Source organism: Lygodium microphyllum, chromosome 28, assembly GCF_053477565.2.
Source record: "Lygodium microphyllum isolate KBCC chromosome 28, Lygodium_microphyllum_v1.1.10, whole genome shotgun sequence".
NCBI lineage: Eukaryota > Viridiplantae > Streptophyta > Polypodiopsida > Schizaeales > Lygodiaceae > Lygodium > Lygodium microphyllum.
Window position 1 is genome coordinate 102,122,898 of NC_141162.1, and position 57,184 is coordinate 102,180,081.

The 57,184-nt window shown below is 40.8% G+C and overlaps 1 protein-coding gene across 3 annotated transcripts; it reads left to right on the forward strand.

The window, feature by feature from the left end:
* The first annotated feature begins 2,063 nt into the window (after positions 1–2,063).
* LOC148011811 (uncharacterized) lies at positions 2,064–32,031 on the forward strand. Of its 3 annotated transcripts, none has more exons than XM_087670898.1 (7): positions 2,064–2,813; positions 27,451–27,568; positions 30,250–30,405; positions 30,584–30,623; positions 31,247–31,334; positions 31,433–31,530; positions 31,610–32,031. In XM_087670898.1, the coding sequence occupies exons 1-7, from the start codon at positions 2,696–2,698 to the stop codon at positions 31,733–31,735; spliced, it is 744 nt and encodes a 247-aa protein (XP_087527024.1). In that variant the 5' UTR covers positions 2,064–2,695; the 3' UTR covers positions 31,736–32,031. The 3 variants fall into 3 exon arrangements, with proteins under 3 accessions (XP_087527024.1, XP_087527026.1, XP_087527025.1); XM_087670900.1 differs by having other exon boundaries at positions 2,066–2,813; positions 30,246–30,405; positions 31,610–32,029; XM_087670899.1 differs by lacking the exon at positions 27,451–27,568 and having other exon boundaries at positions 2,079–2,813; positions 30,246–30,405; positions 31,610–32,003.
* Positions 32,032–57,184: the final 25,153 nt, after the last annotated feature.

Genomic DNA, 57,184 nt, shown 5'->3' on the forward strand with positions numbered 1-57,184 from the left:
ATGGAGGGATTTGACAGTGAAAGTGCTCAACTTCAAAGGAGAGTCCAAGATAGTTCTTCATCAATCGATAGAGTATGCAAAACTAGGCCAATTGATGGCCATCATGGGTCCATTTGGATCTAGAAGGTTGGCTTTGTGGGATGCTCTCTCAGGTGATCAATGTAGTAATCTAGCTACTTTTTGTATTTTAAGGTACCGAGTCAATACCATGAAATTGTTCAGTGAGGTGATCTAGGAAATGGAGTCACATCCACATTTGAACTATTGAGAGAAATTAGTATATGTAGTCGCATGGCATAAGATATGGTATACAATAAGAGGAAGATTTAGTTTGAGGCCCTTATAGAGCATTTCAATTCATGCTTCAATTGTCATGGATTTGCTTTAATCATATGGTTTAGGGAGGCTTGCCATCATCACCGCTCATAAGGGCAATGTGCTCACAATGGCTCTCTCCAGCTATATCAATATAGCTAAATATCTTGGACTTGTACGCTAGCTTTGTTAGCACCTAATTGCCAACTTCCTCTCCTACTACAAATGGAATCAATGATATGCATATCTCACACCATGGCCATAATTCATTGTAGCATACATGAAGCTAATGTCGTTGATTGGATCACTTTCTCAAAGTTGGGAGTTCAATTTTCCTATATATTAAAAAAATGAAATGAATGCATCATGACCTTATCAGTATTCTATACTAAATAATTCTTGAAGATGTTGCCATGGATTTTGTCAAAAATGCAAACGCATCAATAGTGGTTTAGCTACACAATGAAAACATGTAGCAAAGTAGTTCTAGTAAGTCCATCCTTTGCATTATAAAATCATATATCAATTTGAGTATGTGTTCTGGTACTACTTTGAGTATGTTTGACTATAGTACTTGAAAACATGGCATGTAGTACGATTTTCAAAATTGATAGACTTATGTATATCATGATGACTTTAAGAAATTTGGAGATAATTATATGTCAAGTTTCCTACATAGAGGGATCTACGATAGAAAAAGTAAAAAGTTCATTCATTGATGTATGGCCGACATACATTTATCACTATTTTTGAGAATGCATAATGGCATTGAAGTTTGAGATTATGAGATTATGAAAATAGAAATGCATGCATCTTTTGGGCTTATGGTTTGGAGAGAGAGAGAGAGAGAGAGAGAGAGAGAGAGAGAGAGAGAGAGAGAGAGAGAGAGAGAGAGAGGGAGGGAGGGAGGGAGGGAGGGAGGGAGGGAGGGAGGGAGGGAGGGAGAGAGAGAGAGAGAGAGAGAGAGTGTGTGTGTGTGTGTGTGTGTGTGAGTGAGTGAAAATTGAAGTACATGTGCATTTGTCAAATTTGTTTGGAGTAAGGAGCATTAGAGGAAGGTTGCACACAAATGCATGTAAATGTAGATACAAGGTGTGAATGCGGCATACTCTCAATGGTTAAGCAAATCATTTTGTGACCTCTATTTCATGGGTGCAATAAAGGCTTTAGAATAAAGGGAAAGACTTTATATTGCATGTGGTTTTCTTTTTTTTTGTTTTTTTTTTTTGGGGGGGGGGGGGGTATGGAGGGGCAAGAGTAGTTTGGACTTAAGTAGAGTTCAACACTACATTAGGAATTTTTTGTAGATGATAGTACACTTGCATTTGAATGTGTGATTTGGGGTGGCGGGGGGGGGGGAGCTGTAGAATCATGGGGTGAATTGGGAATTCACATATATTTGTAAGTTGTAGTTTGATGTGTGTGTGAGAGAGAGAGAGAGAGAGAGAGAGAGAGAGAGAGAGAGAGAGAGCACCCTTGGCACATGGAGTCCTTTCAGGCAGGGTTTTGACTAAGATCCTCCTAACTGGCAGTGGGGGCCACAACTTCTGTAGTTGGAAGAGAAATCAGAAACACTATCATAGCCTAACATGCAACACCATGTACAATTAGGCAGGGTGGGGCAACTCTCAGGCGACCAATCGTGTGCAACAACCTTCCTCTCTCTCCACCTTTATACCCATTACAACAAACCAATCCACCATGTGCCCATATTTGTGGAAAAATCAGGCAAGCGTCAAGTAGAGATCATCCTATGTGTGCCCATGTTTCTGATAATGTCCGATAGGCATGAATAATATTGGCTTCCAAATGGAACCTTCTCATGTGCCTAGGCACACGTGCTTACACACACAGACCCAACGCACTTGATGGCCTACGCTTGCACAGGTCCTAGACCGGAGCGCTAGCAAAGGTAGAAACAGGACAAACGGATACTAGGATAGCGTTGAAGTATAAATAGTACAGACATAAGACTGTAAGACTGTAAGAAACAAGACATTCACAACAGTAGGCAGCTCTGGGTTGTAATTTTGATGTGAAGCAGCAAAGTTCTGCATCACGATAAAGAATTTCCTGTGCTCTTAAGCCCATATGATATGTCCCTGACGCTTTTTCCTTATAAGCTTCAAAGCAGTGTCCATGGTGGTTGTGTCTTCGGAGGATGGGCGTAAGAATCATGAACCAATGTCCTTTTCAGGTAGCTTTTATTTATGCCAAAAAAAGGGAAGCACGAAGAAGAAAGAACAACCTGGAGCTGCTTCCTCTCCTTAGTCGCCCATCGCTTTTACCCTGTTCTTAGCTCCTCTGTTCCGAATCGTCTGTTCTTTGTCATGCTCTGATTCCATCCAGAGCCTCTCTTTAAAGAACAGGCTGATTGGATATGGTGGCTAGGCACCTGCAACAGCGCAGGTCTGGACATTCTAGACCTCGTCTGAACTTCACCAACATCCTGCCATTTGCAGAGGAGCATCAGCTGCCTCTTCGTCGGCTCAGTTCTGGTATAAATTCTTCCCAATTGCTGTATCTTTGTTATTCTTGCAGTTCCGTTTATCCATAAGCAGGTTTGTTTCAGAGAGGTTATGGATTCCCTGTATTTTGTTTAATCCATTCATGCAGAAGCAGGGTTTATTTCAGAAGAGATTATGGGTTCCCTGTATCTTGTTTCTATTCATGCATAAGCAGGGTTTTGAGAAGAAATCCATCGCCCCATTTGATTCACCAGACGCAGAGGCTGAACCTGCATGTCCAAATTTCTTCTTAGTTCTTTTTGGCACATTCGCGTGCATGTGCACATGCACGCATGTGTGTTGCCCTTTGATGGGGTTTCCATACTCTAATATTATATTACAAACAAGTGCATGTACCCACACGTATATGCATGTTAGCACGAGTGCACGCGTAGGTTCTAGTTCATGCTATCAGTATTTCTGCTATAACATTTATACTAATGTAATCAAGTCCCACACACACACACACACTCTTGTGTGTGTACACGTATCTATAGATGCCTAGATTCAGCATACATATCGACATGCATATATGTGATTACATTCACATGCACAATATTCATGCAATTTTTGAGGACTGGTGGTGAGCATCTCATTATAGTGATCTTGTCTATAGTTGGGGGCTTAATATGTTGAGCATCAGGCGAATAGGGAAATGACAATGTTGAGGTGCAAAAGTTTGAACTCTTTGCAAGGGATGGCATTGCTTGTAAGTTCTAAGATGGTATTCTTAGTTGGCTTGATTCTTTTCAAATTTCATTTAAATGAGAGGTTTATCTGTTAGCAGTTATGTTTGTCATGCCTTGTCATCTCTTGCTTGTGAGCCTCGGTCAGAGTTAGACGAGGACTTTAGGAGCTCTGACTTGTCCATCACTTGTTTTGACGGAGGAGGTAGCTCATTCTAGAGCACTCAATTTATTGCATTTCGATGCATTTTCTCCTCTAGTGGGGATTTTATGTGCATTTCTTGGGGCAATTATTGCATTCTTTAGCTTGCCTCACCTGTTGGACATTGTCCACGCTTTTCGGGATTTTTCTGTGTATTTTTGGCATTTTTTGCTGGTCGGACCAGCATTGAGCATTCCATGCTGGTCAGACATTTTTTTGGCCCCAAATTTCAGGTAGGCCAGTTTTTGGGATTTTTGGCCCATTTTCCACTTAGCAGTCAGTTAGATTATCATCTTCCCTCCTTCCTTGGCAGATGTACACTCCGACTTCATCATCTTCCTCCGTCTTTGGTGCTGCCATCATCATTAGCCTGATCTGGTGCCCTCACGGACGCTGTGGGCTGCGTGCAGGGACTGATCAGTCCTCCTTATGTATTCAGCATTTGTTCCTTGTTCAATGCAAGTTTCTTTTCTTCTTCTCTTGCAGATTGTCTCTCTCTTGCTCTATGTTTGAGTTTCTTCTTCCATTGCGTACTCTCACATGGTATCAGAGCATAGTATTATTGCCTAAGTGAGAACACAAATTTGATCTTCTTGTGCGGAGACCGCCCAGGCTGCCCAAAACGCAGCCAAAATCACTTGCATTTTTTGCATCCACACCCTTCTTGTGCAGAGGTGACCCTCTTTGGAGGCAAGGCGGCTTTATACATAGTTTGGCGACCTCATTCCGAGGCTTGGCGGCAACATCAAGGTGGCAATTGTCACCATTCGGGGCTTTGTCGGCATCTACATCCAAGGGACTGCCCCTTTTCCTTCGCGTTTGCTCCTCTGGTCAAGTCATCATCTTGTGTGGACCAATTGTCTACATCACAGTCATTTCCCTTTGCCAATGCAAGGTTGCTACATCGGGCGACAATGATTCCACTATCTGGCAGAGCATCTATACCAATTGTAGCTAATGTCCTCCTGTTTCGTCACTGTTGTCACATACAACGCAGATTTTGTGGGTATTTTGCAGATATATACGAAGATGTCTTATCACTAGTTCTTTGTTGACTCAGAGGATGAGGTTTCTATTCCTTCCTCTAAGAGACGGAGCGATTTTCGTGCTAGTTCACGCAACAACTGGAGGTCACCTAGCCCGTTTGTACGTGATCCCTCTCCTTCCCGTTCTCTCCGTGTTTCTCAGAAGGCTCGTTTTGCTAGCCTTCATATGCCTCCCATGGCACCCTCTATATACAGGTGCTTGTACTTCCTTCTTTGCCCAAAGAAGACCGGCTTGATGGTTCCAACTACTCGCTTTGGTCGTGTAAGGTGGAGTGTATCCTTGATACCTTCGATCTTTGGGAGTTTGTTACCCACCCTATTCCCCGTCGAGTGGAGGATCCCACCGTTGGATCATCGATGGATTGTGCGGCCTTATGGGATCGGCTCAGCTTGAGAGCTCGATCTTTTCTCTTTGTGAGCTTACAAGATTCTGTCCTAGTGCATGTGCGCAGGTTGCGGAAAGTAGCGGAAGTGTAGACAAAGCTTGCTTCTTTGTATCATTAGAAGACATTTGCCCATCAAATTACTCTTGAGAAGAAATTATGGATACTCGTTGTTGATGATTTGTCATCCATGAAGGATCATATCGACAGGTTGGAGGATATGAGGGATGAGTTTGCATCCCTTGGCAGGATGATCTCTTTAGAGGATATGGCCATGATTCTTTTGACTGAACTGCCATCTCCCGGGTTTGATGTCTTCTATACCAGCCCTCTTACATCGAGGACCCGTGAGAAGCTTCTATGGGAGGAGCTTGCCGCGCTTGTTTTGGAGTATGACGAGTGCGCCAAAGAGGTAGCTAGTGGATCTACTTCCACCAAAGCTTTTGTTGCAGGTTTGGGAGGGGGGACGCAGAAGAAAGGGAAGTCACAGGCTAAAAGATAGGAGAGTTCTTCAGGTTCTGATTCCGACTCGGAAAAGCCTAAATGCCCATATTGTGGGAAGGGGGGACACATCCATAGGAGAAATGTTAGAAGAAGTACCCTCACCTTCGTCCAGGAGTGAAGGATGGCCCTAAGACATCCGAGCCTTCTACCTCTACTCGAGCGGTTACCCATGAGTCAGTGTTCCTTCATATTGTTGAGTTGGAGGAGCCTTCTTCAATGGTTGTCTCATCTTCTGAGAGGCCTTGGCTGGTTGATAGTGGAGCTTCTAGTCATATGACCCTACGAGGTGATTTGTTGCAGGATCTATGCCCTTCTGAGGGTTCAATCACTGTTGGTGACATTGTTTCGGTGCCTATTTGTGGTGTTGGCACTTTGAATTTATTTCCTAACCGCGCGTCGAGCTCCCTTTATAGGCTCTTTATGTTCCGGACTTGGGCTTTCCCATCCTCTCAATCTATGGCCTTACTAGGCTCTGTACCCGGGTTATCTTCACTGAGCAGGTTCTTTGTATTGAGGATTCTTCTACACGGGCTGTTATCGTGACAGGTTGGCAAGAGAGCGGGCTTTACAGGCTCCATTCCCCTTCTCTTATGCAGGGTCCTCTGAGGCAGTTGTGTATTGCTACACTCATTCCTGCTTGTGCACCTTCTTTTCTACAGGTTCCTTCCCATCCCCCACCCTCTCCTCCGGTGGTTCCCCCGTACCTCCTATCCGTTTTAGAGGGGGACGATCTCAGTGATGCGGTTGTGGATTTCCTAGCCCCTAATGTTTTCGATGGGGCTTCCTAGGATCGCAAGGAGCTTCTTCGTTGGCCATCTTCATTGACAGACTTCATCAACATTGGCATTCCCCTTGCCACCCCAAGATCCGTTTCTCCCTTGGCCTTCCACCACATCCAGGATTTGAGAGGGGGTATTAGCAGTTATGTTTGTCATGCCTTGTCATCTCTTGCGTGTGAGCCTCAGTCTGAGTCAGATGAGGACTTTAGGAGATTTGACTTGTCTATCACTTGTTTTGACGAAGGAGGTTGCATTTCAGTGCATTTTCTCCTCCAGTCAAGGTTTTATGTGCATTTCCTTGGGCAGTTTATGCATTCTTCAGCTTGCCTCACCTGCGGGACATTGTCCACCCTTTCTAGGATTTTTCTGAGCATTTCTGGCATTTTTTGTTGGTCGAAAATATTTTTGGCCCCAAATTTCAGGTAGGCCAATTTTTGGGATTTTTGGCTATTTATAGCCATTTCCCACTTGGCAGTCAATTAGATTATCATCTTCCCTCCTTCCTTGGCAGGTGCACACTGCGACTCCATCATCTTCTTCCGACTTTGGTGCTGCCATCATCATTAGCCTAATTTGGTGCCCTCACTGATGATGTGGGGCTGCGTGCAGGGATTGATTAGTCCTCCTTTTGTATTCAGCATTTATTTCTTGTTTAGTGCAGGTTTCTTTTCTTCTTCTCTTGCAGATTGTCTCTCTCTTCCTTTGTGTTCGAGTTCCTTCTTCCGTTGCGCACTCTCACATTAGCAAGTTGCGTGACATCCTACTCAACATATTTTCTTGCTTTAAGCATTTGTCTCAAAATTACAAAAAGAAGGAAATAAGAAGAAAGGGAAGATGAGAAGAAGCATTAAGAAGATGAAGGAGTCCAGAAAGGACCCCTAAATTCTAGTTTGTTGTCACTTGAAGAGGTCAAGTAGATGGCTGTTTGATTTGTTGTGTCAAGCATGGGGAAGATTGGACCAACACATTACCAGGAAAGATGGAGTCAACTCAAATTGAGTATTGATCAATTCTTCCCTCCACCCCTCCATCCCCCCCTTCCCCCTGCCCCCCCCAAAACCGCGCTTGTTCTCTAGCATGTCATTCGTTGGGTGATGGATCTCGCAAATGAGACTAGTAGCTAAGGCAGATGGAACTCCATGGAGAGAGAGAGCGCTCTTGCAAGTCTATAGAAATTGAATAGATCGATGTGATGGATGATCAATAGAAAGTACAAGCATAGAGCTCTATTTCATAGGCCTAGTTATTCCCCCAAACCCTAAACCTAAACTTACACACACTAATGTGTGTTTAGATGCTAACACTTATACTAAGGTATGTTCACACATGGAGTTGGTAGATAACTAACAAACAGCCCTTCAAGTAATGGCTGATTGACTTGTGACATGAAATATAAAATAGAGGAAATGGGAAGGTCTTACTTAAAAAAAAAAGATACCATGTCTAATCCCATACAAAAGATTTTGAGAGGAGATGTACAAAATAGAAAAATATTTGTATTTGAAGTGAAACATGAAATTTCTACGGACGCAAGAGAAAAAAAGAGATGAGAAGCAACATTAAGAAGACAAGGAGTCTTGAAATATCCTTGTCACTTGAAGAGGTCAAGTAGATGGGTGTTTGCTTTGTTGCATTATGTGTGGGAAAGATTGGACCAATACATTATCAAGAAAGATTGAGTCAACTCATATCGAATGTTGACCAATTCTACTTTCTTTTCCAACTTGTTGTCCAACACATCATTTGTTGGGTGATGGAGCTCGCAAGTGGGACTAGCAACTAGGCCGATGGGACTCCATATGAGAGAGAGAGAGAGAGAGAGAGAGAGAGAGAGAGAGAGAGTATCTATTAAAGGCTAAACCCTATGAGACCAAAATGTTACATATGAAAAGTTTGGGAATTTTTTAAAGTCCCAAAGTAGCTGTCATCTAATGCTATGACTAACTAATGGAAAATAAACAACAAACAATACATAGCTTATGAGTACAAATGATGTCTAAGCCAGATAGATTGTGGAACTACTTAGGAGGCACTCTCATCCCAAGATATCTTTCATGGGTTTATCTAACATAGAGAAGCGGAAGCGGTAAGATATGGTCCCCTGATGATGGTGTAGTATCCTCTATATCTACAGATGATACCTCTTGCGGGGGTGTGGACTGGCTAGGCTTGGAAGACAAGCTTTGCGTCTCTCTATGGCTAAGTCTAGGATGGTCCCTTGTGGAGGGGCCGCCAATCGGTTTGATGAGGGCTTTGTAGTGGAGAGAGTAGTTGATGCTTTGTAGAACTTTGTGAGTGTACGTTGGTGTGTGGCTCCTTGTCTCTACTCCTAGGTCCATAAGAGGTTCTCTCTATGACAGTGTAGCTCTAGTAAAAAGAATCCAAGACATCTTTGATTTGGGAGATCCATCAGCTTGGATAGTGGCCCAAGTCCCTCTCTAAATAGGCAATGGGAGCGCCCTTCGATCTCATAACACACTAGACATTTGCATAAGTTGTAAGTACTTATCTATCTTTGGCTCAATTTGACATAGCTGGCAAATGTTGTCCTTTGGGGGGAGGGAGTCTGCACTGTGTCCAATGGCACATTGTACCCCATGAGACAGGAGTGCATCCATGTATCTTGGGTAGATGGTGATGATCCACTGGCTTGTGTTGACTATAATGAGACTTGACCTTGGAACCTCGTTTGCCCCCTTGCACATCACCTTTGCTTGACCCGTCACTTCTTTCTCGCCCCTGTTGCATGCAAGGGCCATGCAACTTTAGAAGAAGCAAGAGAAAAGTAGTGAGAGAAATGGACCTTGTGTGTTTGCACCAGGCATTTCCTATTTGCCCAGTGCTTCTGTGGGACTAGGACTTGTGTGCCACAAGCTTGCACCTCAACCTCAGCCTCTTGCCACCTGTTCCTACAGTGTACAAGATAGGCTGTGTGGCGCGTGCGTGCGCACACATACACACACAGAGAGAGAGAGAGAGAGAGAGAGAGAGAGAGAGAGAGAGAGAGAGAGAGAGAGAGATTAACGTCTTCTAAGTCCAAAATCGTCCCATGAGATAAAATCATGTACAATGTTGGTTGTCATTGGACATCAAAATGTGATTTGTTGGAAGTGAAATACTGTAAAAGAAGCTAGGGTGGTGTACAAGGCCAAATAGTGTTTGTATAGGGATACAATGAGAGGATGAGATAGTACATGTCTAGCCGTGTGGCTAAATGATACTCGTATATCTAGTTTCACCTAGCCAAGACCAATGGTGGAGTATGTCATACAATCCTGAATGAAATAGTATGAGGATAGCATCTGGGCTGGGCCCTCAATTGTATCAGCTGTTGCTTATGTCGCTGGCGGATCTCCCTTATTGCTCTTTAATGTAGTATGTATCTAGTACCCTTGTATTCGTGGGTGGCGTGTTGCTCTGATCTCCTTAGCTCTTTGGGTTGTTACCCCTCTATGTAGGCCCCTCTATGTAGGTGTTGTGTGGGTGGTCACTGTCTGGAATAAATTGGTAAGTCGTGATTGATGCCTCCCTCTCTATGTAGTGCTAGCTTGTAGGAGTGATGTGCGGAGCCTTTGAATCTCAACTAGAAATTGGCCCAAGTGGCATTGGTATTGGGACTCCATAACTAGTCTGAGTGAGGTGCCTCCTCCAAATAGTGTGGGGTATCTAGCTCAGACTATGTTGTAGGCTTTGCATTTGCAGATGTAAGGCTCCTTGCTCTCTACCTCCTATTGGTATAATTTGCAAATTGGCTTCAACTCTAGGGATATTAGGCTGCTCTCTTGGTCTCAATCTTGAGTTGGTGAGAGGATACCTTAAGCTGGCCAATGGCTACCTGCCTCTCATGTGGCATGTATACATCTGGGTATCCAGGTCTCTCAATGAAGCCATCCACAATAGTCTTCATGGAGTGGTCTTTGTAGTAAGACATCTTTGGGGGGAGGGGCTGCCTGGGTGATCGCCATGTATATTGTATGTACAACTCGTAGAGATCCTGCCATATGACCAAGGTCCTCTCTGTGTGGGAGAGGTGTATGAAGGGGGAGTCAAGATCATATTGAAAGGGGGGGAGATGATCGTCCATGTGTTAGCAGATATGTTAGCTCATGTGTGAGTTTGTGTATACAAAGGTTGAGCACATTATTTAGGATATCTTAGGCATTTTTATGGTCTTCATTTTGGTCATATTTAGCATTTATTACTGGCAGATGAGCATTAAATGCTGGCCGACTTGATCATATTGTGGATATATTTTCGTCCTATCTATTCAAGCTCCTCCTCCTCACTTAGTCACTCATTTGCCATCACATGTGTGGAGACTCCATGGAGAGAGGAGTTAGTGCCATTGCCCATGCAGCCAGTGACTCACTGTTGTATGCGATTGTCTTGTGTTGGATATATGGATTCCATTTCCCGAGCATACGTCTAAGCTCTCATCTATATTGTGTTCTTCAGTGTTCTTTCTTTCTCTTTCTCTTTTGTCTTGTGTTTCAGCAGTTTATTACAACATATGTTTACGCTTCCATTGCTGCTCCACTTTTGACATGGTATCAGATTTCAGGTTTTGTCATCCTGCTATGTTTTCTTTACTGATTTCGGGACTGTTTTGCCCAATACTGATCAGGCGATTGCTGCTCTAACCCGGCAACTTGTTTTTCTTGCGTTTTTGCTGATGTCAACATCCGTACAGCCTGTGTCAGCCCCTCTCTACCTGCGTGTTTGTTCCAGCCTGCGAATTGGTGTTTTTGCATCTCCTCCTGGTTAGGCAATTGCATTATCAGGCCGTTTTTGCTATTTCAGGCAGTTTCTAGCTGATTTTTTATCTTTTCGCATTAGATTTCTTCTCGTTTTGGTCAGATTTTGGTGAATATTGTATGTGAACTCTCATTTTCTGCAGTTTGTGCTTGTGGTTTGGCTGTGTTCCCTCTCCAAATCCCTTCTTTTCTGTACTTGTGGTTTGGCTCCTCCGTGCATGTCCATTGATGATAAGTTACATGGACTTGATTATCTTACATGGAGTGTTGTGATGAAGGCTTGGTTTATATAGAAGCAGTTATGGTACGTGGTTTGTGAAGCTATTGAACGTCCTCAATGGCCTTCTCTTGTTCCAACTGATTTTAATGAAGACAATCATGAGGAAGTGGTGCTTACATTGGATTTGGACGATGCCTGTGCTTACTTGGCCTTACTTTGGTGTATTTCCAAAGAAGTCCTACCGGCAGTTACCTTTTGCAAGACATCTTTTGAAGTATGGACGAAGTTGTAGCTGATGTACGTGGCACCTTCCACCGTGAGGGCATTTACTCTTTATGGATAGCTCCAGCAAATTCCGTTTAAGGCCAAAGATACTATCCAATCTTTTCTACTTTGTGTGATCCAGATCTAAGAGCAACTTCGGCAAATGCAGTCTACCCTTCTACAGGCTCATCTTATTGGACTCATACTCTCCAAGCTCCCTTCGATGTTTGATGGAGTGGCTAATGCTTTGAGGGTGCAAACATCATCGATTCCTGTCAATTTTACACATATGACCTTGATGCTGCTTGAGCATGAGACATCATTGTAGTTACAAGAGGAGGCTTTCGTTAGGTTCTAGTGAGGATCTTGTAGCTTTAGAGAGGGGTTCGAAGAAGAAGTCAAAGAATGGGTGTTACCACTGTGGGAAGAAAAGTCATTTATGGAAGGATTGCAAAGAGTTAGTGGCTTCCAGGCAGAAGAAGAAAAAGACGACAAAGCGGGATGTGGACTCCTTTGAAGAGTCATCGTCTGTCTAAGACTCAGACTCCGATCCTCTGACCAAGAAGAAGTCCAAGGCGTAGAAAGGATAAGCTTCTTTGGCTCACGGGAAGGGATTAATGGCTCCTTCCTTAGCTGCTTTCTAGTGGTGGTGATAATGGCATCCCTCACGACTCTGGAGTGCCAAAGGGAGTATGAGAGGGTGGTGAGATGGGGAAGCCGTGCTTCATCTATACATCTATATAGATGCACATGATCCAAAGAGGGACTTCCTTGATGCATTGATTAAAGTCTGACAAGTTCAAATCCATCCAGGTTCATGATGGGTTGCTTCTTTGATGAGAGAGAGCGAGATTGGTTCCTAGTCATGAGCTCACATGAGGGGACACTTTGGCGGTCTGGCTAAAGGCGGGAAATCCATGGTCAAATATGTTCAAGAGGCATTTTTGACAGGATGATCATGTATGCTACTGAGAGACATTGAGACAAATACAGAGATATGCCATGATCTCTATTTTCAGGAGTTGGTACAATTGACATCGACATCAGGTTCTCTTTGAGGCACCTTGGTGGTGGCTTGATCATCCATTGCTTGGGTATCCATGGTTCTACTTGGTGGTTCTCTGTTGTATGGTTTATGATTCATTCTCATTGTACCATTGTATTGTATCAGATCACCCATGATCTGAGAGAGGGTGTTAGCAAATATGTTAGCTTAGGTGTGAGTTTGTGCATGCACAGGTTGGGCACATTATTTAGGATATTTTAGGCATTTTTAGTGGTCTTCATTTTGGTCATATTTAGCATTTATTGTTGGCCAACCTGATCATATTGAGGACATATTTTTGTCCCATATATTCAGGGTCCTCCTCACTCAGTCACTCATCTGCCATCACACGTGTGGAGATTCCGTGGAGAGAGGAACCAGTGCCGTTACCTACGCATCTAGTGACTCACTTTTGTATGCGGCTGTATTGTGTTGGATATATGGATTCCATTTTTTGAGCATACATCTAAGTTCTCATCTGTATTGTGTTCTTCAGTGCTTTTTCTTTCCCTTTCTTTTTTGTCTTGTGTTTCAGCAGTTCATTGTAGCATATGTTTACGCTTCCATTGCTGCTCCACTTCTAACACTATGTTAATTCCATAACTTGTAAGCCATTGCTCGACTTGTGCATACATGAAGTCTCCTGTCTTACCTAAGCTATCTGCCTAGAGGCCTCGAAGGCCCTCCTAGGTAGTCTATCTAGGTATATGTCACATACTTTGTGTATGAAGCTAATGGTTTGAAAGGGAGCCTCCATCATCATGGGGGGTGCAACAAACTCAACTCTAATAATCTTATGTAATATTAATGGTTGGTACAGATCATCCATGAGAGCATAATGATCTGTGGTCTCAGTGTGTCATAGCCGTCTCCGTGTGTGAGGCTCTTGGAAGTATGCTTGTGTGAAGAAATGCTCTAAACGCAGAAAGCACAAGACCAATCGTATGACAAAGCACAAACTGATAAACACAAAATAGAGTTAGGGTTAGGGTAACTCAAAGACAATAAACACAATGAATAATGAAGTGAATGACTACTAAATATATAGTGCTCATGCAGCCAACGCACTATGCAGTGAATATTGAACCTCAAACTCTCATATCTCTAGGATCAAGACAGAGGTTATGAGCTGGAGAGAGTGTCGTACTTTGAAACGGATCTCGAAACGTAGCAACATAGCCTCCATGTGTCGAACAACAACAAACGTGGCTAGAGAGGCTAGATCTGATGCAGACAAGCAATGAGAAGAGAGAAAGACTAAAAATGCAGGTACTTAAGGAGAGAAAAAATTGGGCGATAGCTGGTGATAGTACACGACTCTGCAGGAAGTGTAGTCGATAGCTAGAGGAGAGAACTTTCACTATCACCCGCACCTTTGAGACTCCTGCAGCAGTCACTGCATCTGCGAAGGACGCGGGAAGGATAGTGCCGAAGAGCCGTCCAAAGTCTTCCACCAACTAGCGATACTCTATCACCAGGCCGGGGAGAAGAAGGGTGACCGGGTGCCGAAGAAACCTGTTGTGGAATGCAAATGCCTCCACAGTAAAGCCACTGTACCAAGGGACCATGCATATGACCCCCTTCGTGGACGCATATGGTGAACTTGCAAGCAACTCGCGAGCTGCGTCTGCCGAGTTGAGCCTGACCATGAAAATTCCTTGGCCCATTAGGACCGCCTCCACGATCTGCGCTGTGTCTATGCGCAGTGTGGAGTGAAGCCAGCCTCGAAGCTGGGCCCTGGCTAGGGAATGTTCTACTACCTGACCATAAATTGCTGTTTCCTTTAGCTCCAGCTCCTTAGCTCGGACGGCTAAGAGCTGCTTCTCAAAGAGGACGACACGCAAGGTGTTTGACTAGGGGGCACTCGCTGAGTGCGTTGGCGTCTGATCAGAGGTTTCCATTGCGCGTCCCTTCTGAGAAAACTACCAATCACGTCGTGGTGCTACCTGAGGGGGGAAAGTTGCTGCAGATATAGGGAACAACTGGAGGGTTGGGGGGGGGGGGGAGCAATGGCGAGGGGGAGGGGGAGCTATTGTTTTTGGCAGGGGGGATATTGGACACTGCGGACGGAGGCAGCGTGTTGGGGGGGACAGCAAGGCGGGGGGTGGATATGGCGACCCAATCGTCGCTATAGGGCGACGATTGGGGGAGGGGGCGCAATCGCGAGGGAGAGGCGGGGGGCTGGCACGATGGAGTAGTCGGAACAAGGGTGGCAACGCTACGTGATGGGCGTGAAGCTCTACTACGTAATGGAAAAAGGTCTTTGACATCTTGGAATGGTCTTTTGTTGCAAATCTCATGCAAGTCATGGGTTTTGGATCTCGCTTGTCTAGGTTGATCTACACCACCAACATGGGTGCCACTTCTCATGTTATGCTAAATGGTAAGAGTCACCGAGTCCTTTTTCCTTACACGCTTGGTCTGATAGGGTTGTCATATCAGCCCACTCTTTTTTGCACTTGCTACTTGTTGAGAAACCCTTCATCCGTAGTTTGCGTTTTTGCGTTTTGTGTTTTGCGTTTGGTTTTTGCATTTAGGGTTTGCAGCCCCAAAAAGGGGCGCTATCCTAGACTGAGTGTGCCTATTTATAGGCCACTCTCTCATTCATTCCTTATGGCTGATTCATTTAGTCCGTCACCTCTTCTCTCCAGCGTCTCCACTACCCTCACACCCCTTCAGGAGGACATTGCGGTTCGTAGTTCGTGGTTGTCTTCATCATCTTCCTTGTGCTATGACACCCTTGTTCCCTTGTATCACATTCACTCCATGATTCGGAACTTCATCATTCCATTCATCAGAGTTTCTTCTCTCTTTTCTTCTCTTCTCCATGTTTACCGAGTTCACTCCATGTTCCTCCCTGCCAACCCTACTGTCTCGCTGGTACGTCATTTTTTGACATGGTATCAGAGCTGGATCTACTCAAACAACGGTAAAGATTCTCCACTCCAGTGAAGGCAAAGACCGGTGTCGGGTTTGGTATCCACTCATCTTCTTCTTCCGCTACATCAAAATCTCGTTTTTGCAGGTTTCAGGTGTTTTCAGCTTGCTGCCCACACCCCTTTCGCGGAGGACATTGCAGTCTTAGCTGTCCCTTGCTATCATCTACAGTCTGGCGCCTGTTTCCAGCCTTCCACCCGCAGTTTGCAGCTGTTTATAGCAAAGCGACTGTTGCTGATCACTCTCCATTCAGAAAACAATCTCGTTTTTGCAGATTTCAGGTATTTCAGCTTACTGCCCACACCCCAAACGCGGAGAATATCGCTGTCCAAGCTGGCCATTGCTGTCTACAACAGTCTGGCACCTGTTTCCAGCCTATCACACACTGTTCGAAGCTGATTTCAGCGTATTGACTACTGTTGCTGTTTTTTCCTGCGTTTTTAGTCTTTCTCTCTCCTACGGCCTACGTTTTTAGTCTTTCTCTCTCCTTACCTGCGTTTTTCTACTGGTTGCAACCTCTTACTGCTGGTCGCATCCTCCTCCCAGTGGCAACTCACTTCCAATCCTTCCACTACCCTCCCACCCCTTGAGGCAAACATTGCGGTTCATGCTGCGGCTCGTGGGTCATGGTGGTTGACCTCTTCCTTCTTTAGCAAGGCACACTGGTATCCATGGCTTCTTTACTAATAGATGACCAGACTACTGGGTGCTCCTACTGTGGCATCACCAGACACACGACCGATGCTTGCTGACTTCGACCCTTGCTCCCCCCCTCCCTCCCCCCCCCCTCCGCGGAGTATATCCATTTTCCACTAGGCACTCCTTGTGCCACCTCTCCTTTCTGGGCCACAGAGATTGTTCTGCATCGGCTATCAGAGTACTATGCTCAAGGCAATAAGACATATTTGATGTGGACTAAGTCTTTTCGAGCACATGGAGAATCGATTGGCGCTACGACCTCCTGAAGATCGTCGCAATGCCAGCGGCAGTCTTCTCCCACTTATTTTCAGGTACAGTGGCTTCCACGACCTACGGTTCTATAGTTCGCTCCATAGAGAGACAATGATTGTTTGATACTTTCTCCTTATCAGTCTGCTCCTTCGAGAGATAGTGGCTGCTCGACTCCTTCCTTTTCTTTGGCTACCCAGTCTGCTCCACTAAGAGACAACGACTTTTGCCCATCTCTTTCTCATTCTGAGCCCCACCCTTGACTACTCAGGTTCGAGAGGCTACCTTTGGGAGCTCTTCGACACCCCAGATACCTTCTTCAGTACGACCGGCTGCACTTCCTTCGTCATCAGACATTTCGGAGTCTGTGATCCATGAGTTTTTGGATTCCCTATCTACTTTAGAGGGGCATGTTATTTCTTTGCCCTTAGAGGGGGCATCTACTTCTTCGACTTCAGCGGGGGTCCCTCCACCTCCCACCTCAGAGGGGGAACCTACTCTACATGAAGTTATTTACCCATCCTCTACTTTCTTGGGGTGGCTGTCTTCGACCAGTCATCTCTTCTACTGATACCCATGATCTTTAGATACCACCTAGATCGGGACCTCGAAGGTTTAGCTACGACTTGGTGACGAGGCCTTCGTATTCCTTCCAGCATGGATGCACGGAGCTAGTGGCTTCTCTCCCGAGGTTGAGTTTCGGGTTCTCTAGTTCACTCTATCTACCGGTCTTTACTGCAGGTTTCCTTTCCAGTGGAAATCTTGGATCTTAGGGATCCTCTACATCTTCTTCCTCCTCTTCTCTTCTTGCCTTGGTCACTTGGTTAGCATGGAGCCACCTCCCGAGATCGAGGACGGGCATATCCTTATGGTTCTCGGCACCACACAAAGTCCGACATTCCTTCTATGCATTGCATGATTTCATAATCTATGTACTAGGGCGCTTGGGCAAGTGAACAATTTCTCCAGGAGGGACACTGTCCAAGTGGCACCTGCTGCATGAGCATTCTTCAGCATGTAGCATTGCATCTCCACCTCACTCTTCTCTTATTCCCCTTTTTGGGCCTGAGAGGGGGTGTTGAGAAACCCTTCACCTTTCACCCGCAGTTTGCATTTCTGGGTTTTGGGTTTAGGGTTTGTGTTTAGGGTTTGCAGCCCCAAAAAGGGGTGCTATCCTAGTTTGACTGTGCCTATTTATGGGCCACTCTCTCATTCATTCCTTACGGCTGATTCATTTAGTCCGTCACCTCTTCTCTCCACTACCCTCACACCCCTTTAGGAGGATATTGCGGTTCGTGGTTCGTGGTTGTCTTCATCATCTTCCTTGTGCTACAGCACCCTTGTTCCCTTGTATCACATTCACTCCATGATTCGGAACTTCATCATTCCATTTATCACAGTTTCTTCTCTCTTCTCTTCTCTTCTCCATGTTTGCCGAGTTCATTCCGTGTTCCTCCCCGCCAACCCTACTGTCTCGCTGGTACGTCATCTTTTGACCACCCTATTCTTTCCATGCTATCGCATCTTGTGGATACGGGGCAATTAGTTGGTCTATCTCTACCTTTGCAATGACATTTTGTTGGTGAGGCATTGGCTGATGATACTTTTATGGTTTTGAAAGTGGATGCTTCTAATCTTTGAACAACCTTGGATGTATGGGAATTATTTGGGCATGTGCTGGGCCTCCGAATCAACGCTACCAAATCTTCCCTTATTCCTTGCACATCCAATTTGCAAGATTTAGGGTGGCAAGGTGGGCTTGTCTAGCAAGGAGACATCGTAAGGCTTCTTGGTTATCCCTTGGGGGTTGATGTGTAGCCGAGACTTTTGCTAAAATGGATATCACAAAAATTGGAAGCCAAGTTTGTCTATTGGAAATCTCAAGCTTGGCCATTCCATGTGCGCCTTGAAAGAGCCCAAATTATTACACTCCCCATGCTCACCTATTTCTTGCCATTGCTACCTTGGACCAATGTTGCATTGCATGAGGTCTTTCGGTCTTCAGGCATTTCTAGGGTTTGAGAGTGGCTGTTAGCTTGTATTTTATCATTTCTGTCATCTCTTGCTTGTGAGCTCAGTTAGAATTGGACAGAGATAGAGGACCTCTGACTGTTTAAGCCTAGTCTAGGTGTGTGCATTTCTTTTTCAGAGAGCAGGGTGTGCTCACACTGTTAGTTGCCGGATTTTAGCCTTGCAGTGCCCAGACAGCCTGTATTTTTTTGGCCAGGTAGTGGGTGGCCTGCACATAGATTTTCACCAGCATTTGTGCATTTATTGTAGGCTGGTTAGCCAATTTTATGCTGGCCGACTGCATCATATTTATGGCCCATTTTCAGCTCAGTGAGTTTTGGATATTTGCTGCTATATATAATGGGTAGGTTGAAGGCAGCAATAATTCATCTTTCTTTCGCAGGTTCAGCACACTCCATCTCTGACATTCTCCACCTCCGGTGCAGCCATGTCAACAGGTGGATCTGATGCCCTCATTGATCACTTCATTCTCTTCTCTCTTGCTGTCTCTCTCTTCTCTTTATGTTCCTGTTCCTGTTCCATTGTGCACTCCAACACATGGCCTAGCATAGGGTGGCTTACTTTAGTGGCTAGCATGAGGCACCTACAGTGATTGGGCATTGTGGGACAAGGTGGACAGAGTGTGTGCAGGCCGGTCTGTGGCTGAGCAGCTAGGTGAGATCGTGGGCAGCATTTGTCAAAGGTGGTTGCTGGCACAACAGATCAAGTGGCAAAGTTGGCTTGTAGGTGGGTAGGAGAGTCGGATGTTGGTGCCAAGGCATGTGTTGGTGGCGCAATAGGGAGTCCAGGCAGCAAGCTGTTGTTGTTAACATTGGCGGAGCTGAAGAAGATGATCGTTAGTATCATGTCTTTGATGCCATTGTTGGGTGGTGCAGCTTGCAAGTGAGATCAGCAACTAAAGTAGATGGAACTCCCCTCGAGAGAGAGAGAGAGAGAGAGCTCTTACAACTATGCAAAAATTGAATAGATTGATGTGATGTGTAACCAGTCTTCCTCCTCGGATAGGGTGGTAAATAACCTGATTAAGCACTATTTACAGCAATTAACAAATTCACAAAACTGAAAAGTACACTTTACCATATAATCTTGGACATTGGACACCCTGTTGGCCCCAAAATTGGCGCCCCTTTCGCTATTTATTTAACTTAATTGAAGAAGAAGAAGATATACAATGGGATTCTCCCAATCCCTTTCGGTATTCCAATTTCCCTTGTTATCCAAAATGACCTGTAAGTCTTTAATCTAATTTGCCCCTTGATTCGGGCAATCAATTGGCCTTCACCCACTTTGATGGAGATGGAAAATGCTCCACATTCAATTATTTGCTGGTCCCTCCACTTGACTAGGCTAAAAACAGCTTCAGCCCTGTTGAATCTAAGTCTTGAATCTTCCAATTTTTGGCACGCTTTCCAAGGTTGTTGCTAAACCCTAATTTCTATTGCAAATTAGGATGTATAGCAGAGAAATTTGAAATTTTGCAGCCTCTGGTGATCTTAATATTGTAGTCTTTGGAGCAAGGTTGTAGAAAGGCTCAAAGATGAGAGAGAATGCTGAGGAGAGAGAAAATTCAGACTTTCTTCGTGAAGAATTGAAGAAAATCTATCATTTACTACTGCTGCCCTATCTCAACAGCTTGTAGATGCAAAGAACTAAAGAAAATCAGTCATTTACTAGGTGCTACCTTGTCTCAACAGCTTGTAGATGCTGTCACCTGCTGTTAATTGGTCTTCTCCTGCCCCTGGCTACCTTAGAAGGTCCATCAATGGCTGCAAATCAGACCAACAACATCTCCTCCCTCTCTCTTGTAGACGGAATACACTAAAAATGGCTCTCTTCAATCTCTAAAGACTTTTTTCAATCTTGCATGGGAAGTTTTGACAAGTGGCAGCCTTTCCAAATGGTTTTTCCAGCATTATCCATAATTAAATATTAATTTTCAATATTTAAAAACTGAAAATTAATCTAATAATTATTTCGGTGTCTTAAAAAATAATATGACGGGCCAATAATTAAATTGGCTAGGCAACTTTCCTTTCCAAGTATCTCTGCGCCATCTTTGACCATCAGATTGACGTTAGGTATTATAAAATTCCACTTCTCTAGTGTTACCAACTGACACTTATGGTCAAATGAATGACCTAGGCCAACAATTGGCACCAGATACCACCGGTGCGGCATAACTTGTAGCAACTTTTGCCTTTGATATCCCGCGATTTCCTCAGGTCCCGAGCTTGTAAATTTACTCTAATCCCAGTTACACCTCGCATGTGCAACATTTAGTTAACCATGTGATTAAAAATTAATCCACATGTTAAGTGAGGTTTCAAAATACATGCCCTCATGATAATCCTCTCCCTTAAAATCCTTGCAATCGTCCACGCTTGCACAGGCAAATGCATCAAAAGCAAAATAGTGGATTGGAATTTCCATAAGGCATTATAGTTAATACAACATTGTGCACTGTTGCTCAACCATTCCATATGCCCAACACATGCTGAAAATTACCAGTCAATCATAACATATCATAAGACTCACAAAGAATCTTATTTAAAAAAAACATTACCAGATTATCATGTGACATGTCTATTTCTCATGAGCTCATCATCTGGCAAAACCAAACCATAGCATTGCGTAACTAAGCATAAACCATGGCTAAATCATCAATAGCATCATAAGATATGCTATTGTCCATGGAACTAGATGTAAACCATTGAAAACTGAGCATAATCTAATCATAAGCTGATCACTTGCTGATTTGAGAACTGATCACAAAGTGTTGTAAATATGACTTGAAACTGATCACAAACTCAGTGCAAAAACTGACCTGCAATCAATGCAAAAACTAATGCAAAACTTATCCAAAAAGTGACCATAAACGGTTCTCAAGCTGATAAAAAACTAAGTTGAAACTGGTTAAAATTTTTATCTCAAAATTGAAGCAAAATTCATGTCAAATTTATCATAAGCTGATGCAAAAGTATATTTCCAGTGCCCGGGTGAAACTCATACTCATTTGCATACATCTCACAGTGATTAGTACACTAAGTAGTGACCTCATGGCAAACATACTATCAGCGCAGTACCTTGGATGCATGTTGAATACATCCGAGATCCACTACATACAAGAGCTATCCATAATTGGAGGAGTGGAAGTGCTACCTCTCCCCCGAGCATTAGGCAATACTTCGGATACTTGGTCTGTTGAACCTGACGGAGCCCGCACTAAAGTCGGCTCTAATTGAAAGGCATCCAAGTAAAGTTGTAATAACTGAGGATGGTCTGCCAAGTCATCCTTTTTCATCCATTTGGCATCCATTGGTGAATTATTATGAAATACTACCAAGTATCTCCTGGAAACTTTATCTTTGACCTTTCTTTTCTTATATGCCAAAATCTGCTCAAGTACCAAAATCTCATCCAGCTTCTCAACCTCTGGCAAATCATATCCTCTGGCATATTACCATGAAAAGGCCTCAACAAACTGATGTGAAAGGCATTGTGTATCCTTCCATGCGGAGGTAATTTCAGCCGATATGCCGCATCGTTGATCTTCTCCAACACCTGGAAGGGCCCACAGTATCTCATACTTAACTTCGGATATAATCTTTCTCTTTCTTTCATCTTTTTCAGCCTTGACTTTTCAAAACACAGCAATACATAATCACCCTCTGCAAACTGCAAAGCATGTTTGTGACGATCAACTGCTCTCTTTTGCTTTTCTTGCGATCTGTGAAGTGCATATTTTATCTCTGCATAGGCTACATCCAAGTTTTCCACATAACAATTAGCCTCAAATATCTTATCCTTAGTTTGCAAAATATGTGGCACCTTCTTGCCACCCTCAACCACCTCAAATGGAGCTTTGTCCGTAGAACTATACACTGTGTTGTTGTAAGCAAACTCAACCAAGGACAAATATTGCTCCCACTGTGTCTTGTGGTCTGAAACATAGCACCTCAAAAGATCTAACACTGTGGAATTTGCTTCCTCAAACTAGCCATCTATCTACAGATGAAAGGATTGTGAGGATTTCAACATGGTACCCATATTTTCAAATAACCCCTTCCAAAACAAATTGGTCATCTGAGGGTTTCGATCACTAATGATCGACTTTGGCATACCATGATACTTAAAGATATGTTGCAAAAACAATCGTGCCATATTATCAACCTTTATTTTCTTCCTCACCGGAATGAAATGGGCTTGTTTGCTAAATCTGCAAATGATAGTTCATATCCCATCATTCCGTGCAGGTGTCTTAGGAAGCTAAAAAAAAAAATCCATTGCAATGCTTTGCTAAGGCTTATCTAGAATAGGCAAGGGCTGCAACAGACCCGGCATCTTTTGCCTATCATGCTTTACCTTCTGGCATACGATGTACGTCTTAATAAAGTGTTCTACATCATGCCTCAAAGATGGCCAATAAAAGAAATGCTCCACTGCCTTGGCCATGGCATCAATACCTTTGTCCTGCATATGGAGGAGCATGATTTTCAGTGATAACTCTAGGCCCTAATTGCTTTGTGACACAAAGTCGTCCATGCATTATCAGAAATCCATCTCTTAGCACAAAGTGTCCATGCCTTTGGCCATTGCAAAGCTGACCATAAACATTAGCAAAGTCTGAATCAGCAACATATTGCTATTTTATGGCATCCAACTCAGTGTGATAAACCATGTTGATGGTTGAAATTTGTGGCTTACGTGACAGTGCATCACCCGCAACATTCTTACATTCCTTAGCATCCAGCCTATTCCAAGCTGTCATGATGTCCACCTTAAAGGTACTTGTCAAACAATTCAATGCAAACATTTGCTTGAATTGTACCCACGTTGACGGTGCTCTACCTTGCATCAAAAGAGTGGACCACCACTGTAATGCATTCTCTTTCAAGAAAGCGGTTGCCTTTTGAATCTTCGAGGACTCCATGAAGTTCCCCCTTGAATAGGCTGCATCAAACTGCTGAATGAAAGTTAAAGCTTTCAGCCTATCTTGTATACTGCTGAAGGACTCAAACTTCACTACTTTTCCACCCTCATCATAGTTTTTTGTTGCCCCTTCGGGTGTCAAGTTGTCATGCACTGGCTGTTGCAAAAAGGGTGCATTTGCTGAATTTACATCAAAACCAATGCCAAATGGAGCATTTGCATGACCAACATTCATTCCTTAAGCTCCATAAGCATTCGGGGGTGCAAATGCAGTACCAAGCATGCTACTTTGTACCAATGGCATCAAGCCAATGCTGCCATACATAGGGTTTTGCATATTTTCAGCCATACCCGAATACATGGGGCCTTGCACACCATACATTGGTTGCTGCATACATAGGGATTTGTGCCATACATTCCCATATGCAGTCCTTGTCCAACCATAGCATGAAAAATCGTGCTTCCACCAAAATATCCTAGTTGCCCCATCATAGTATGCATGCCCGGTTGTCCAAAATCCATTGGATTGGCACTTCTGTGATGGCCTTGCATTTGCATTTCTTGCCCCATAGGTACCAACTGTTTTATTTCATTACCATCTTTGGGAGATTCAAATGAAGGGTTTGGCATTATCTTTGGTATACCTTGCTGTCCCGAAGGTGTAGAAAACGTCTTCTTCTTCTTGCCTTTGCTGTTCTTCTTTGTAGCATTCAAAAATTGGGTAAATTGAGGATCCTTTGCCAATTCAACAAAGAGATTTGTTGTGGTCCTCATCCGATTCTTAAACTGCTCGTCAAATTCCTCTTCACTTTGCTGGTCATCAGTCTCCTTATGCCCTGAAGGTCGTGCATCTTGCCCAACAATAACATTTTCAGATTGTTGTCCATGGTCTGAGCCTCGTCCAAGGTTAGGCATTGCATTTCCTTCATTCCCGTGCATCTTGCCCAACAACAACATTTTCAAATTGATGTCCATGGTCTGAGCCTCATCCAAGGTTAGGCATTGCATTTCCTTCATTCCCATGTGAACGTTCATACTGAGAGGCATCATCATTGCTTAAGTCCATCTCACTGTATAAAGACATATTGCTGTAATTTCTTAGCAGAGAGTAAAAATCAGCACTAGCACAAAGCTTTGGCTTACAATCAGGTGCCTTGGGCTCACCAAATCAAGGGATTGAGTGGTATCCCGGCAATGGAACCATGTAATCAATCTTCCTCCTCGGATAGGGTGGTAAATTCACAAAACTGAAAAGTACACTTTACCATATAATCTTGGACATTGGACACCTTGTTGGCCCCAAAACTGGTGCTCCTTTCGCTATTTATTTAACTTAATTGAAGAAGAAGTTGATGTACAATGGGATTCTCCCAATCCCTTTCGGTATTCCAACTCCCCTTGTTGTCCAAAATGACCAGCAAGTCTTTAATCTGATTTGCCCCTTGATTTGAGCAATCAATTGGCCTTTACCCGCTTTGATGGAGATGGAAAAGGCCCCAAATTCAATTATTTGCTGGTCCCTCCACTTGAATAGGCTAAAAACCAGCTTCACCCTATTGAATCCAAGTCTTGGAGCTTCCAATTTCTAGCACACTTCTTGAGGTTGTTGCTAAACCCTAATTTCTTATGCAAATTAGGGTTTACAGCAGAGAAATCTAAATTTCTCAGCCTCTGGTGATCTCAATGCTGCAATCTTTGAAGCAAGACTGTAGAAAGGCTAGGAGATGAGAGAGAATGCTGAGGAGAGAGAAAATTCAGACTTTCTTCGTGAAGAATTGAAGAAAATTTGTCATTTATTGCTACTCCCCTATCTCAACAGCTTGTAGATGCAAAAAACTAAAGAAAATCAGTCATTTACTACTGCTACCCTGTCTCAACAACCTCTAGATGGTGTCACTTGTTGTTGATTGGTCTTATTCTCCCCAGGTTGCCTTAGAAGGTCCTCCAATGGTTGCAAATGAGACCAGCAACATCTCCTCCCTCTCTTTTGTAGGTGGAATACACTAAAAATGGCTCTTTTCAGCCTCTTAAGACGTTTTTTAGTCTTGCATGGGCATTTTTGACAAGTGGCAGCCTTCCCAAATGGTTTTTTCAGCATTATTCATAATTAAATATTAATTTTCAGTCTTTAAATGTAAAAAATTAATCCAATAATTATTTCAGTGCCCTGAAAAATAATCTGACTGGCCAATAAGTAAATTGGCTAGGCAACTTCCATTCCTGAGTGTCTTTGTGCTATCTTTGACCATCAGATTGGCGTTAGATATCATTAAACGCTACTTCTCTAGTATTACCAACTGAGACTTATGGGCAAATGAATGACCTAGGCCAACAACTGACACCAAATACCACCAAGTACTTGTGCGGCATAACTTATAGCAACTTTTGCCTTTGACATCCTGTGATTTCCTATGGTTGCGAGCTCGTAAATTTTCTCTAATCCCAATTACACCTCACATGTGCAACATCTACTTAACCATGTGATTAAAAATTAATCCACATGCTAAGTGAGGTTTCAAAAATATATGTCCTCATGACATGATGGATGATCGATTGATAAAAATACAAAGGTAGACCTTTATTTTATAGGCCTAGTGATTCTACCAAAGCCTAAACGTGTAGCTTGTTACAACTTTTATCTTTGATACCAACTTATATCCGAAGCTCTTAGATCCCACATTGTGAAATAACTAACCTACACTTCACATTTGCAAGTCACATTTGGAGATCTAATTAACTTTTAATCAAATGCTAAGCAAAGCATCAAAATTTCACATCCTCGTGACAAACCTCCCCCTTGAAATCCTTGTAATCGTCCTTGATTGCACGGCAATGTGCCAAAGTAGCAACATGCTACAATGGAATTTTCCAAAAGGCACCATAATTAAAACAACATTGGCCACTGTGGCTTGGTCATCTTAATGCCAAGCACTCACTTGAAATTTTCTAGCCAGCAAAACCATAACATAAGATCATAAAGAATCCAAAACTGCTGCCAAAAACCCATAGAATGCATTTTACATCAGTGTATTTCAATTGTTTGGCCAAACAACCAAAGCAAAGCTAAAACCACGGTTGAATTATCAATGGCATTCATAAAACACACAATTGTCCACAAAACCAGTTGAATACCATTGAAAACTGATGATCATTCACTACAATCGATTAGAATAGTCAATTATGCACTGTTTTACTTAGTAGGTTACTTTCCTTTTTGTTACATCTTATCTATACTTTGTGTACGCAGTATTGTGTGAGGTAGAAGGAAGAAAGACTTACAAGAAAATATTTTGGTCTCAATCTCTCTTGTGTTCTTGAGTGAGCTTCCTTTTGTGTGTATTATGTGTGTTTGGTGCAATAGCTCCGACTAAAGTGCCCATAGTGGATTGTATTATGACCCAAAGCTATGACCAATATTATGGTCTGTCTATGTGGGATGTCCAAGGATGTAACAGTCCACACACCTTGAAGGACATCATTGCTAGATTTTGGGGGTCGCCACCAGCCACGAGGATGCCTGCCTAGCTTGCTGCTTGCATTGCTAGCCTTGTGGTGGTGTCACCCAGCTGTCCCACATCATTGTCTGCTTTTAGAGTTATTGCCCACCATTTGGAGCACTTCACCAGCCTGCCTTCGCTGCAGCCCAGCTGGTCTACATAGTTGCTATCAGTCTTGGAGTAGTGCAGTCTGCATTCTTGATTTTGCCATCTAGAATGCTTTGCTAGGATGCCCTTTTTTTGCTGCCCAGCTGGTCTAGACTGTTGCCATCAGTCTCACAGCAGTGCAGCCTGCATTTATGTGCTTCAGAGGGCTGCCAGCTGATGTAATCATTGTCACGCTCACACACTGTTCATGGAGCTATGTTGCAGCTAGTTGACTTTGTGTTTTTACTGCCTACAGTCTCTTATGATACCTTGCTGTCAGAGGAATGTATTTTGCCCCCTCGACTACAGTCTACTGCCCACGATATTATCATCAGGCTTCAATTGCTGCTGCTGCACTTGGGGATCCATCAAGAGTAAGACACTCTGACACCATTCACCTTTGCCATGGTCCTTGAGACATGAGGTTCGAGTCCCCCAAATTGTATCATTCATATTCTTGTTCACTCATTCTCATTAAGCCTTCTATAGATCTTGTGGTCGTACATTTTGTGTTTCTTTGTGTTTGCCATATTGTTGGTGCAGCTTGAATTGAGATATCCTCTAGAGATGGGGTGTGGACAACAAAGATAGGGTGCCAACCATCTGCAAAACAAGGATGGACTGAGTGGTGGGCAACTTGTCTATTTATAGATGAGTGGATCCTCCCAAATTAGGGTTTAGCTTATGGGACACAAATACTCTCTAGGAACACATTTCTTTTTAACGAAAGTGTTGTAATTTGAGTTTTGGGGTTGCAATAAAGAGCTAATCAGTTTATAGTGCATTTTTTTAGTTCAATAGTCATCGCCTCTCTTGTGGTTGCTTTTTGGTTGTTGGCACACTGTTGTTGCTCTTGCATGCATGCTTTGCTGCCATGTGGCTTTTTCATTCTTCATCTAGGCTGCCTTAGAAGCCTGATAACAATGTAATTTGGGAAATTCAGGCGAGTGCTTTTCTATTTACTGTTTAAGATCTAGGTGAGTTGCTGGCTGACCTTTACTGTATTAGGTCTCAACTTGGCAGATTTGGTTCTCGTGTGTCTATGTGCCATGTTGCCACCTCTCTCTTGTGGTCGCTTGGTCGTTGGCACACTTCATGGTTGATTTGCAATTTTGTTGTTTAGAAAATTGTAGTGAGAAAATATAGAAACGGAGAAGCTCAGTAGATTGTAATAGTGGAGGTGGCTATGACCAGCTTTGGGCCTATCCTTAGGTGTTGTACACAAGTTATAGCAAAGATAATGGAGAATGAGAGGGGGAGCTCTCCTTTTAGAAAGGAAAATAACCAAGTAGCCTCAAGAGGAAAGAGGGAAAATGGAGTAGCACAAGATAAATATTCAACCACATGTCTCAAGTAAAGGAAAACTTGAAAGATTGAATGGTGAATGTCTTAATACTTCTCTTTGATGCTTATTTCTTGGGCTGAAAAGAGTCAAGAATAGAAATGACCAAATTTAGGAAAAAATTGTTGGGACACAATTTACCAAACTTACTGAGAATATTATCCCTATTACTTAGGGTTACCATAGGCTCCTAGAATTTAAAGACCCTCAACATGCATATCAAATGACAGTTCTTTCAGAGTACAATATAAAAATAGTATCAAGGAATCCCAACGTGCGACTCCTATGAAAAGATATGTGAATTCAACCTACATGTGCACTTTGAACAAGTTCTCATGACCAATGGATTTTATAGATTGTGACTATTTTTTGGTGGATGTTGTCCACACTCTATGCACTAATCCTTTCTTTGGTGTGAGTCTAATCTTGATATGCTGGAGTTCGTGTCGAAGGAGCCCAACAGGGTCATGTACTAGGAAATGTGCACCATCAGACACATTGTATAGGTCCACCATAACATGTGACACTTGCTAGTGGCTGGCTCTATTGGACCATTCTAGATAACAGTTTCAAAGAAACTCAAATTGAACTAATCTCTCCTCAATGATGTTTTTGGTTTCTAGTATAGCTAGACGTTAACCACATGGGTTTTATCTAGGTAAGGGTACTATACCCTACGGTTGGAAATCTGTATTCACTGTTAATTCACACTCAACAGCTCTCAGCATCTACTTTGCCTAGCAAATCTTTTCAAGGCTTTTTTGTTCACTTCTGTGCATTTCAAAGAAATTCTATGACACTTCAAAGCACCTGGATCACATCTTACTGAATTCTAATCATTCCTCTCAGGGTATTTTGTTGGTGCAGGAGGATGATTACCATAACAGGGTTACTATTACCAGTATTGTTAAATATACTTACATTATTTTTAGCTAGATGTAGTTGAATATCTTTGGTTCTTGAGTCGGCCTTTCACCTTTAGAGAAATAATAAACTAAGTGGACCCTCATTCTAGTCTAGGTTTACAAATAAAGCTCTCTTTTTATGTTGGGCATTTTGATTATTCAGAGGTTTTAATGACCTGTTAGGCGTTTTTTTATTGATTTTACTAGGCATCAGACAAAAGGGTTGTCTAGTTGAAGCATGTTTCGTTCCAGCATCGAAAACCTTTCCTATTGTTTGTACTTTTCAAAGGTGTCTAATGACTTGTTAAGTGTTATGGTTTTCAATTTGACCAGTAGTCCATTTGTAGTTAATTGTAGCTGCTGTTATTCATTTCACAGATGCACAGTTGCAAACATGCACACATGCACACATGTGTGCACGCTTGTGCATGAGTGCACACATGCTCACACACAAGTTTATCCTTTCTGTGTGTTTTGTATGCATCTGAAACTAAGCCGAGGCCTTTTAGATTCCTTAGATGCAGTTTCCAAGTTGGTATAGGAAGACAGATATTCACCATTGGGGCTATAACTCTTGGGAAGGAAAAAGGGTTTGTGCTGACATATCCCTTATCACTTCCAGACAGAAAAATCTGAGGAATTAGAGGCCAATGAGGGGGCTTTTCATTTGGGAGGATTCTTTTTTCAGAGATAAATATTTGAGGCCTCTGTTATTACTTTTTGGAGAATTGGTTTCTTTAGCTTTACTGAATAATATCTATGCGATTTTGCCAGTAATGTAATTGACTTAGTTCTATGATCTAGGTAGTTCCTATGGAAATAGCCGCAATGAATATGGTGGCACATCCCCAGATTCAATTTTGTCCTCACACAGTGGGGAAGACATCTTTGCTTCAGGCTCATATCCTCAAAGCGCTGTTAGAATTTCTGATGATTGTGTTGATATGGCTACAAACCTGAAACGGTAGGTTGGCTTCTTATACTGCTTTATATCTACTAAAGCAAGTGGGTTTGCAGAAAGCTCCAGAAGGAAAAATTCTGTTCTGCTTTCTGCTAACCAGCTAAGACTTGCAAAACTGTAGTAAATGATTTTCATTCTGAGCATCATTGTACAAGTATCTCATGATGGTAAGCATTTGCAGGTTGGCAAACAATGTGGAGGACACTTGTTGCTTGAAACATGTAGGTTTTAATTCTTTCACCTGTACTTTGCACATTTTCATGATTTTGTGGAATGCAAGTTCTTAGCTGCCTTTCTCACTCTAGCTGCTTTTACCTTACTTTTAGGCTTTTAATTTTATCTGAGTCTCTTGGTAGCATCTGGTCTCTTGTGTTGAATTTGAACTTCTGTAAATGACTAGTTGACTTACAAGCTATGCACCTGTACTAAGGCCTGTACTATGTACGAGAACTTGTTCCTTAGGACTAGAAGGGTGCTTGCCTCAATAGTGATTGGTCCGTGCTCCTTTGATATGGGTGTGAGGGGACAACAGTCAAGCACACAGTCTTCTCCCATCCTGACAATAAGGAATATGGTCATCAGAATCCAACTGAAAGGCCCAAACAATATCCACCTATTCTTCTGGGCTGCCCCATGGAACAAGATGTCGATTTGATGGCTGCACACAATACAGGAAGAGGACGTGTCTTAGGGTGTTGGTGGTTTTTATTGGCTTTTTCTTTGTTTGGAGGAGGGGGGATTTGGTGGTTGTGTGGGACATGAGGACAGGGGACTCCAAGTAATGCGATATTCTGTGTTTGACTCCTCACATGTACCGATCCATTGTAATTATCCATTCATGCAGATACCCCATTGTAAAAATGGTTCTCGTAACTCAACTGAGCAAGATGCATGCAAGAATGTAGATTGGACCCATGCTGTCCAGCTTGAGGGTGAGTATCTGTCTTGTGGTATAGGTAAAGTGTTCAATTGATGATTTAAAGTTCACAAGTTTCCTCATAAATTTTAAGGTGGTTATGGTTTTTAATAGATCCATTGGAGTGTACATTCAAGAGTGGTAATGGTATGGAAGTCCACAAGATACAGAGACACAGCACCAGAAAAAAGAAACCTAAAGTTTTGTATGAGGTATGCTGGTGAAAAAAGATACTGTTGTGCTTTGTTGTGATGTGTTTCATGATTTGTATTGCGTTTAACTATGCTATAGGAGGACATCATATCTCGAAAGTCTCAAAAAAGACTAAGGCAGCTGAGGATCATGCGGCATCTTGGCCTTTGTGCTCCTCAAGGTTCACCATTTGCCAGTACTCGCATCGTAAGGACTGCCACATAAATGTTTGCTGTTGGTGCCTTCTTTATGAAGGAAGCCAGTTAGTTTATCTCAATATCACCTTCTTGTATATATGTAATCATTACTGGTTCTGTGGTATGTACAAAGTTGCCCCCAGGTGTGCCTGGGGTCTGCCGGAAGTAATGTGTACCAGCTGTTAGCCTTGGACTCACTGATATGTAAGGTTTTTCTTTTTGGCTACATGTTTGCAACTTGTAGGGTGCTATCTCATGGAGCTAGGTTCATTTTTACTGTTCAAGTCTAGCATTTTCCTTCTTTTGCTTATAATGGCAAGGATATCAGAATAGTTTGTTTTCCCACGGTAGGTGTGCTGTGGGAGCTGAGTACAGAGGTAATGACAACTATGCAGTACAAGATACACAGCATGGGTTCATGCATCCGTAATTGCTTATGTTTCTAATTTGTTTGCGCATAATTGATAGACAAAGGTAAGGGGCTGTTTATTGTAATCTACAAAGTCCCCCCATGGCCTCAGCTCTCCGTCATCCAATTTCTGAAATTGCCTAAAGCAGGAATTTTACAAACATTAGGCAATAATAGAAGAAAAATCTAACAATTGAAGGCTGCAAATACATTTTACATATGCACAAAAACCCTAATACCTGCAAGGTCCTGCACATTTGTGATAGTGGGAGAAATCGATTAAAATGTGCTTTGTGATAGTGGGAATAAATCAAGAAAAATGAGATTTGGACCAATCAAAATGCAGTATTTTCTTGCCATGATGAAGTACCCTTGTCACATCATTGGGATGAAGCTGCAGTTGGTGGTGGGCTAGATCAGCCCATTAGCTTATACCCACTTTGATATTTTGAGTCTATGGGATAGAAGCTCAGTTGAGCACTTAAGCTTTCCTCTTCTTCCTCTTCTGCACTGTATTCTTTCAATACTGTTATCCTTAAACACAAGACTGTAATGCTATTTTAGCTTCGAAGCTTTGTTAAAGAGAGTGGGTATTCCTTATGTAAATGACTTGGCCAAGAAGTGTGGCCTTGGTACCTTGTAAAAGCAGTTACCAAGTTTTTGAGGAGCCAATCGATGTGAAATTGGGAATGATGATCAATAACCTTCGGTGGCTTAAGGGCGTTGAGATGGATATGGCAAATTATGCAACATGGTGATGTATAGGTCTTTTCTTTGCAAAGATGGTGCCTTTATTAGCAAAATTAAAGGTGATATATAGGTTGAGATCATGTTAGGCCTTGGTATTGATCTTCTTGTTGCTCCATCTTTTGTAACTCCTCCCTAGATCACTTGATTGGCTTAGGCTTCAAAGGTGACAATGAAAGTCGATGTGGCAAAGGTGAAAGGCATCACAATCTTTTGAGGTGGAATTGCCATGGTTGACATGGGTTAAGGGCTTTGTGTGTGTGTTTTCTCCCTTTTTTGTATCTTAATTCTCTCTTTTGACTAGTTAATGGCTTCATTTGTGTGCACGTGTGTGTGTGTGTGTGAACTTTGATTTATGTAAGAAGTGACACATTTCAAATATGAAGTAGAAAGTGGAAATAACTTGAATGTAATTGATGTATGCCCATGTATAATGTTTTCAATTGACCTAAGTTGCAAAGAAAACAATTTGGTGCAAAGTAATGGTAGTACCAAGGAAAGAGTGGTTTGCAAGAGGAACTTGTATGTGTGCCCACTTGTATGTGAACTTGTATATAAACATGAACATGGGGACAAAGATGAGAAGTTAAAAAAGATCCAATTTATTATTGTCAATCAATAATAACCGTGAAACAAATATAAAAAACAAAATTAAGTGTTAGAAGCTTGTTATGTTTGAGAAATTGATACATGGGTATTATAGAATAGAACTTGTTATATAATGTATGCATAATTTTAAAGGGAAAAACTTTGGTATAGTTCTTCTCAAAATTTGCAAGGCTTTAAACTTATATTTCTTATGGAATAAAACCCTAGGTAACATGGAGGCAAGGTGACTATTGTGGAAATCGTTATGCTCTCAACACTATGTTCTTATGAATTAAAACTTTGGTTAGATAAAAATTCAGACATGTACAAACAATGGGTATCTTTACTTGACTAGTTTCATGTAATGTTGCTAAATCAAGTGCAAATATACTTGTGTATGTATGTATTTGTGTTTATGTTTAAATAGTTATAGTGTAAGATAAATGAAATATTTTGGAGCAATATTCTCTCGGTAAACAAGAGAATAAGAGCATTACCTTGTGTAGGGAGATTTATTTTTGTTATGGTAATTTTGATGGTTGTAAAGGGAAAGAATCAAACACTATAAAAGAAGAATACAAATCAAAAAATAAAAGGAAAAGGAAAGTAAAGGTACAAAGTACTAGTTGATTAGGGATATATATCCCCTCAAGAATAGGCTAGATGCCCCCAACCATTATTATATTATGTCCTTGTGGGAAACATTAATAAAACAAATTTCTAAAATAATTTACAAAAAAGTTTAGGCTCCTCTTGTAATCATGATGACATGAATATGGTTGTGGTAACTTGTGTAGGAGGTTGGGTTGCAAAACTTCAACTAGAACTATCTCCCAAAAAGTGAGTTTGGTTAGTATATTTACATGACATATGCTAATTTTTGAAGTTATCTTACATGAAAATGTGGGCTCCTTGTATTTAGAGAAATTGTATCATATATATTATTAAACACGACATGCTCAAGTAATTTTCAATTGACAAAAAGATGCATACACACTTTTATTACTTATATTTAAGGCGTGAAACCTAAGAAGATTAAAGAGCATAAGTATTACTAAAGTAGATATAGAAGATGGATGATGGAATCTTGATGTACTTGGGTGTAAGATTTGATGTTGCTCAACTATACCATATTCAAGGTTGTGTAGGCTAAACAAGTCATAGAAGAATGGATCTTTGTAATAGAAAGATAATGTGATAGTTACCTAAATATATTTAACACTATGATGTACATGATGTAGAGACATTTACTAGTCATGTGATGTATATTCATACAGAACCATTGCCTCCAAAGGTAAATCTAGAGTTCCCTCCTCAAAATACCCTATGCATTTATAGTAGTAGAAAAACAAGTCTTACAAAAAAATCAAGGCATAAAATCAAGAAAAAGCACACAATATCATAAAGAAATGTAGAAAAACAAGTATATCACAACCAATGCACAAAGCATTGCAAGTGCACACAATATTAATGAAGAATGTTGGAGTAAGAGATACCTAAGTCACCAAGTTTAAGGTTTTCAATAAAATGGGAAGATCATTTGCTATTTATTCACAAAGCTAGGGGCATGATCTTCTTAAAGAAGCCAACCTTGAGAACACAAAGCATTATTTTAAAACAAGTTGCATTCTGAGGGCGTGATTCCATATGTGGCTACTTTCAATAATACACATTTACTCAATGATTGGAGTTGAATAAGATTCCATATGTGGTTATTTTGATGTTTCAAATAAGCTTATGTCTCCCTTGTCTAAATAATAGAAAATTTGTTGATATTCCAAGTCGACTAAATCTTTCATCTTATGACTTTTACATATTTGCTTATAAAAATCTTATCCTTCACCTCTTAAAATTTCATTCAAAAGTGTTATTGGTCAAAGATCATGGCAATAAATGCATAGCAAAGGTTTAAGCATCACTGAAATTGCAAAATTCCAACCTCTTGGCAAGATTAAATCAAGCATCTAAGGGAATAAAATATACAAGCTAATATACTAGTTGAAGAGGAGAGTAGTAGGTGGACTATGAACATTTCATTTGGAAAGTGAAGCTCTCTCTTATCCCAACAATCTAGAAACATTTTCGGGCAAGTGAAATACTTAGCTTTTGCTTAGCCCACACAGTTTTTTTCAAAACATTAGCCATGAAGGAAATACATGAGCCTACTTCTAGTTATTGGTTTTAGTCAATGCTCTCAAGAACATGGAGGCTATTGCGAAAGGTCCCCTCTATAGGTCATCCCCTTCTCGGGGGTTCCTGCATCATGACATGAGAATGTGAGAGCTTCATTTGCAACTATACAAGGCCACCCCTTGTAGCCACTATATGCATGCCAATATTGAGATTTGATATGTACCTTAGATGATCTTTCAAGCTTGTCCATTGTATAGGTGTAGAAATTTTTTGCATTGCCAATCCATGGTCCTTTATCTTTTATAGCACTAGCCTAGAATGCATTTTATTGGGAGAAAACATCCTAGTTATCTATCTCTTTATCCTTCTTCTTATGCTTGCAAGAAAGGATGCAAAGACCATCGGGGTTGGGATAAACTCTCCAAAGTAGTCAACTTTCTTGATGTGTTGGACTCTAAGCATGGCAAATTCCAAATTCCCTAACTGAAATTGTGACATGGTAAGTTGCCTATGATGTGTAGGAGGAGAACATTGGATTTGTAATCTCATGAATGATAGGACTCACTTCATGGAAATCCATGGAATTGGTGTGGAGTTAATTGGATTGATAAGTTGGACACTATATACTTGTCAAACATGTAACTAAAGCAAAAGGGACCCTATTATTGCACATCAAATTTACCAAATGTGACATTGTGAGTAGCTAAGCATATAGAAAGATGAAAGAAGAAGAAGAGAAATGAATGATTGAAGTTCTCTATGTTGAAATCGAAGCCTACTGCCCTAGAGGAAGTGGAAGTATTGTGGATAGAGGGAAGGATGTTGGAAGGTGGGTGGTGAGAAAATTTTCCATAATGTGACTTTTTCCTATACATATATATTGATAGAGAGATATGGTTGCTTAAGTTTGCAAATCAACTTTCAATCAAATAGTATACACAATTCTTCTTAATTTTGATGCTACTAAGGTGTAATGCTATGGAAATGTGTTGACTTAAGGTGATTGTACTGTTATTTGACCACATTAGTTGTCATACGTTCCTCTAGTACTTTGTTTATCTTTTTCCTAATTCAAACATAGATTGAGATGCCATTTAATTATATGTACAAAATACTTAAAAATACATACTCCATTAGCACAAGAATAATGTGAAATTTCAATCATAGACATCCTATCCCTTTTCAAAAACTTTAGACAGCAATGCCAAATTATAAGTATTGTGAAAGGAAGATTGATATGCCTACATCACATGCTCTTTAGGATTGTTGTATGAAATGACACGTTATTCTTGTTCCTTGTTGTCTTTAGTCTCGATCTTAACATGACATTCTTTTACAAAGCATGATGTCTATGCATAGTGGTTTTGAACTAGTAGGCTTCAATACTTTTCAGGATTGTCATATTTGTAGGTTGTTGAATGCTTCATGGACAGGTGCTGATGCCTAGATTGTGTTAATGCTTTGCATCAACATTATCTCAATGCTTCACACCAAGGTTCAAGGCATCTATGTGAATAATAATAGTTAGGGAACTTCGCATCATGATGAATGTTTCATGTGGCAAGGGGGTTTGTGGGTAGTTGAGTCACAAAGAAACCAACTGTGAGAGACCCAAACGCTTTTGTGTTATTCATAAGTATTTACATATTTAAGTTATAAACATGCTTTATAAATGTCTCAAGAGATCTAAATGTTTTTCCAATACAATTCTAGGTCGTATCTAAAATGAAATCAAGAATGTTATTCATGTTGCATCTACGCCATGCAAAAGTGCAACATTAGCAATATGCTTCATACTAGTGTAATAAACATTGTAATAGTATACTAATCAATGCATTATTAACATAATTATTAATAAATATAACAACAACAATAATAATAATAATAATATTATTATTATTATTATTATTAAATAATTACTATATTATTATATTAATTTATTAATAACATTTTATCATCATCAAAATTTTAATTAGTACCTTGGGGGGGAAGCCCTCCTAACCTACAAAACTTGGCATGTAGAGCAAAACTTGTCATACATGGCACTCTATAGGAGAGATCCAAGACCAGCTTGTCATACATGGCCCTCTATAGGAGAGATCCCATGCTCAAAATATATCATCTCATCTCATCTCAGATGTTCAATTAGAAAAGAAATTCATCTCTCTTTTAGAGAGAGAGAGATGAACAACATTTCAAAGCCTTACCTTTCTTATTTTCATGATCATATCACCCTTCAAAAGAGACTTGAGCCTTTATTTCTTGAGTCGTTATTTCTTGAATACCAAACCTCTCTCTCTCTCTCTCTCTCTCTCTCTCTCTCTCTCTCTCTCTCTCTCTCTCTCTCTCTCTCTCTCTCTCTCTCTCTCTCTCTCTCTCTCTCTCTCTCCACACACACATGCACGCACGTAGGAATTTTCAAAGGCTCGCCCTTTTTTCCTTTTTAAAATTATATCACCTTTCCAAAAAAAGAAACCCTCTTTAGTTCGTAAATATTAAACCTCTCCTTGTGCCACATAGGCTTGGTGTCGGGGTAAAAGGCCCTTGGGCCAGCCCATGTACACTGACCGCCCATATTCTTTATTCATATATATGAGATAGTGCAATAAGGCTATCATATCATTCTTGACAGCACCTACATTGTGTGTGCTCTTCTCTCCCGCATCTTCATCTTCTCCTTCTCCACTGCCATTGCATCCCCTTCAACTGGTATCAAAGCTTTGGATCAAAGCTTGATCGTGGAGCTTGGCCTAGTATGGCAGATGGGGATGCTTTTGGGTTCGTCGGCTGCAGTATGGCAGATATTTGGGCTTGAATCAACTTGCATTTGAGAATTTTGTGGAACAGCTTGCATTTGGTCAGCTTATCACTTATGCAACTTGAATGCTATTTGGCCCTTAATGCCCCGATTATGGATCTTGGATTTACTTGGATGTAGATACATGTTTGAGTAGTGCTTGCTCCACTGTCTTGGCAGTTGGTTGTTGAGATTTCATTGCTTATTGATGCTTGGTTCTTTGCGGGTTACTCCTTGATCAGTGGACTAGTGCTTGGGTTTAAGAGTTATGGCTTTGTTGCTTCTGTGTTCCCTAGCTTCTATGCTAGTTGGGTTGCTTTTGCCCATACATGTCAGAGAGCAGTTGCTCTTGATGCTTACCCGGCTATGCACTTTATTTACTATCATGTACTTTACAAAGCCACTTATTTGGATGTTGTTGTACAGATACTTGGGCTTTTCCTGGAGCTTGACTCTTGTAGGATTTTTTACTTCTTGCCAGTCTTGGCTTAACTTGGCTTTTCCCATATGGCATTATGTATTGCATAGCTATGCTTATGCGTATGGTTATGGGCTGATTTCATGGCTGAATATCATATGCTCTTATGGCACATGTCTTATGCTTTACCATATTGTGGTTGGTTATGTCATGCACTTGGCTACGACTCTTCTTTATATGGGAGCTTTTGCATCCTTGGTTGATGCCTTTATGTCCTCCTGTCCGTTGAGGTTTCATGAGCCTTTGTAGCATGCTTCTACCACTGATGTACTTGCAAATGATTGTGTTTATGAGCAAGTTCCCTTTGTTGGGACAGCCCACGACTCCTTGAGCTCCGTGGATGCTATGGATAGCCCTATTCATGATGGCTTGGATTCCTTGTCGTCTTCTACAAATTCTTCTTCTACAAATATATGCTTCCATTGTGGGAAGCTTGGACATGTTAAAAGAAAATGTTTCAGATGGATTAGAGAGCAGTAGAGACAGAGACAAACTCGACAAGAGCAGAGAGTTAGAGATGCAGCATATGTTACCATTGTTACTAGTGGTGAGGTACATGTTGTTACCCATGATGATGTAGTTGAGCATGTACTCCTCTCATCTAGTTTCCCTACAGCTTACTTGGTCAATGATCAAGCCTATGTCTTTGATTGGTTATTGAATTCTTCAACCTCTTGTCATGTTACCCCTCATAGAGCATGGTTCTCTTCTTACAAGGAGGTTGACAAATGTATTGATTTGGGCCTTGAGTAGAATTATGATATTGTTGGTACAGGGCACACACCTAGCTTTGCCTGATGGGACTTCTCTTATGCTCCAAGATGTATTACATGTTCCTATGCTCAATAAGAGCTTGATTTCTATCAGTTAGTTGCATGATGCAAGTTACTTTGTTTCTCTTCAGGATAGGTCATGGAAGATCTGTCGTGGTTGCTTGGTTTTGGCCAAAGGTTCTAGAGTTGGTTCCCATCACCCAGTGCATGTCTCTCATGTAAGAGATTCTATGGTTACAGTTATCCGGATACCACATACATTGTTATGGCATTATCGCCTAGGCCATATGCACCATAGAGAGATGGAGATATTGTCTCGTTCAGACTCCATGATGCCTCCTTTGTCACATGCAGATCTTGATGCTTGCCCTGATTGTCCTTATGGTGCTTGCAGAGCCCCTTTGGCTCATGGCGATCGTGAGAGGCATGATCCTCTAGATCTTGTCCATTATACAGTTTCTGGACCTATGCCTACCCAATCACTTGGAGCTTTGCATTTTTTGATCTTCGTGGATCATGCTACCCACCGTGTTTGGGCTTTTCCCTTGGTATGGATTGAGGATGCTGCAGTTATGCTTGACAAGTTTATGGATTCTGTTGGTTGAGGGCCTAGGTGCTTGCAGATGGAGTATGAGAGTCATGCTATCTCTCCCAGCTTTCCGTCCTATTGTCAACAGTCTAGCATTGATTTTTCCATGGTATTGCGGGATTGCTCATGGCATGTGCCTGACTCTACAGGCAAAGGTTGCTTCTATGCTTACCACAGCCGTGTTATCTTATGGATTTTGGACTGAGGCCCTTATGATGGCAGTCTACTTGCTTAATAAGATGCCGTGTCTGAATTTGGATGGTATTACACCACACGAGGCATGGAGTGGCATGAGACCCTCCTATGATTACTTGAGGATGTTTGGCTGCCATGCATTTGTATGTGTGCTAGATATGCCTATGTCACGCAGATGTATCCTCCTTGGTTATGGAGATGGTGACTTTCAGGCTTACAAGTTATGGGATTTGGATGCCCAACAAGTTATATGCAGCCGTCATGCTGTCTTTTATGAGACGCAAACATATCTCAAGCCTCTTGATGCACATTCAATGTGCTTTATGGTTGATGCTACAGCCGTATGTCAATCTTCCACTTCGTTGAGGCCGCATACTATCTTGAGACCCCGTCTGTCGGGATGCTGGCCCTTCTTCTATGATTGACTTTGGAGAGTCTATGTGCTCTTGGCTATCTCCTATGCACCACACTGATGCTATGTGCTACTTTGATGTTATGCATTACAGCCTTGCACTCATGAGTTGTGCTTGCTTCATGAGAAGCATTCTTAGATTGCTCTGTTGTATGGAGCTACGGGATCACTTATCTCCTAGATGTCATGGACTCCGAGATGCTTGACTCTTCTTTCACATAGGTTCGTACTTATTACACAACTTGCTTTCCGATTGGGCGTTGGGTGAGATGTCATGATTCCTCACCTTGTCTCTTTTTATTTTTTCTTTGTTTTTTCACTCCTTGGCCCATTGGCCTTTTAGTGGGAGGTTGTTGGGGTAAAAGGCCCTTGGGCTTGCCCATGTACACTAACTGCCCATATTCTTTATTCATATATATGAGATAGTGCAATAAGGCTATCATATCATTCTTGACAGCACCTACATTGTGTGTGCTCTTCTCTCCCGCATCTTCCTCTTCTCCTTCTCCACTGCCATTGCATCCCCTTCACTTGGGAACCTTATAGTTGTTTAAAAAGTTCTGAGGAAAGCTCTAAACAATATATGGAATAGATTCATTAGGTCATGGCATGATTATTCTATTTGGATATTGGTTAAGCAAGGTAATAGTCTCTTGCATATGCAAATATATAGTCTAAGGTACTAACATTTGCAATATTAGAATATAAATCCCTGAAAATTTTATTGTAGTTAAATCAATATTTGCAAGTATTTATCAATGCTTGGAACCTTTAAAAATGATGAAGTAATGTAAACATGGTGAAATCATTGCCCTCCTATGATACTTACCAAAAGTGATCTCAAGAATCACAATAACGCTATTGTAGACTCAAAATTTGAAGATGTAGGTGAGAAAATTTGTTTTGCTAAATTTTAGAACCAACCACTAATGCAAAATGATATAATAGAAATAATATCTAACATTGGAGTAAGATCGTGCATTGGATCTGGAAAATAAGCTAGGATGGCTTACTAGTTAAAGCTCATGTATATGTTGTCCAAGAATAGTTTGAAATCCTTGAAATTGCATAATAATTTTTGGCAAAAGAGAAAAATGATTTGTCATCTTGTGCATAAGGTCCTAAAAATTTCCACACGTGGTACATATTTTAGGAGGTGTGTGTAATAACTCATGATTGTTGAGGCACTTTTTTTCCCTCTTTAGGAGGTTGTTTGGGCCCTTGACCTTGTAAATGCATATGCACTTTAGGGCATACTTACTCTCATAAATATTTTGCATTAATACTTCTCAATACACTTTGAGTTGTGCACTTTCAAGCTTCTTCTTCTCCAAGCTATGTACTTAAATTCATACAATCCTAAGTCCAACAATTGGTATTAGAGTGTGCTTCTACCTCTTGGGAAAAGCCATCAATAGTCTCTGCTTGATTTCCTAATTGGGATAATATTTAATGCACAGTTTTTTATCAACAAATATTGGGGTGAACATGTAAGGGCTTCATCATCATGTTTTTTATTTGGCTTCATTTTGTTTGCACTACTACTAGTATTGCATAGGCTATTTTTTCATTTCATATAGAGTTTTCTACATCAATTAGTTCTACAAGTAAGATCTCTTATGATCTCCTTTGTATCGTGTTGCATAGCACAAGTTGGTTTTGTGCATATTTTCCTCTATACAAGAAGCTTTTTTATCAAGTATAGTTAGTGGTGGCCATGGCTTGCAACAATGGTGTATTTTGTATGTTGGCCATTGAGGGCAAGTTGGATGGAACTGACTATCCTTTGTGGGCTTATATGATGAGTTATGTATTGGTTGAAAATGGGATTTGGAACATGGTACATGAATTGAAAGACATCCTTGCAGTGTTTCAAAGCAACAAGTGCAATAGAAGCAACACAAATATGTATTCTTGAGGACACTATAAGATCTAGTTCTATTCTAGTTAATGTTAGAGCACCGTTACCACCTATTCTTATGCAAATATGTTGGGATGGAAAAGATGTAGAGGCTCATGCTTTGATTGCATTATCTATTAAATGTACTATGATCCCACATATTCACTCATGTAAGACAACTAGCGATGCTTAGGATATACTTGCACATTTATATCAAGGGAAAAAAAGGCATGTGTTGCTTACGTGCATAAGCAATTATATCAAGGAAAAAATAAGGCACATGCTGCTTATTGATATAAGCAACATGTAGGACAACTAAATATGCTTGGATATTCTTGCGCATTTATATCAATGAAAAAATGAGGCATGTGTTACTCATGTGCACAAGCAATTAGAGAGTGAATGGATAAAGGTAGTTCCATGGGTAGTTTTTTGACAAAGTTCGAAGAGCTTAAGGTGCATATTGTTCTTAGTTGTCTTTCTGATTCTTATCAAAGTTTTACATCTACTCTTTGATTGATGAAAGGTAATCCAAATGTGTTTTCATTTGATTATCTAATTTTTGTTTTGTTGCAAGAATAAAAATCTAGGTAAAATAGGTCCATTATACGTGTTCTAGAGCAAGCTCTTGTGACTACTTAGAAAAGTAAAGGAAAAGCTTCATTTTCTACTAGTAAAAGTAGAATCTACAAATGCTATTTGAAAAAAGGAGGATGATAAGGATGAGAATAAAATCTTTTATAGGTATTCTTATTAAGGACTATCCTAAGTTGGTGGTGTAAGAGACTAAGAAGAAACATGCTAGTATGAAAGTTGCAAATGCCTCTCCTTCTTCTTAGTCACGATATAAAAATATTGTGCAAGATACAAAGTGAAAATTTAGTGTGCAATTTATGATCCTTCTTTACACAATTCTTGCATGTCTATTGTGGATTCAAATATATGGTACTTTGACAATGGTGTATTAAAGCATATTGCTTCTATATGTAGTCTATTCATTTCTCTTGAGTTTACTCCTAAGGGTAGTATTGTAACGCATACCAATAACTCCTCTTATCCTATCAAAGGAGTTGGAAAATTTGTGTTGACTATTGTTAAAGGTAGCAATTTCACACTTACAAATGCTTTGTATGTGCTAGAGATTTAAGAGAATTTATTGTGACTTTCTACACTTTCCAAGATTGGCTTGATTGTGAAGTTTGATTATGATAGATATACTGTTTATGATCTCTCATAGTGATACAATTATCACATCTATTCACTATGTCATGGGCTATATAAGCAAATAATTATGGTAAATGTATGGAAGACATGGCATATGCAAGTGTAGATTCACAAGAGGTTCAAATGCAAAACTTTGGCATATATATTTTGGTAATCTAAATTTTGCTAGTTTGCTATGGTTGCAAAAATCTAATATGGTCCTACTCTTAAGGTACATAGATAAGATATTTGTGAAGGTAGCATATTGGGTAAAATTCCATAGATAGTTTAGTGACAACTTTTTGCACACTACAACTTGTGCATAGTGATGTTCATAGTCCAATGCAAACACACTCTTTTGGCAACAACATGTACTTTGTAACTTTCATTGAGGATTACCCTAGGCATTCACAAGTACATGGTTTGAAAACTAAGGCCAAAGTATTTTTCTACTTCAAGTATTCTATTAACATGGCTAAAACTTATTAGGGCCCAAAATGATTTAAAAAAGACACTTGTAAGAAAATGATTAAGTTGCTTATTAGTTGAGATTTTGAAAGAATGAAACTGCCAAATTTAGTTGCTCAGATGTTATTAATGAGAGAATATTTAATTCATTAAAAGGGTCAACCATTAATTGCCCCTCATCTTTTAATTTATGTCAGGGTCACGTGTCTTGAAACTTGGGAGGATTTGTATTCTCGAGATATGTCCACCAAAATCGTGTTTGTCTACTCCCACATCTTCTTTTCACATACCCACCACTCTTTCACCATTCTCTTCTCTGTGCTCACTTTCTTATCACTGTGAGATTCATTTGTGGTTGATCTGCTAAAATGTTTAGCAATACTTCTGCAAGTAATACAAATGGGAGCACATGCGAGTACAAACTTGTCATCCAACTAGATCCAATTTATTCATCTTGGAGGAAAAGTATACATCATCGAGTACTAATAAATGAGATGGAGGCTAACGGATTGCAAACTCAAGGAGAGAAACATATAGATTTGTGGGTGGATGGAAATATTTATCCCAAGGATCCTTCAATAGGTAAACCTCCTAATTTTTTTAATATTCATGACTATGTAAGATATGTTGGGGAAGGTTATAACAGGATTCTTGGCTATTGTACAAGGTTATGCTTTGTATCTTGCACATACATGGCTCAAATGAACGAAATGAGAAAAGCATTATTAATTGCACAGACAAGAATTTTTGAGCTTACAAATAATATTGACATTCTAGAAAATGCTAATAAGTCATTACAAGACAAGTTAGCACACTTAAAGAAAACTCTAATAGGATTCAGAAAGAGGAAGAGACTATTAAAAAATATAACTAGCTTGTGTGTGAGAGTAAAGAAAAGAAGACTTAATTTTGCAAAGAAATATGTCTCTAACATATCGTGTATTAATATTGTAGAGAGTGAGGAGAGAATAAGTCTTTCAAAAGAGACCATAAATAAAAATGATATTTTGAGGATTAGTAAGTCACCTCAAAATGTGGATTTGAGAGGCCCAACTCTCAAAGAATTGGTAAAGGACTTAAAGGACACAATAAAACCAAACGAAATTGTAGAAACATGTGATACTATGGGTATTAGTCGAAAAGGTTATCATGTTATCTCTAGATTATGGTTTAAAAATATTAAATGTAATAGAATAACTGTATTTTGGGTTGCCTCAAGCCCTTGCAATTGATATTGCAAGGACTGCTATGAATCATAAGATTCCACATGTTTTTGGGGAATAGATTCATATTGAAGCGTTTATGCCATATGAACAAACAAAAAGAAAATCTAGTTGTGAATACAATGCGTTTAACAATATATGGGTTGATCTAAGAAGAGTGCAAATTGCAATGGTTCACATGTATAGACTCACATTAGAGGAATATCATAGTGCTTTGAAATTTGCCTTGAAGTTAGATGAAGCACAAATTCAAAAGGACAAACAATGGAAAGAGTCAATATTTACATCATGAACAAGGTATTGGACTACAACAATGGTGGGATCAATCACTAGTGTATAAGTTCCAGTCTAAGATGGGTTGGTGCAGCTCAGGTACCAATTGAGAATCGTCAAACACTGAAATGGTTGTTCACTCCTCATACAGGTATTCCAAGCATTATTAAGTCTCAAAGTGGAGAAATGTTGGTAGTTGATGGGGTTGGTAATTTTAATGTGGAATGGCACAAAAGCATTGACTCAAAAACTATCAAACATATGCCTAGAATATGTAATGGAAAAAATGCAAAATATCCTTGTATTTATTGCATGGAAAGTGTTGGGTCTAAAGATTGGAGCAACTTGCGTCACCCTGCAAGAAGAGCCCCAACTAGAGACTCTATAGGCTTGAGTAAATTTATAAAAAAAAGAAGATATATGGGATCCCATTCTTTCAATTCCTCTTAGAAATGTTCATATATGTACTTTGCATGCAGAGATTAGAATAATTGACAAACTTCTTAGATTGCATCTCTACTATACATACTCAATTAAGCCCTTGTCTTTATCAAATGAGTGTATTACCAAATGTGAGGCATTACTCTCCAAAATGGGTTTTCATGGAGGTCAAGTTCACTTAAGAAAAGATCCAACACTTTCAAGGAAAACAAGAGATGTCATGGCTAATGTCTCAATGGGAGGCTCAAAAGCTAGACGCTTTTCAAAAAACCATACAAGAAAATTGGTGAGCATTACTTGGGAGCATTGGAGAGAGTTGTGTGGGATAACGACAAACGTTGCAAGCACACCATGACTTACATTTCTCAGGATGGAGGTTTGATGTCTTTTGAAAGCTCCTCGAGCAATAAAAGACAACCTACACATATCCAAAAGAGTTCAAATGTTCAATTACAAATCTTGTTCAAGCAATGAAGGAGACATGGGAAGAAAACGATATCAGATTTTATTTGGCAAGAGAGAATATTTAATCCAAGTTTTCTTTGATAAATTTTCCAATGGCGTAAAATGATTGTTACTTTCTTGTATTTGTAGCATATCCTTCATATCCATGGGCCTTAGTTTTGTGAAGGAATAAGGCCCCCTAGCAACTCATAGTGGCCAAGGCATGGAAAAATATCACTATCAAACACGTACAAGTTTTTTCAAAGCACAAAACATGGAGGAGGAGTTACAAAAAGCAATGCTCTTAGGAGCTATTCAATTGGTTTTTTCAACGATAGCTTTTAGAAAACTGCAAGTAGAGGAAGACCAAGATGGAGCAAGTAGAGGTCTGGAGCTACAATCTTTTCTTACAAGTCTCTTACACACACTTAATACAACTATGGATAAAGCTTAGGCTTTTGTCTTATTTCTCGACACTCCCCCTCAAGCTTAGAATTAGCTTGCAAGATAGTGCACTTCTATGTGTTTTGTCCTGGCATGGTAGATTGGGTTCTTTGCCAACATAATGCTGCTAATATTGTCACAATATATGATGAATCCACCATCAATTTCTGCCATCCTTTGTATGTCTCACATAGAGTGAGTAATCAGCAATACTCTGCTAAAATCACATGCTGCACAAGAATCTGTTAATCCTCTCACACCAAGCTCTTGGTGCTTGCTTCAATCCATACAATGCCTTGTTCAACTTGCATACATAATGCAGGTATTTAGGATTCACATACCCTTCAGGCTAATCCATGTACACTTCCTCTTCTAAATTCCCATTCAAGAATGCATTTTTCACATCCATTTGATACAATTTCCAGCCATATATAGAAGCCAAAGCAATCATTGATCTCACTGTAGTAATCTTTGACACTAGATTGAATGTCTCCTCATAATCCAATCCATATATTTGTGCATAACCCTTTGCAACTAGCCTTACTTTATACCTTTCTAGAGAACCATCCGATTTGCACTTGACTTTGTTTGCAACCAATTGATTTCTTTCCATGAGTTAACTGCACTAGATCCCAAGTCTTGTTTTTCTTCAATGCATCCATCTCCTCAACCATAGCTTGTCTCCATTCTTTGCTTTCCACTGCTTCCTCAAAGCAAGTAAGTTCCACATGTTGTACATAAGAAACCATATAAGCATAATGCATCTTCATGAATCCATTATATGTCAATCTATCAACATGATATCTAACCCTTTCTGATCTCCTCAAACACTACTTGGAGTCTCAACTACTCTTGCATGTGGTGGCACATATTTTCTTGCACTTCTAGTGCCCGAAGTTTTTACATGAGGAATGCCATACTCATTATCAATAGATTCATCCTCTGAACTTCCAGCCATAGGCCTCTTGCCTTTTGCAATTTCCACACTCTTTTGTGAACTCCTCAACATTCCACTCCATCGACTATAGCTGCCACTACTTTTTGCATGCTCCTAAGGTCTAGATGTATCTTCTAAGTGCTGATTTCCAAGCTTACCATCTGCTGAAATTTTCTTCCCACGAGCATACTCATCACTACTCTCATAAGAATCCAAGTCCACTGCAATCTTGGGCTTATACCATGATTCATACTCACTGAATTTGACATCCCTATTGCTAATGTAAACTTCCTTAGTCACTAGATCATATCATTTGTAACCCTTCTTCTCATCAGGATATCCAAGAAAGATGCATTTTATAGCCATTGGCTTCATCTTCTTCCCCAAATCATTAGGAACATGAACATAACAAACACATCCAAAAACCCTAAAGTAGGCAACAGTGGGTGTCCTACCATACATATTTTCATACAGTGATACATGATGAGTGAATACTGTAGGTTTCCTGATCATGATATGTACTGCAGTATGCAATGCCTCTGCCCAATATATCAATGGCATATTCATTTGGTTCATCATTGCCCTAGCAATCTCTGCAATGATACAGTTCTTCCTTTCTCTCACACCATTCTATAAGGTGTGTACTTACATGTCACCTATCTTTTGATTCCATGATCTCTCAAAAAATCTGAAAATTCATATAACATGTACCCTCCTCCATTATCAGACCTCAAGCATTTTATGTAGCAACTTCAACCATAGCTTTAAACTCCAAAAATATTTCAAAGGCTTCGCTTTTATGCTGCATGAAATACACCAAGTCATTCTGCTAAAGTCATTAATAAAAGTGATATAAAACCTGCAACTCCCACTCAATGAGACATTCTAACATGGATCCCAAACATCATAATGCACTGTTTCCAAAGGATAACTGCTGATTCTCCCCCTCTTTGGAAATGGCAATCTAGCTTGCTTGCCAAACTAACAAGCCTCACATACATGATCATAATTAACATAACCAAAATGGGGCAAACCACGAACCACTTGTTTAGTTTGCATTTGTTTCAGTCTTTGCAGCTTTACATGACCAATTTTCCTATGCCATAATTCAGCATCCTTATCTTGACCGTGCCCACTTTCAACATACATAGAATTTTAAATGACAGGAGTACCTGCATCCAAGGCAAATAACCTGTCTTTCTTCTTCCCTTTTGCAATCAATTTTCATGCCTTCCATTTCGAAATTCCTCAATGAAACATCCATATCTATTGAATCTCACATGCATTCCTTAGTCTACCATTTGACCAACTGATGCTAAGTTCTTAGTGATTGTAGGTACATAAAGTACATCCCCAAGCTTATTTTCAACTCCATCTCTAGTGACAAGTGGCACACTACCAATATGAGTAATTTTATGCAAAGTATCATCCCTAGTAGCCACATATTCTTCATTTTGTATTTGTTGTTTTGTGTCAAATCACTCAACATGATGAGTCTTGTGATTTGTAGCCCCTGAGTCCAAAAAGCAATCATCCTCACTAGGAGGGTGTGTTATGCTCCTTAATACATGTTCCATGGCAAATAAATGGATCTAGCAAAGCCACCTCTAAGTCCATAATCTGCACCTCCATAGGCACTTGCATAATGGTTAAATTGAGTCCTTCCTTGACCCCTAGGCATAGCATTTTTTTTGTGATAAAATTCCATTTCAAAATGTACATAATGCCCACAATAATTACATGCACCATCTCTATGTGGAGGAGTAGATCATCCTCTACCTCTAGAGTAAGATCTCCCCCTACCTCTAGGCATGAAACCACCATAGCCAAAGGTACCTCGACACCACGTGCAAAGCTATCACCTCCACGGCCATAAGATGAGCCTCTAGCTCTAGATGTATTGCCACACCCTCTGTGATTATAAAAGACACTATCTCCACTTGTATTCTTGCTCTTGCATGATGCATTTAAACCCAACTTTATTTCTTATGTAAGTAGCAAAGCAATCAATTCTTCAAAGCCTGGCATAGAGCCTCCTCTAACTAAAATAGAGGTATCCAAAGATTTATATGCAAGGCCAAGTCCATTAAGTGTGACTGAAACCAAGTCATCATCATCCACTAGTGCATTTATAGATGCAAGATCTTCTGTAGACACTATATAACCAAACATTTTGATGGCTACAATTTCAGAAAAACTAGCAATATGTAATGTCCCTATCAAGCATTCAGTAACATGAACCAATCCACTGCCTCAAATGGTCAACTTGAGACAAAAAATGCACCAAAATAGCCCAAAAAATTCATGAAATTTCCCTTCTAAGAGAATGGCTGCTATACGTAAGCTCAAATGCTATCATATACATCCATACATGATGCCCATACATCATACATTGGTTGTCCAACCAAGAAACATCCAAAACGAAGCTCAAATGGTGTTCATATGACCCAAAAAGCATCAAAATACGGGCTTAAAATCAACCAATTTCCTTGTTGTTTTTCTGTAGTTATTTTGTGCCAAGAATGAAGTCCTAGTCAAGGTGAAGCTACACAAAAAAAATTGGAATTTTTTTGCAATTTTTTTTACCTTAGATGTAACTTCATGGTGCACTCTTTCAATGACCTCCATATCAAGTCACAACAATAGTTTCTAATTTGCAATGGCTTCACTAGCAATTTTTCATGAAAACCCTGAAGGGCTTTGTGCAACAACAAGCTTGGCTAGAAGGTACCATGGCTAAAGGTTGGCTAGTGTCAGAGGCATTAATGCATATTTTAGAGTGGCTACCAATGGTGGATTTAGACAACAATATGATGTGGTCACTGAAGGATGATAATAGACTAATGGGAGATGTGGTGGTTGGAAATGGAGTAGAAAAAAAGATGGATGCTACAAATGGAGGATAAAGTGAATCGTTTTTGTATGTTGCATCATGCATCCATGGAGAAGTAGCTCGCTAGGTATGATCATGGCAAAAAAGATTGGGAAGAACCGCGATCAAAATTTTGATGCAATACACACCATTGACCGATTCGATATCATGAGGGCATGGAGAAGATGCCGCAGTTTATGTCTATGCGGTGGTTACATGACGCTTTGATCACAGCTTCTCATGAAGTGATAGATATCTAAATGTTTCACTGTACAGTACAAAATCTATAGTGTGGCGTGGTTGCACGGGCAACATTTTCGTGTTGAGCACATCGACAAAATGTGCTCCACAATAGATTATGGTGTCATGACAAAGTTCAAGCAAGAGAGCTGATAGTGGGGCCATGGATCGGAACACCATTGTAGATTAGATGGAGTATTTTGGAAACATGCAAAGTGTTATCTCAATGGATTACCGTAGCTTCTCCATGATCATATTCGATGTACAATGGTTCCAAGTGGTATTGGAAGGAGTTGGAGCAATCATTTAGCGAGGTCCATCTAGATTTCTAGAAATAGATTTCGAGAAAATATGGAGGGATCTACGCGACACATTTGTCCTGCCAACCCATTGTGAACATGTGCATGATATATTTTTTTAATTTCTTTCACGACAGAAATAGTCATAAATGTTGATTCACTCTTATATGTGCCCATTGAACATGCAATCTTCTATCCAAATCCCCGACAACATCGATGGTGGTATGTTGTGCCATCAACTCCTCAGAGTGCGAGAGTGTATGATAAAAGCAATGTTTCCAGTGTAGACGAGGAGAGTATGTAGGTGGAGGGGTTGATATTGCAGATAGTGGAGGTTGAAGAGGGCTTGGAGCATATAGAGGAGGCAGACATGAGTAACGTAGATAAAGAGACAAGAGGCCAAGAATTTTTTGAGAATGAAGTGGACTCCTCCTGTGTGGTGACGTATCTATAAACCTTCCAATGTACATGGAGTTGTGCCAGGAGATTGATATGGGACTGTAGCTTGGGTCATATCTGCGTCTGTCTACTCAATTCGTTGATGATTTGCTTTTAAGGGTACTTTAGAATAGGTATTTTAATTAGCGTCATTTTTTTCAAAGTGATAGTATCATGCTTTACCTAGATCTTTATATTGATTATGCTAACATCATTTTCTGTCTTGGAGGTTACCTTTGATGATATTGGAGAGGAGGATAAGTCAAGGGATGAGCAATGAGGAGTTGCAAGAGATATTCACACATATGTCTCCAGATCAAATGGCCTGATTTAGAGACATGATAGACCAAGAGCTGTCTCAGAGATCTACTTCGACATGTTCTGATGCTTCGGTTTCCAATAGACGAGGTTGATGCTCTAGACTGGCCCTAGACGAAGGGAGTGGTTTTGGGGGGTGCTACAAAGATGTGGATGCTATGAGTCCACGATCAATTCTAGAGAGGGATGCTACTCCTCACTCTTGTATAGGTTCCAGAGAGAATGGCTTAGGTGGGTATTGTGGAGGCATCGATGCCGTGTCTCTGTCGGCTTGTTGATCTAGTGGATACTTGTCACCTCTAGGATTTGTCACACCTGTAGGGACATCTACTCCAATGACTCCGAGTTTTGCTTCTCTTTTAATGCATTATGCATGGTGGGCTGATGTGTAATTGTTCATTTTGTAGAGTCCGTTCAATGCTCCTTTGCGTTGGGATGAACTTTCTGTCGACAAGGATTTGTAGCATGCGCTTGGATTCATGGAACACACACCTTCTTTTTTGGTCCTGTGATCTTTGCAAGCATCTTCCATCATGTACTATTCATTAGATGTACTTATCATCCTTTGTATAAAATCACATCTTGCAATAATTATAATTAGAATTTTATGTTTGTTTTGACTCTCCAGTGTCTCCATGGTTCCATGTAATGTCATGAGTTGTCATCACTAGTCTTGTACTTATCCTATGAGTTATCAGTCTTGTGGATTTAAGTAGTTTTGCGCTCGTCTTGATGACCATTGTGTACCAAACATGTAATCACTTTGCAGAATATTATATAGCACATAGTGCTGCCACAATCTTTTTTTCCTTTGTAACCGTCGCTTTTAGCATTGTTGATTTCTGTACATATGTCACTATTGCCATTGCTATGTACGTCCCAAATGGTCACTATTTGCATGTGATGCAGATAGTCACAGTTTTTGCGACGATTTTGTAGAGACATTTATACCAATGCTTTCAATGATGATAAGGATAATTTTTTCTAATGAACATTTGTGTCACTTTGAACGTCAGTATGAGGCCTGTATCTTATAGTGTAAAATGCATATCTTAAAATGTTTATTCTAACATAATGTACATCCTCATATCTTAACGTACGTAGCTAGGTGTTCTCTACATCAATTTGACTTTAAAAAATCCACTATTTCAAAAGGAAGGAGAGAGAGAGACACACACGCACACACACACACACACACAGTTTTTGCCTATAAAACCAAATTATTACACAAACTCAAATCAAAATACTAATACTTTATACCCTACAGGAGATTATGAGAGAGAGAGAGAGAGTACATAATCTTCCACTCCATGTCTTAAAATCGGTGTAGAAAACAATAAAATAAATATAGACTTAAATCCCAATATCGTTGATATCTTAAGATGATATCTTCCATTCCATGTCTTAAAATGCATATCTTAAAATGTTTATTCTGATCTAATGTAGATCCTCATATTAAAGTGCATGGATAGGTGCTCTCTATATAAATCAAACATTAAAAACCCAACTATTTCAAAAGCCAAGATAGAGAGAGAGAGAGACACACACACACACACAAAGTTTTTGCCTATAACACCAAATCATTACACAAAATCAAATTAAAATACTAAGACTACATACCCCACATGAGACTCAGAGAGAGAGAGAGAGAGAGAGAGAGAGAGAGAGAGAGAGAGAGCTACTTTTCTTACTCAAATGTATGCAACGTATCACCCTATCCATTTGTTTTGAAACAATGAAGGGAGAGAGAGAGAGAGAGAGAGAGAGAGAGAGAGAGAGAGAGAGAGAGAGAGAGAGAGAGAGAGAGAGAGAGAAGAGAAAGAGAGAGAGAGAGAGAGAGAGAGAGAGAGAAGAGAAAGAGAGAGAGAGAGAAGAGAGAGAGAGAGAGAGAGAGAGAGAGAGAGAGAGAGAGAGAGCTACTTTTCTTACTCAAATGTATGCAACGTATCACCCTATCCATTTGTTTTGAAACAATGAAGGGAGAGAGAGATAGAGAGAGAGAGAGAGAGAAGAGAAAGAGAGAGAGAGAAGAGAGAGAGAGAGAGAGAGAGAGAGAGAGAGAGACGTGTCCCATCTACCACAATCTATTTATCAAAGCAAGAGAGAGACAAAGATGTTCTCTCCCCCCTCTCTCTCTCCCTCTCTCTAACCAATCAACCAACCTACTAACAAAACTAACCAACCTACCAACAACAAAACTAACTTGCTAATTAACCTACTTTATATTGTATATGAGAGAGAGAGAGAGAGAGAGAGTCCATAACTAATCAATTAATTAATTTTTCTCTCCCTCCCCCCTCCCCTTCTCTCCCATACGTGATTTATCTATCAATTAATTAAAATCAATAAAACCAATAATTATTAATTAATCTCTATTTCTCTGTATGTGTGTGTGTGTGTCTATCCCCACACTTGTATCAAGAGAAAGAGAGTCCATAATTAAGTAATATTCAATTAACTAATCAATAATAGATTAAGAAAACTAATAATTAATACTCTCTCTCTCTCTCTCTCTCTCTCTCTCTCTCTCTCTCAACTAATTTATACACCACTTTATACATAACATAAATTATAAACATAATCAATCAATCAAATATAAATATATAAATAATCACAAAAATAAAAAATATTTAATAATGCAAACATAAAATCTCTCTCCCTTATTAATCAATACCAAATCAATCAATTAACTAATAATAATAATAAATCACAAAACTACATAAATAAAGCAATCATCAATCAATCAAATATAAGTATATAAACAATCACCAAAACAAACAAACATATAATAACACACACACACACACACACACACACACACTCTCTCTCTCTCTCTCTCTCTCTCTCTCTCTCTCTCTCTCTCTCTCTCTCTCTCTCTCTCTCTCTCTCTCTCTCTCTCTCTCTCTCTCTCTCTCTCTCTCAAGATGGGCGAGCTGAAGGGGGTAGATGGACGAGCGGGCTTGGGGGAGGGCAAATGGGTGCCAAGGATGGGCGGATTGGAGGGGGGAGGTAAATGGGTGGCAGGCTTTTGGGGCGGGATAAAGGTGGGCTAGAGGGGGGCGCAGGGGGGAGGCAAATGGGCAACGGGCTTTGGGGGGAAATGGGTGCCGGGGGGACTGATGGACGAGTGGGCTTTTGGGGGCGGGGGGGGGGGGGGGGGGGGAGAAATGGGCACCGAGGGGACTGATGGACGGGTGGGCTTTGGGGGGAGGGGGGAGGAGGAAAATGGGTGGCGAGCTTTTGGGGGGGGGGGGGGGGAAGGGGTGTGGCAAATGGGCAGTAGCGGGCCGGTCGGTGGGAAAACGGGGTCCCCTAACTCCACTCTCCCACGATCCCCCTTGGCCGATGACACCTCCCTTGCCCGACCGACAATGTGGCATGTAAGGCCTCCTTGGGCCGATGACATGGAACGCCTCCCTAGCCTGACTGATGACAACCTGATGACTTATGACGAGCAAATGTGGGGGTGGGCTTTGGTAGCAGGCTGGCGAGCTGGAGCGTTGGGAGCCTGGCGGGTTAGCACGTTGGCAGAGTGGCTATTAGGGCCCCTCACAATTGAATCCCCCCTGTTATACGAACCTTCACGGGACTTTATGGTGAAACCTATCATGAGGCACAAAAAGGCACAGTAGAATGGCACACAAGATATATCAATAAGGAATCTTTATATTCATGATATCAAAAGGTACAACATTGAGGCACATCTCAGGACTACACCCTCGTGACGCCGCACATGAGGATTCACCACCGTTGAGCATAGGGACTCATACGTAAAGTAGAAACCAAGCTGAGCTTAGAGTCACAACTACTCCCTATATAGGTGTTTTTGGTTCCTACGCCATGGTATAGCTACAAAGCCCATACCCTTACACTGTGTTACGAACCTTCACAAGACTTCATGGTAAAACCTGTCATGAGGCACAAAAAGGCATAGTGGAATGGCACACAATATATATCAATAAGGAATCTTTGTATTCATGATATCAAAAGGTACAACATTGAGGCACATCTCAGGACTACACCCTCGTGACACTGCACATACAAGGGTTCACCACTGAGCATAGGGAATCACACATAGAGTGGAAACCAAGCTAAGCTTAGAGTCACAACTACTCCCTACATAGGTGTTTCTGGCTCCTACGCCATAGTATAGCTACAAAGCCCATACCCTTACACTCACCCTCGCTGAATGAATTGATGTTCTCAGCAATTAAGGGTGGTTTCTTGACTCATAGCAGGGTCTTAACACAACTTATACTATCACGCTAGTCAAGGTGGTTTCTTGACTTATTTCGGGGTCTTAACACAATTGATACTATCAAGCTGGTCAGTGTCTGCTGGTCTAGGAATGACTCTTTAGTAGGGTCTTAACACAACATTTTCTATCAAGCTAGTCAATTTCTACTGCACTATGACTTGGGGGTCTTAACACAGCTTATGCTATCAAGTTGGCCAGGGTTTGGCTGCCCATCTAGACTGTGTTTTTTTATTGTTTTTCATTCCAGTCCACCCTCGACTCAATTACATGTGAGGAGTGGAGACTTCATAGTCCTAACTTGAGGTGGCTTGGTGCTTATGGATTTGCGTGCCAAGCTTTGTAGGCGCAATCCCAAGTTGTCGCATTGTTGGGGTGAAGGCATGGTGGCGCGGTTGTTGCCATGTTGTGCCATGCCTTAAGGGAGGCAATCCATTGAGTTGTTCCTTGCACCGAGCCTCCCTTTCTTCGTGACGTCGCCTTGGGCCTTGGGGACTTGGGTCTCTTGGTTCGTTTGCCAAGATGCTTTGCCCTCATCACCAAGTCAAGTACTTGGGCTGTTTTCTTTGGACTCTTTGCCGGATCTTTCTTGCTTGCTTTG

What these genes read in the sequence shown, in the direction of transcription:
- LOC148011811 (XM_087670898.1), top strand. Translation starts at nt 2,696, where the DNA reads ATGGTGGCTAGGCACCTGCAACAGCGCAGGTCTGGACATTCTAGACCT. An exon ending in CACTTGGGGATCCATCAAGA is followed by an intron (nt 27,569 to 30,249) that starts GTAAGACACTCT and finishes TGATCTAGGTAG; the next exon opens with TTCCTATGGAAATAGCCGCA. An exon ending in ATGGCTACAAACCTGAAACG is followed by an intron (nt 30,406 to 30,583) that starts GTAGGTTGGCTT and finishes AAGCATTTGCAG; the next exon opens with GTTGGCAAACAATGTGGAGG.